General features: G+C 40.7%; 8 non-coding genes across 8 annotated transcripts; 6 read left to right on the top strand and 2 right to left on the bottom strand.

Annotated features, from left to right (window-relative positions):
* Window positions 1–1,171: 1,171 nt before the first annotated feature.
* trnaa-ugc (transfer RNA alanine (anticodon UGC)) lies at window positions 1,172–1,243 on the top strand. Its single transcript has one exon. It is a non-coding gene; the product is annotated as a tRNA-Ala (tRNA).
* A 4,414-nt stretch (window positions 1,244–5,657) lies between these two features.
* On the top strand, window positions 5,658–5,731 carry trnah-aug (transfer RNA histidin (anticodon AUG)). The gene has a single exon. It is a non-coding gene; the product is annotated as a tRNA-His (tRNA).
* A 9,096-nt stretch (window positions 5,732–14,827) lies between these two features.
* On the top strand, window positions 14,828–14,899 carry trnap-agg (transfer RNA proline (anticodon AGG)). The gene has a single exon. It is a non-coding gene; the product is annotated as a tRNA-Pro (tRNA).
* A 758-nt stretch (window positions 14,900–15,657) lies between these two features.
* trnaa-cgc (transfer RNA alanine (anticodon CGC)) lies at window positions 15,658–15,730 on the bottom strand. The gene has a single exon. It is a non-coding gene; the product is annotated as a tRNA-Ala (tRNA).
* A 3,008-nt stretch (window positions 15,731–18,738) lies between these two features.
* Window positions 18,739–18,851, bottom strand: trnal-caa (transfer RNA leucine (anticodon CAA)). The gene is made up of 2 exons: window positions 18,814–18,851; window positions 18,739–18,784 (listed from the first exon to the last, which is right to left on the bottom strand). It is a non-coding gene; the product is annotated as a tRNA-Leu (tRNA).
* Window positions 18,852–31,844: 12,993 nt separating this feature from the next.
* On the top strand, window positions 31,845–31,917 carry trnak-uuu (transfer RNA lysine (anticodon UUU)). The gene has a single exon. It is a non-coding gene; the product is annotated as a tRNA-Lys (tRNA).
* A 3,587-nt stretch (window positions 31,918–35,504) lies between these two features.
* trnat-cgu (transfer RNA threonine (anticodon CGU)) lies at window positions 35,505–35,576 on the top strand. Its single transcript has one exon. It is a non-coding gene; the product is annotated as a tRNA-Thr (tRNA).
* A 27,077-nt stretch (window positions 35,577–62,653) lies between these two features.
* Window positions 62,654–62,725, top strand: trnaw-cca (transfer RNA tryptophan (anticodon CCA)). The gene has a single exon. It is a non-coding gene; the product is annotated as a tRNA-Trp (tRNA).
* Window positions 62,726–72,089: the final 9,364 nt, after the last annotated feature.

The following is a 72,089-nucleotide window of genomic DNA, read 5'->3' on the forward strand; positions in this document are numbered from 1 at the left end:
TACATTTTAACCCAGCGGTTAGCATTCCTCCAATCCAATAGTTTTACTCCAAGTAAAAAGCAGCGCAATATATAGAGAGATGATATTCAAAGATTTCAACATTCTTATTGGATTGCCTGTATGCAGATATCGCTCAGAATTGCTAATATGATTTTAATTCAGTTTTTCTCTACTACTTTCAGAGTCTTTTATTGACCTTGCTGAAGCAGAGAAGTGACATAACCACAAATGCGACCAGTTGTGCAGCTGTTTCTGGTTAATAATGATTAATGCGGAAAAAAAACAGCTCCTTGCATTAAGAGCAAGAGCAACCAACGCGCTTGCTTGTTGAGTTGGGTATTTTCCGAGCTACTCTTTTGCTCCCTTTTTGACCAAGACACAGATGTGTGCTGATTGGTTGAGAGTTTGGCGGGCATTGGAGACCCACGTGGTGTTACCACGCCCTGGCAATCCCTGATTGGTTGATGAAGGTGAGATATGAGTCACTTACTCCTGACACTTAGGAATGCAGTCCAGATGTCCATTCGGCACTCCCTAGACAGATAGGTGCCAATGGATGACCATTGATCATGATAGCCAGGCTTAGCTAAGTGCATCTCCGTTTGGGAACTGTCCCTTATCAAAAGAAAACATCTTTAATCAGCCTGCATGAATACTTTCTCTGTGGCTGCACCACAGAGAGGGAGAGTGAGATGGGGCCTCATTTAGGAAAGCACAGCAACGCTTAATTCTGTCTTATTAACAAGCATTGCCGCTAGAGCTGTAAACTTATTTGGCGAGCATGGACCTCTGAGAAGGAGTCTGAATCCATCAAGAAGACAGGAATTCTAATATCGCACTGCCGTCTTGTGTACAAAATATTTGTTCAGCTCTAACGTCTGTGTGCGTTGACAAGGCATCTCAAAAGGATGTATTAAATAAGAAAATGATCCTTTCTGTTACCATTCCTGTAGTTGGAGCATTGTTTCACCCTTTTACGTTCTACAATATTTACAGACAAGGTTTTATCACTGGAGTTGTACAGAACAAGTGTGCATCAGTCCATGAAAATCATCAGTACTGCTGTTTTTCTATGCATAGTTTAATCAAGAGCACTTAAAAGATGCAAAAGATGGATTGTGTTCTGTGAGCACCTGCACATCTCTAAGTCACTTCCACAGCCTTTTATGTGGGGGATGTAGCTCAGTGGTAGAGCATATGCTTTGCATGTATGAGGTCCTGGGTTCAATCCCGGGCATCTCCAAGTGCTTTATGTTACTGTGCTCACATTGCTGTCTTCTGTTGAGTGAGAACTCTTTGCTCGTGCTCATAGAGAGCCAGGTTTACACAATTAAACTCGAAGTGCTACAGTGTTCTCTGCAGTTTTAAATGTACCTCCAAAGCATTTAGTTCTGTTAACTACCAAAGAATGTGAACTAATTTAAAGTCACATTCAGGAAATCCAGAGAACGTCTTCACACTTGTCATGGCTGTTGCAGAAAAACCTCACCCGGGATGTTGAATCTCACCCGGGTTTTCCTGAGAGATCATTCACCGAGCGAGTCCTCCATCTGGATTCCGCACTGAGCTGAAAGCTGCGCGAATTCCTCATTGTGTGTCCTGTACTGTGTAGCACAGTGACAAGAACGCCTTGAGTGTTTTTTTCCGGATGTGAAGGAAAATGCAAAAGAGCATGAAAAGTATTGATGGCATAAAATATCCATGGTACAACTCGAGAAGGAACTGACGGACAAAACAATGCCATTTGATGATTACAAGAGAAACACAACCGTCCGAACATGGGCTTGGATCCTGAATGCTTGCGTTAAAAGACAAAGCAAAGGATATAACCTGTAAATGTCTTCATGTCTTACAGTTTATGAAATAACACAATTGCTTCCTTTCTTAATAATTTCTTACTATTGATAGATGGTTTTTTGAATTTTAACAGAATCACAATTACAGACATTTGGGGTTAAACTGTTATTCACATACTCTAACGAAGAGAAACGTTAGTGTCTTCCGGTTTGTGAGCCCATTTCTCAAAAAATAAAAAAATAAGTTATAAATATTGAATTGTTCTATTTTGTAGGCTTGCATAGTCATTCATATTTCAGTTAAACATTTTCTTCTGTAGTAATTTCATTTGATATTATATTAATCCTGATTTACAATTTTTGGACATGGTTCATCTTAAATAATTTGTAATTAGTTTCAGTTTTGGAAAATCGCGCCCAGAAGCTACTAAAACTGGTTATGTTTGCATAATGTGTAATGTAATAGTAGCATTTTGGGTGGGAAAACAAAAGGCATTTCTTGGTATGAATCCCAACACTTCATAAGCGGCGTTCGAGGATTTCTCGCTTCAGATAAAGCTGTCAATACATCATAGATTTTTACTCAATCAATATCAGCAGTGTTATCGCTACCGAACACTAAATATAGATCCTGGCAATACTTCGTGAGATCTTCGTAAGAAAATCCAAAAAAGGACAGAAGCAATCAACGTTTCTTTTGGATCGAGAAGAGGATAATTATGAGACTCAAAATATGCCTGTCTTTTCTTTTTTCGAGGACAAATGGATTATTGAGGTGTAAAGTTGGGTTCAAAACCAAAGTCATCTGCTATTGCTGCTGTTTCTTTGATAGTTTCTTCAAATCCTTCAATTGATCATTGATATCGAGGAATAATATTATACAAATTGTGGTTTTCTGTTAATTGCCAATTTTATTGTTACATCTTCGTTTACAGATGTCTTCCATGTATCACAAGGTATAATAGTCGCCGTGTGTCCTCAGCTAAAATGTTTTAAAAAGTACGACAAAAGTACAATATGCTTAACAACATTTATGGTTATATCTATATTAAAATGAAGGTAAATATACCAAGATATTAAAAAACAATTGTACAGTCCTAACCTAATAATGCTTGTGAAGTTTTCCAATAAATCTGAACTGTAATTTTGAAATATTATTGCTGAGAATGCAAAGAGAATACAAAGATCAAATTCAATGAGTGAAAATACAAAAGTAGTTCACTAAACTGAGTTTCTTCCCTGAAATGATTTGATTTGCTTGCGAAGCACTAAGCAGCTTTGAACAGATCGCGGGAATCAAATATACAGATGGGTTCAGAGTGTGCTTTCCAACTTTTGTGTAACATTTTCCTTTGATAGGGCAGAGTTGTCTTCACAATCTGGGTTACATAAAAAGGAGTGACGTCAGTACAAAACAGCTTTCCTTCTTGGGGAACAACGGTTGTGTTCCATATTTCTAACTCTTTTGGTTTCAAGATCTCAATTTAGTGTGAAACATAAAAGCCAGCTGGATAAATCTCTTACACGTCATTTACAATGGTCTTTCAACTAATAGCCCGTGCAGGGCTCAAACCTCAGCTAATGGTACAAGTTGCGTAAGGCTCTGCAACATGCAGGTAAGAAACTAACCTGTGCTTCTTCATTTTATACACAGTGAGCTATATTTGCGAGCCTACTACCCGCTGCGGGCTCCGTATTTAATTGTGGTACAAGACCGGCTGTGGAGATGAAGTGAGACTGGTGTGTACATTAAAAGGCTCATAGTGTCCCTGAGAGGGCTCAAACCACCACCCTTTTGGTTAACAACCGAGCCACAAAAACCCATGTACAGCTTAACACTTCTCAGTCTCGGTGAAAGTTATACACTCCGTAAAATTTCCGGAGGTTAATTTGTTTTTAAAGGAAAATCACCAACAGCGGCCGAGATCTACTGGAGTTTTTCATTCTATACTGCGATTTCTGTAGGGTACCCTGTGAAAATACGAAATTTGACGAGAAGGGATGGACATATAAGGTCAGAAGGCTTGGGGAATTGAACTTTAAGGTGAAGACTGCGGGTTCAGCAGCAGCAGAACCTGATCAGTGTCAGTTGACTCCGATATACTTTGAAAAATAACTTCGGGATTTAGAGTCAGACGTGCTACCGTTGCACCATGGGGTATTTGATTTAAAAAAAATAGAAAAACAGTCAGTGTTCCTGGATCTGTTATCGAGAACAACACCTGCACAAGAGCTGCGCAGGAAGAATAAAATGTGGTCTGGGAAGAAGAGACTCTCTTCGGAAGAGCGGCGCGCTTCACAGGAGAATTTTTTGTGAAGCTGATTTGTCTCCTTTGGGGATTTCAAAATTGCTGATATCTGTGGCGCAAAGGTAGCATGTCTGACTCCCCATTAGAAGGCTGCGTGTTCAAATCGCGTCGAGGTCTGCTATTAGTTTATCAGGTTCTGTTGGTCCTGAACACGGAATTCACACCATGTAGTTGAGTTCTATCTGTACACCACATAGATAATCTAAACACAATAGAACCCTACAGGACACGCAGTTAGGGTCTCACACAGCGAATACCCTTGAACACAAGAGAGAAGGCACAGTTCAAATCTGCGAAACATCACCTCTGTCTTTAGAGACAGCTACATCAGAGAATGGAATCCCGGAAGTTTAAAATAACTTCTTTTAATACAGGTTCAAGCAAACCTGAAAGTTAGGGAGTTTCCGGACACTTTTGTTTTATTAAAAAGTGTCTGAAGCCTGAAAATGTAATTTGAAAAAAAACCCGCTATTGGACAATAGCAGGTACTTTTTGTAACGATTTGCTATTTCATGCTGGAAAACAAAGGAAACAGACCCAATGTTTGCTTTCAGGTGCGGTTCATTACATAAAAGATATTACTGAGGAGCTCGAATAAAATTTAAACGAGCCAGGTAGAAGTCGAACCTACAATCTTACGATCCGAAATCAGATGCGTTATTTATTAAACCGCTGGCATTTCACATAACCTGAATTCCCTCATAGTGTGCTCAGCGTCGCTACTAGTAATCCACCGCCACGTCTAAAATTTCGATTCCGATTCCGAAATTCCGATTGATTGAGAATTCAAAGAAAGACTGTTTTCTTCCACAACACCGTATAATTATCACATCCCCCAGACTCTCCAACTTCTCCAGACCTTGCTGGGTGAGCATTTGCTCCGATAAATTAGGTCACGTATCATGTTAAATCACTTCTTCTCAACACAACATTTCCTGGTGCACATTTTCTCTATGAAAAAAATACATTTTTCCCTTGCACGATTTTTCGTTTTTTATCAAAACGTACAGCAAGAAAAAAGAAGAAGAAATAGTGTCGCAAAAGAACTCTGTCGCCCTTGGGAGATGTCAAACGCATTGGACATGAAAAATGCCCAATAAAAGCCATTTCTTTTCGTTTCTCAGTGTCGGGGCTGCTACTGTATGTAAAAGAGGCAATTTTCTCTGAGAGCAGTTTCAGCGCTTTCTGAACGCAGATGTCTCAGAGCGGTGTGTCCAAGTAGCTGTTAAAGGTGATGGTTATCTTGTCACCATAGCTTCGTTGGTTAAAGCACCTTTCTATTAAACAAAAGAACCTATGTTCAAATCCCAGCCGTGTATTTCTTCCTATCTTGTAGTATAGATCTTACCATTTTGGGCACTCACAAAGGGCTTGATTTCGTTAAATGCATGTGTTCATTTCCTTTCTGGAAAACTTGTTTTTTGATGAAATTCACACAGCTTGCGAAACATGAAATTCAGTTCTTGGTTATCAGTGCAGAAGAAATATTACCGGCTGGCAAAAAGAACGGTAAGAGATTTTTTTTTGATTCGAGAAAAGACTCCACCAGTCAGTCTCTGTGGTGCAATCGGTTAGCGCGTTCGGCTATGAACCGTAAGGTTGGTGGTTCAAGTCCACCCAGGGACGTGTTTTTTTTTTGCGATGTAAACATTGTTTTTGCATAGGTCGATTGGATTTCTCAGCTAAACCATAGCCATTTTAATATTTGTAGGAGATGCGACTGTTCAACACGTGTCAAAAATGTCCAATAATGCCCAACATCGCAACTCCCCAGAAAACCATATTCACCCAAGGAAAATGATCGTCTAATCGTCATTTATACTCCCCTCACATCCTCTGCTGAAATATTTTAAAAATACAACGCAGATTTGTTTGAGAGCTTGACAAGCATTGTTTTGTTAGCACTGTGCATCTGGATTTTGATATTTTGACATATTTACCCTAATTTTAAACTGTAAATACTGTACAATCTGTTGTAATTGTGTTGTAATATTAAAATATGTTAGCTGAGGATGCAAAGGGGTGAAAGGGAAAGGTCAGAGGGTATAGTAACAACAAGGTTAGGATTGGTGGAGGTGGTAGGGGTGTTGATGGTTTTTCTCTGTAGAGGATGATTGAGTTTTTTATCCTTCTCTGAAGTGAGAAACTGGAAGAGTTGGGAGTTGAGAGATCTGATGAGGTTAGTTATAGAAGGAAGTTGATGTGGAGCTGTTAGCCGTAAGAATTCCTTAATGTCTTTGATGTTGTCATCAAAGATAAACTGCAGTCAGCAAAGATAAAAAGAAAATGATCTTTGCATACTGCCTTGTCTTTCTCACACCTGAAGAAGGCTCCACGGCCAACACGTTGTGTTTCCTTTCTTCTCTTTTCAGCATGGAATAACCCTTTACTTGTTCCTTTGCAGCCTACGCATGCTGACGCAGCTACTCACCTGATATTTAAATTTCCTATAATCACAAATATGAATGTCTACTGTGGGTATTTTTTCCATGATTATTTATTCTGTCATTGAAGCATATTTTATGTCATACCGAAGTGTCATAATCACTGAATTTTTTTTTTCATTTAGAAAGTAAGAAAATGATAAATCACTATGAATTGCATTAAGCCTGTTCTGATCTAGATTGTCTATATACTTTAACATGCCATGTTCACAATGTCACAACTCAGAAATGCAACAGTGAAGTGTTGTAATTACCAATGTACATAGTGTCGGAACATTGAGATGTTTTGATAATGAGGAAGGAGGGACATGCCATGTTCACAGGGTCATATTTAAAAAAATGGCACAGTAAAATTTCCTAAAGTTCAGGATTTTGATAGTCTGTTCCATTGTCTCTCACACCTCAGTGTCAGAATTTTTAGATGTTTTTATAACCAGGGGGTAGGTTTATAGCAAGAAGCAGAAAGTGCCATCACCCGTTGCTCATCCTCGGTTAACCATATATTCTCATATGCCATGTTCTAGACGTCCCATTTATATTAAAAAGTTCTTGTAAAATGCAAGATTTTAAGACTTTTTATGGTCAGAAGGCAAGGTCGTGGTAAATATGCAGAAAGTGCCTGTGAACTTCTGTTTTGTCTTATTTACTTATTGTGTTTGTGTTACTGTGAGTTTTGAAAATTGGTTTACAATTTTCTGAAATGTGTTTCACACAAAAATGTTATTTGGATAGTCACTACTTACATATTCCCATTTACTGAGGATAAATACAGTAATCCATCCCGATTAGTACTTTTAAAAATTACTGTAAAGAGCCATCTACAGGCGAAAGGCGGCATAACATCACAGCAGCAGCATTTAAGGCAGAAGAAGAAGCTGGCGAATAAGAAGCCAGCTTCAGCCTCGTTAATGCAATACCATTGGGTGAAGTGGAAAAATATTTCTTGCTCTGAATCCTAACATTTTTATAGGAGGTGTTCTAGTACTTCTTGCCTCAGATAAAATTGCCAATACACTTATTTCTACTCCATCAATAGCAGCAGCGTTATCGGTACTGAGTCCTAAATGTACGTCCTGTCATCATATAAAATGTCAAAAGTTTCAACTGCATTCAACTGATCAAAGTTCTCTTCGATGACAGTTATAATTTTATCTAAAATACATCCGAAACAAATTTGCACTGTTTTTTTTATCCAGAAGAGCATCATCATGAGACTCAAAACATACCTGTTTTTTCTTCTTTCCAGGAGGAAGGATTGTTCAGATGCAAACATTGGTCCAAAATCAATGTACTCTCCTATCGCTGTTGCTTCTTTAAATCCTTCATTTGAACGTCGATATTGAGGGATGATATCGTACAAATTGTGGTTTTCTTTTAAAGCAAATTATATTAAAGTATGAGCCTCTGTTATACTGTAGTTGTCTTGGAAGTTTCGAAAGGTATAATATACCCCCTTGTGCCCTCAGCTAAAATATGATAAAATACAACAAAATTTATTTACATAGAACAGCACTTATGGTTACATGTATATTAAAATTAAGATAAATATACAAAAGTATTAAAATACAAATGTACAGTCCTAACATAATCATGCTGTCCAACTGTCTTTTTTGCTTGTCAAGTTCTCCAACAAATCTGTGTCGTAATTTTAAATATTCTAACTAAGGATGCATCAAGAGCATAAATGAATTCTTCTGCCAGCCGTTCAGTCCTTGGCTGAATATGATGTCCTTGAATGTTGGTCATTATTGGCCATTCCCAGTGATATTGACTTACATACTTAATTGTTTAACAAAAACATTCACATGTCTTGCAAATATCAAGTGGGTTAAGGTTTTGCTAAGAAATCCGAATAAGTAGAGATGAGGTTTACATTGCAATAATGAGAAGTGCATTTCTGGGTGGGCTCAAACCACTAACCTTTCAATTAACAGAGACTCACATGTGTCCCTTTTCTCCATTTGCAAGCTTAAAAAAAGAAAATAATGCTTTTTTCTTACCAGCCTGCGATATACAAGGCAAGATTTGTATTTCATCTTTCACAAGCTGTATGAATTTCATGAAAAGCAAGTTGTTCCAGAAAGAAAATGAAAACTTGCGTTAAACAAAATCAAGCTGTACGTAATCATCCATAGTGATTCATTTTGTAAGACAAGCACTGCTGGGATTTGAACTCAGCATCTCCTGTTTTAAGAGGAAAGCATGTTAACCAAATCAGCCAAAGTGCCATCAATGGATCAACACCATGTCTGAGTCAGTGATTGCAGCTGACAGTCACTGGAGGACAGTTCATCGTTCAACAAGTCAGCCTGCATAATGAGGGGGAAGAGACTGACTTCTGTGATGCAGTATCGACAAATACTAACCTTCTGTCCAACTGTTCTCTGCTGCATTCTGGATTAGCAGGTAAATATTGGTTTCCATGAATGTGTAGGGGTTTTGTGTATTTACTGGGACAATTATTAATTGTAGCAGTAAGTCACAAAATGATTCTTTGATGGCTATTAGAAAACCGACCTTGTGAGTTAACTCATTAACGCACACACACAGATACTAATACACTTATTAATACATAAAATGTGCATATAAACATAACAGATCTTAAGAGTGTGGGTTAGCAGAATACAAAAGGTATATATTAAATCATGAAGAGTTCCAAACCAAGAGGGACATACATTCAGTATACCATTCATTTAGACTGTTTCGTAAATGAACTGGGATTACAACTTCTACACTAGATACTCAAAAGCAAGTACATCACTCATAGGTATTAGATTGATATCAATTGTGGTTGAGGTAACAATTGAATTCTCGAACTGTAATGCAGAATGTTGAATACTCATCCGATCTGTGTGGATTCAGATCTCCCGCGGACACAAAGAAGTAGTGGCAGGCTGTTGCTGTGTGCAATCGGCACTCTCTGGCTCGGTGCCAGGCAGTGGCCGGTGCGGCTGGCGAGAAGGAGAGGAGGGAGAGATTCCTGCTGCGATGCGCTGCTGATGCTCTTTGAAGACCGGCTAGTTAGTGTTGGCTGAAACTAGCAGAGCTTGTGCATATGGAAAGTGACTGCGGGTCCAAGCCAGTCACACTCTTTAGATGGGAAGAAGACCAGTTCGTTCCCGATGTAGCGCTAGCCCTGAATCCTGAGATTCAGCTGTCGACAGTTCCGACCGTAGTTCACTCGTTGATCAGGCGAGCTTTGGCGGTGGAGTACCGGTGGTTCACGAGGCTGTCAGCTGGGCTAACCTTGGGCAGATCTTTTTGTTAGGGGCACCTTCTGGGCATTGTGCTGCCTGTTTTATCTGGAGGAACTACGGTAGTTCAGTGGCTTAAAGTTCCGCGGGCATTCGAGACCCACGTGGGGTTACCCTGCCCTACCAGTTCCTGATTGGCTGATTGAGGTGGAGGATGAGTAACAGTGACCTCTGACCTTAGGGTTGTAAACCTTGGGATGAGCCTCTCCCATGGAATCTCCCAGACAGTAAGGCGCCAGAGATGACCATTTATTAGGGTGGCTGGTGAATCTCAGCCTTGGGAGCTGTTCCTTATCAGGAAACTCTATCAGCTAGCAAAACACCTTAAATGTGAACCAGATGGAATGGCCTCTCTGTATCCAGCTGCACTGAGATGAGGGAGAGAGGGACTGGCAAGGGAGCAGCAAACTTAATTCCTGTATTTTAAATACGCCTTGCCGCTACATAAGTGTCCTTAGAAGAAAAATATCTTCTATGATAGTGGTACAGTCCATCAAACCCCTCCTATAGCCTTTCAAAGAGAAAAAAAAAAAACTGACAACAAAGTATGTCTATGTGTGGTAATCAACCAGGTCTTACAAACATTCTTAAACCCTTCCACCTCCTTTCACTGCAAATGATTTGTACATGTTAGAAGGTTAATTTTGGCTTCTGATATTATGGTGGATTAAGAGTCCTGAAATCTTTGTAGAAGTACAAAGATGAAAGAAAGGGCAGTGTAATCATGGCCAAGAAAAGGCAAATGTTGGACTATCTGCTTGGATTGAATGGAGCAAAACGCAGGCAACTCCTTGAGCAGAACCTGCTTCACCCTTCAGACTGGGGTTTCTGAAGATCTGTACATTTGAACTTTCAAAGTGACTAAAGTAAAGGAGTTTTCCCTTTTTACCACATAATTCCCACAGATCAACACTAACAGAGAGCCTAATTCCAGCCAGGATTCAATCACTGTCTCTCAGGCATCCCAGCAGTGGATTTCATGACTTCAGAAAGCCATCTTCACTAGTGGAGAACTCAATGCTCTGAGGTTTACTGGCAGAGTCTCACACTGGGTAATGTTAGATGTTGATAAATAATGTCCTATGGAATTCTACTGTTGATAAACTCTACTATGGAACTGCGATGTGTCTTGAAAAAAATCTTCTATGATAGTGGTACAGTCCAGCACAGCCTTTAAAAGAGAAAAAAAACAAGGTAAGTCTGTGGTGTAATCAACTAGGTCTTGCAAACATACTTAACCTCTTCCAGCTACCAACATTACAAATGCTGTTTACACATTAGATGGTTATTTTTGGCTTCTGATATTATGGTGGATAAAGAGCCCTGGAATCTTTGTAGAAGGACAAAAGATGGAAAGAAAGGGCAGTGTAACCATGGCCAAGAGAAGGGAAATGTTGGAGAGATCTTTTTTCATTCACTTTTTATCATTGTTTTTCCAGCCCAACAAAGATCAACATATATGAGCAGGCGTCCTGTGCCAAATCCAATCTGCCTTCCTTCCAAGCATAAAGGAATGTGAGTGAATTAAATATTGACATATGAAAATACACAAAAATATGCAATCACACTGTAGTGTGCTCTCTGAAGGCACCAGTTCTGTAGGGTTTGGGCATTTACTGGGACAATTATTAATTGTAGCAGTAAATCACAAAATTGATTCTTTTGATGGCTTTAGAATCCAACCATGCGACATAACTCGAACAACGCACACACACAGGTACTAATACACGAGGATACATTTATTAATACATAGAATATGCATATAAACCTAACAGATCTTATCGAGAGGGTTATCAGAATACAAAAGGTATATATTCAGTCAGATACAAAGTGTTACACATATCAAAAGGACATACGTTCAATATATCATTCATTTAGACCGTTTCGTAAATGAACTTGGTTATAACTTCTATATTAGATTCTCAAAACAAGTACATAACTCTTAGGAATTAAAGTGATATCAACTGGTTGGGATAACAATTGAATTCTCTAGCTGTAATGCAGTGAAGTTGAATACTCATCCAATCTCTGGGGATTCAGATCTCCTGCAGACTCAAAGAAACAGTTGCAGGCTGTTGCTGTCCAATCCGCGCTCTCTGGCTCGGTGCCAGGCTGTGCTGTGCGGCTTGTGACGGTGTGGTGCTGATGCTCACTGACCGGCTGGTTAGTGTTGGCTTTAACTAGCAAAGTTTGCGCACAGGAGAAAAGATGACTGTGGGTCCCAGCAAGTCAGGAAAAAGACCGGTTCGTTCCTGATGAAGCGCTAGTTCTGAATAGTGATTCAGCTGTCCACAGTTCCGACCTGTTCACGAGGCCTGCTGCTGGTGCTAACCTCGGGTGGATCCTCTGGTTACTCTCTGGCAACCTCCGCTCTAGACTCTTAGAACAAAGGAAAGTTCTGGCACTCGGACACACTGGCCGTTCCGTGGTTGTCCGGGCTGAGTCTCAAGATGGTCAGGAGGTGCGCTGTGAGAATGTCCTGCCCTTGGGAGCCTTCTGCTCCTGGGCCGTCCTGCCCTGGAATTCTCCTTTGAATTCCCTTTAGAAAAGTCCACAGAATTCTCCTGAATCTTACTACAGGCTCTCTGTGTTGCCTGTTTTTACCTGGAGGAACTCCAGCTCGTTGATTGGCTGAACGTTCCATGGGCATCAGAGTCCCACGTGGGTTACTTGGCCCTACCAGTCCCTGATTGGTTGATCAAGGTGAGATATGAGTCATTTACTCCTGACACCTAGGAATGCAGTCCATCTGGCACTCCCTAGACAGATAGGCGCCAATGGATGACCATTGATCATGATAGCCAGGCTTAGCTAAGTGCATCCCCCTTTGGGAGCTGTCCCTTATCAAAGGAAACCTTAAATCAGCCTGCATGAATAGTTTCTCTGTGGCTGCACCACAGAGATGAACAGAGATGGGGCCTCATTTGGGAAGGCTCAGAACACTTAATTCTTTCTTATTAATAAGCCTCGCCGCTACAACACATATGCAGTTTGAGCAAACATAAGACAATAACCAAGTACCACAAACTACCAGGCATCTAGTATCATTAGCAGTTCAGGTGGGGAGCTGCGTCACCATGTGTAGGCTGCAAAGGAACAAGTAATAGGTCTATTCCATGCTTAAAAGAAAAGAAAGAAAACACAACATTTCAGCCGTGGAGCCCTCACACCTGAAGAAGGCTCCACGGCTGAAACGTTGTGTTTTCTTTCTTCTCTTTTCATCTAGTGTCATTAGCCTTTTAACAGTTCCTGTCAAAATAAAATAGAAATGGAAAACATTCTAGAGAGAGTTTGAAATACCAAGGTACAATTTAAAACATATCTCTTCCACTACAACCACAATATTTTGGAGAGATCGTTGAACCTCACTGTTCTGACATGTCCGTTAGCCTACGTCCTGCTTCAGCAATGAATGTGGCGGGGCATATTCTGAGGGAGATGAGGTCAATCAGGTGGCAGGAAAACCACGCTATGCTTTTTGCTTTTTTTGAGATCCTGAAAAGGACAGAGGGGCCATGTATATGTGTGCAGCTGGATATGTAATTGCAGGTGGTGTAGCAAATTCTGCTGAAGCCCCACTGCCTGGTGTGGACGGTAGCTGTGCATGTTGCAGCAGAATTGTGCATGTGAGATCAAGGGGGCATGTCATGTGTTTCAGCACTTCACTCCCTTCAGTAGCACATGATTCCCTGAGTTCTTTGGATGACCTGTGGACCGATCTTTCACGATGAAGAATTCCTTAAGAAGAATAGATCTCAGCCCACCATCCCAATGCCTCCGTCTCAAAACACCAACCTCCCACTGCACTTAGTCTGCAAGGCAGTCCTTTCAAGTGTGATGACGACGCTGGGACCTTCGTTGCCTATTGTACGAGCTGAACTTTTGTGCTCATCAATTCAACGCTCTTTCCATCAACTCATCTTGTCTTTTGACGCTTCGTGTTTTGCGCTCCTTTGACTATCGGCATATCGGGTGACTGCAAACACTGAAGTTCTTGCTTACGGAGTGTGGAACATTGTTTTCAAGTGATCGCTGTTCTGTCATGCTGACGCCGAGTGAATCTTTCTTTGGCAACATGGGCAGGCCGACAGCAGCGCGAGCGAAAGTAATGGCAAATTTCTTGACTTATTTCTGAATGTGAATGTTCTTTAGGAAAGGGATGCGGCGTTGCTTCTCGCCCGTGTAAAGGTCACGCATTCCAGACGTGGTTATGAGTGAACAGTTGGCACAAGAGTCTGAAAAGAGCAAGAGAGGAAGCAACCCTGCCCCATGTGAGGAACAAACTCACGACCTTCAGATTATGAGATTGACACACTACCTACTACGCCAATGAGGCCGGCTGCAGTGCATGTGTCGGAAAGTTTGCCTCACGTGAATTTCAGTCACCTATACACTAATCTTGCGACGCCCTCTGCTGGATGTTGCATTTGCCTTTTGATCTCACCGATACTTTTTTGGTCTGTTTCTGTTGCGAGTCCGTCTTTCAGATCTCACCTAGCACAAGTCTCTCTGGCTGAAGTGGCCTCTCTGCTTCAGCATCGTGCCCTCACTCAGCCATTAAAAATGTCACTCGGACTTCTGACATGCTGACATGAAATGTCAAGAGAGAGTGGCGGAGACGCTTAAGCCAGAGAGAAGATGAAAAGGGGGCGTGGCTGCGAAATGCTTGACAGCTGCACGATGCTCTCCATGAAAGGCATGACCACAGGCTAAAAGACACCTTTCAGCACATCAAGCTCTAAGCACACACCTAGAGAACGCAGGAATTGATGCTGCTACTTCCCACATGCAAGGCAAGCGCTGTACCATACAAGCCAAACCCGCTTGCTGGGGCTTATGCCTCGGCGTCACCTAGTGCCACTTGTTCCCCTCTTACCAGGCAAAGTTCACTGCCCTTCGTCTGCAAGGCAGCCGTGTAATTGCGGCTTTCTTGACTTATTGATGAAGGTCTGACTGGACGAGCGAATGACGCCTCTCCCCCATCCTCAAGCTCACTGACAGATTGAAATAGCCAATGTTGCCGTGGCTCGTTGGTCTAGTGGTATGATTCTCGCTTAGGGTGCGAGAGGTCCCGGGTTCAACTCCCGGACGAGCCCTCGTGTGCTCTTTTCCTCCTCTTCCACAAGACTGGGAACTGATATCCACATCACTTCGCAGCGTCTGCTTATGGCAAACGATGGAATGTGACTAATGACTGAACGAGCCTGGCGAATTCTCATCACGTGGCACAATGAGAGCGTGCAGTCAGCTCTCCAAGGCGGCAACCTCATTGCTCGTTCAAAAGAACACGTACTGAAAACTCATCACCACTATGTCGTAGATGAGCACCGCGATCGCTTGTTGTCATGCGTCCTTACTTGGGAAATGCAAAAGCAAAAACTGCCCTCTCTCAGCCACCGAAACGTGTGCGGCTCGCCTTGCGCTCTCTGCGCCTCGCATATTTGTGGAGCTGTCTGCTCTTCTTTCTGTTGAAGTACTCAAGTTACGGGGCGTCCTGCAGCCTATGATGTTCTCACTGAGAGCTTTCAAGATTTGAAGGAAAACTACGAGCTTGATGGCTCAAGTCGAACAAATGTGATTGTTAAGCAATCGATGATCAAAAGCACGTCTTCTAACAATTTGTGAGAGTATTATCAGCACTGTTTTCACTCGGATATACTTCTCACTTGCTAAGCTGACAAACTGGACGAGAAAATGCTGGAGACGCACTCAGTGCAGACTGAGGTTGGGAAGGAGGTGTGGCCCTTCAACGCTTGACAACTGAAGGACATTCTCTCCACAACGGAGGAGCACCTATCAGAAGTCGCAGAGGCTAAATTAGAGCACCGGGCTCCCAGAGCTCCAAACTCAGACCTGGAGGATGCGGGAATCGATCCCGCTATCTCTCGCATGCGAAGCGAGCGCTCTACCATTTGAGCTAATCCCCCGCGCTTCATGTTTCTCGGCATCATGTCTTAACGCCTCTGCCCCTCTTGCCAGGCACCGCCCACTGCCCTTGGTCTGCAAGGCAGTCCTTTCAAGTGCGATGACGACGCTGGGACCTTCGTTGCCTATTGTACGAGCTGAACTTTTGTGCTCATCAATTCAACCCTCTTTCCATCAACTCATCTTGTCTTTTGACGCTTCGTGTTTTGCGCTCCTTTGACTATCGGCATATCGGGTGACTGCAAACACTGAAGTTCTTGCTTACGGAGTGTGGAACATTGTTTTCAAGTGATTGCTGTTCTGTCATGTTGACGCCGAGTGAATCAGTGTTCTGATGTGTGACAGTGACAGTGAAGCTCTGCTCTGTGTGCTTTAGGAGAGCTGATGTCCTCTGTGAAAGAAGAGGCCCCAGAGTACTATGACGATGCTGTAACTATACCTCAGAGTCCAGATGCCTTGTCAGGTGGGTTATTTCAGTCCAGTCCCAAAGAGAAACCTTGTACCAATCCCAGAAACTCTGAGTCTCTCTCCTCTATGTACTGCAGACCACATCACACTGAGTCTGTTTATTCTGCTGCCAGTGTCCAGCTCCTCTTCAAATATTTCACAAGGATACAAAGCATTGCCTTCTCTGTTCTGATACAGGCTGCACTGTTGTCAGTCACCATCTCAATTTAAAAAAATGGAATGGGTTTGAAATGTATTATATAATCAGGTTGCCTGATCCCCTGTATTTTAAATCTGATGTGTAACAGTAAAACTGTCTCTGTGTGCTTCAGGAGAGCTGATGACTTCTGTGAAAGAAGAGGCTCCAGAGTACTATGATGATGCTGTAACTGTGCCCCAGAGCCCAGACACAGTGTCAGGTGAGTTATCATAAATAAGACTTGGTAGTACACTCTGTACCAGCCTGCATTAGCCTTTGTCATTAGAAATAAACACTACCTGGAAGAGAAATAGTCTCTGACAAGCCAGTATGTGTCAGAATGACAGCGAGATTACTGACCTGCTCTTCTGTTCACAGGGAGACTCCTCTCTGATGCGGCACCTTCTGGATACAGTGTGGATGACAGTGAGGGAGACCCCACTTTAGGTAAAGGGGACTACAGCCAGGGATCTCGGTGTGAGTGAGGTAGTTCAGGGATGAAGAAGATGATCCCCAGTAATCAATCGCTGTGCCAATCTCATCCAAGACAAGAGGGCACCAGGTCTAAGTGGTGGCTCAAATTGTGCTGTGTCCTGCATGGATCAATAGTAGCTAATACAGAGTCCTGATTGCATACCTCAGATATCAGATCTAAGTGGGGAATTGATTCTGTTTTTTTATGTTCTGCTAGAGTATCTATTGGCTTGCCTTTATCAGCTGTGTTGGAAAGATAATCTGTGCTTCGTCTCAGGAAAAAATCATCAGTACTGTCATTTTATTCTGTGCGTATGGCCGTTATTTAAAGTATATAAAAATCACGAGTTCATAGATTTCTCCAAATATCAACGACACCTTGTAAACCTGTGATAAGAATTCCTTCAATCCAATAGTTTCACTCCAGGGAAAAGGCAGGGAAACATAGAGAATTCTTATTTAAAGACAACATCCGTATTGGATTGCATGTAAGCAGGCATCACTCAGAATTCCTAATATGATTCTGAATTCAGTTTTGCAGTTCTTTAGTGTTTTACTACTTTCAGAGAGTCCTTTATTGACCTTGCTGAAGCAGAGAAGCGACATAATCACAAATGTGACCAGTTTTTTTGCTGTTTCTGGTTAATAATGATTATTATTTTGTATTTTGATTAGTATTTTTCGTAGCATTCTTCTTCAGCTTTTAAGTTATTTGGTGAGCAAGAACCACTGAGAACGAATCTGAATGTGTGAGCCCATTTCAAAAAATAAAAAAAATAAGTTATATAAATCAAACCTTTTCTTCTGTAGTAATTTCATTTGATATTAAAATTAGTCCTGATTTACAATTTTTGGACATGGTTCATCTTAAATAATTTTGTAATAAGTTTCAGTTTAGGAAAATCATGCCCCAAAGCTACCAAAACTGGTAATGTTCACATAATGTGTAATGCAATAGCAGCAGTTGGGGTGGGAAACAAAAGGCATCTTTTGGTATGAATCCTAAAACTTCATAGATGGCGTTCTAGGATTTCTTGCTTCAGATAAAGCTGTCAATACAACATAGATTTCTACTCAGTCAATATCAGCAGTGTTATCACTACCAAACGCTAAATATAGATCCTGGCAATACTTCATGAGTTGTTCATTAGAAAATTGTTTATGTTTTTTTTTAACATATTTTCAATACCAGACAAAAAGTCGAAAGTTTCAATTTCATGCAACTGATGAAATCTCTCTTCGATGGAAGTTATAAGTACAGTACATCCAAAATACTGCGGAATCAATCAAATTTACATGTTTCTTGTGGATCCAGAAGATCATTTTGAGACTCAAAACATGCCTGTCTTTTCTTTTTTCGAGGACGAAGGAGTAGGAGCAGGAGTAGCAGTAATGGCAAGAACATGTTTAGAGTTCAGCACTTCTCATTTCTAATGCGGAGCCATCGACTCGGAAAGCACCAGCCCCGATAAAATAAATTGCAGAATTGCTGCCTACACGCTTTGAATTGCTGGCATTCTCTGAAAGCGTTCCTTTTTGAGGGTTCATGAAATTCCTCACATTTGAGCCAACACTAAAATATTTCATTTGGGGTCGCCTAATTCATAGTGCAAACCGAATCTACAGGGGAATGGTGTGGCACATGAAGCCGTTTGTTATTCTGTTGTGAGGTGTGAGGGGCGGAATGCAAATCGAGTTGGTGAATAGAAAATGAAACAGGAGTCACTTCTTGAGCTACAAATTCCAAAAAGTATGAAAACCTGTGCATTTTAACAGTGCAGAATACTCACAAATTGCACTGAGTTGCTTGCTTTCTTCTGCTGCTTTTATATTTCAGTCATTCACTGTCAGCTAGCACTGGAACAATTCAAGAGAGGTAAAAACAGAAGCAGTCAGGAGTGGGGTTTGAACCCACGCCTCCATTTGGAGACCAGAACACCCAAGCCAGCTGAAAAAACACACATCTTTGAGTCTGGCGCCTTAGACCACTCGGCCACCCTGACAAGCAAAAGCAAGGTGTGTGCTGAATGCACCAGTAGTTGACTAAACTGAGATTCTTCCCTGAAATTATTTGCTTGCGAAGAGCCAAGTTGCCTTGAATGGATCTTGGAATTCAAATATACGGATGGATTGTTATTTGGTTGTGAGTTTTGAGGGGCGTATTATAAATTGAGTTGGTGAAAATGCGCTTTTTGTTAGTCTGTCGGGAGGCTGCACAAGGTGTTTAGAGGGAGAACGTCTAAAAGACAGGCTCTCTATGTTTAACATCAAGGCAGATTTATTTTTTCTCAATGGAAATGCTCATCAGCGCTTTCAGCTTTACGTAGGGAATAACATCTGCTGAGATCACTTTTGAGCCAGTGCACATGGTAATGTGCCACCAAGTACATTTAATATTGGCTGTGGTAGCGAGCTGCTTTTGTTTGTGAGGCTTTTACTTCTTCAAGCTGAATTATCGGCAGGAGTAGTTTATTAAATCTTTGCTCATAGCGCTCCATCAGAAATACCTTGTCCATGTTCAAAAGAGATCAGAGGATTTACTTCATACTTTCACATAGCATACCTTACACGAAAGATTTAAATGGGGAATTGATTGTGCTTCTTGATGTTGTTCCTGTGGTTGCCTTGGTTACAATGGTGAACATTCTTCCACGTTCTGCTAGAGTATCCACTGGGTGGGCTTTATCAATTGGCTCGGATAGGTCATCAGTGCTCCGTCTCCAGAAAAATAATCAGCACTGTCTTTTTTCTGTGTGCATGACCGTCTTTTAAAACATATAAAATCACGAGTTCATTGATTTCTCCAAATAACAACAATACATTTTAACCCAGCGGTTAGCATTCCTCCAATCCAATAGTTTTACTCCAAGTAAAAAGCAGCGCAATATATAGAGAGATGATATTCAAAGATTTCAATGTTCTTATTGGATTGCCTGTATGCAGATATCGCTCAGAATTGCTAATATGATTTTAATTCAGTTTTTCTCTACTACTTTCAGAGTTTTTTATTGACCTTGCTGAAGCAGAGAAGTGACATAATCACAAATGCGACCAGTTGTGCAGCTGTTTCTGGTTAATAATGATTAATGCGAAAAAAAAACAGCTCCTTGCATTCAGAGCAAGAGCAACCAACATGCTCACTTGTTGAGTTGGGTATTTTCCAAGCTACTGTTCCTTAGCTGTAAAGTTATGTGGTGAGCAAGGACCTCTGAATCCATCAAGAAGACAGGAAAACTAATATCGCACTGCCGTCTTGTGTACAAAATATTTGTTCAGCTCTAACGTCTGTGTGCGTTGACAAGGCATCTCAAAAGGATGTATTAAATAAGAAAATGATCCTTTATGATACCATTCCTGTGGTTGGAGCGTTGTTTCGCCCTTTTACATTCTACAATTTTTACAGACAAGGTTTTATCACTGGAGTTGTACAGAACAAGTGTGCATCAGTCCATGAAAATCATCAGTACTGCTGTTTTTTAACGCTTGCGTTAAAAGACAAAGCAAAGGATATAACCTGTAAATGTCTTCATGTCTTACAGGTTATGAAATACAATTTCTTCCTTTCTTAATAATTTCTTAGTATTGATAGATGCTTTTTTGGAATTTTAACAAAATCACAATTACAGACATTTGGGGTTAAACTGTTATTCACATACTCTAACAAAGAGAAACGTTAGTGTCTTCCAGTTTGTGAGCCCATTTCTCAAAATATAAAAAAAATAAGTTATAAATATTGAATTGTTCTATTTTGTAGGCTTGCATAGTCTTATTCATATTTCAGTTAAACATTTTCTTCTGTAGTAATTTCATTTGATATTATATTAATCCTGATTTACAATTTTTGGACATGGTTCATCTTAAATAATTTTGTAATTAGTTTCAGTTTTGGAAAATCGCACCCAGAAGCTACCAAAACTGGTAATGTTCATGTAATGTGTAATGCAATAGCAGTATTTTGGGTGAGAAAACAAAAGGCATTTCTTGGTATGGATCCCAACACTTCATAAGCGGCGTTCAAGGACTTCTCGCTTCGGATAAAGCTGTCAATACATCATAGATTTTTACTCAATCAATATCAGCAGTGTTATCGCTACCGAACGCTAAATATAGATCCTGGCAATACTTCGTGAGATCTTTGTAAGAAAATCCAAAATACTACAGAAGCAATCAAAGGTATACGTTTCTTTTGGATCGAGAGGAGGATAATTATGAGACTCGAAACATGCCTGTCTTTTCTTTTTTTGAGGACAAATGGATTATTGAGGTGTAAAGATGGGTTCAAAACCAATCATCTGCTATTGCTGCTGTTTCTTTGATAGTTTCTTCAAATCCTTCAACTGATCATCGATATCGAGGAATAATATTACACAAATTGTGGTTTTCTGTTAATTGCCAATTTTATTGTAATTACATCTTTGTTTACAGATGTCTTGCATGTATCACAAGGTATAATAGTCGCTGTGCGTCCTCAGCTAAAATGTTTTAAAAAGTACGACATAAGTACAATATGCTTAACAACATTTATGGTTATATCTATATTAAAATGAAGGTAAATATACCAAGATATTAAAATACAATTTTAAAGTCCTAACCTAACAATGCTTGTGAAGTTTTCCAATAAATCCGAACTGTAATTTTGAATTATTATTGCTGAGAATGCAAAGAGAGTACAAATATCAAATTCAATGAGTGAAAATACAAAAGTAGTTCACTAAACTGAGTTTCTTCCCTGAAATGATTTGCTTGCGAAACACTAAGCAGCTTTGAACGGATCGCGGGAATCAGATATAAGATGGGTTAAGAGTGTGCTTTCCAACTTTTGAGTAACATTTTTCTTTGATAGGGCGGAGTTGTCTTCACAATCTGGGTTAAATCAAAAGGAGTGACGTCAGTACAAAACAGCTTTCCTTCTTGGGGAACAACGGTTGTGTTCCATATTTCTAACTATTTTGGTTTCGAGATCTCAATTTAGTGTGAAACATAAAAGCCAGCCGGCTAAATGGTCTTTCAACTAATCGCCCGTGCAGGGATCAAACCCCAGCTGCTGGTACGAGTAGCGTAAGGCTCTGCAACATGCAGACGAGGAACTAATCTCTGCTTCTTCATTATATACACAGTGAGCTATATTTGCAAGCCTACTGCCCCCTACGGGCTCTGTATTTCATTGCGGTACAAGACCGGTCGTGGAGACTTCTCGGTCTCGGTGAAAGTGATACACTCCGTAAAATTTCAAGACATTCATTTGTTTTTAAAGGAAAATCACCAACAGCGGCCGAGATCTATTGGAGGTTTTTTTTTTCATTCTATACTGCGATTTCTGAAGGGTACCCTGTGAAAATACGAGTTTTGACGAGAAGGGATAGACATATATGGTCAGCAGGCTTGGGGAATTGGACCTTATGGTGAAGGCTGCGGGCTCAGCAGCAGCAGACCCTGATCAGTATCGGTTGACTCCGATATTTACCTTAGTGTCGATATACTAAGATGTTTTGGTAACGAGGAAGGAGGGACAAAGCAATTTGGCAGAATGTGTGCTATTTTGTTGACTATAAATCCCCACATGCTGTGTTCAGAGGGTCATTATTAAAAAAAACGTAACAGTAAAATCTCTTGTACTTCACGATTATGAGTGCCTGTTACATTGTGTCTCACACCTCAGTGTCAGAATTGTGAGACGATTTTGTAATCAGCAGAAATTGCATTCACCTTTTCCCAATGCATTCTCACATGCCATTTTCTCCCATGCCATGTTCAGAGGGTCATATTTTTAAAATGGTACAGTAAAATGTCCTGAAGTTCAGGATTGTGACAGTCTGTTATATTGTGTCTCACACCTTGATGTCAGAAATATGAGACAATTTTAAAATCAGGAGGGAGGGCCCTAGCAATATAACAAACATTGCATTTACCATTTGACAATGTATTCTCTCATGCCATGTTCAGAGGGTCGTATTTAAAAAACGGTACAGTACAATGTCCTGAAGTTCAGGATTTTGATAGTCTTTTCCATTGTCTCTCACTCATCTGTGTCAGAATTTTTAGACATTTTTATAACCAGGAGGTAGGTTCACAGCAATAAGCAGAAAGTGTGATCACCCTCTGCTCATCCTCAGTTAACCATATATTCTCATATGCCATGTTCTAAATATCCCATTTAAAACTGCTATATTAAAATTTCTTGCAAAATCCAAGAGTTTGAGACTTTTTATGACCAGAAGGCAAGGTCGTGGAAAATATGCAGAAAGTGCCAGTGAACTTATGTTTTGCCTTTGTCTTATTTACTCGTTGTATAACATGCCAGATTGTATTATTGTGAGTTGTGTTTCTGAAATGTGTTTCATACAAAAATGCAATTTGGACAGTCTCTACTTACATATTCCCCTTTACTGAGGATATGTACAGTAATACATCCGGATAAGTATTTTTAAAAATGACTGTAGAGAGCCATCTACAGGCGAAAGGCGGCATGACATCACAACAGCAGCATTTAAGATGGAACGAAAAACGCGAAGAAGCTGGCGAATAAGAAGCCAACTTCAGCCTCGTTAATGCAATAGCATTAGGTGAGGTGAGGTGGGAAAAAAAGCAAATTTTATGCTTCAAATTCAATACATTTTATTTATTATGAATGTGCCGGAAATTTTTCAGTACTTTAGAGGGTTCTGCCATTTTAGATGTTATGCTGTTCCTGTCTGATTTATCAAATGTGTCATTTAAATCTCCCGTCATTTCTATATCAGTCTGAAGGCCTTGAAGTAAAGATTGCAATTCATCCAAAAATGCAATTCATCCAAAAAAAGTTTCCCACTGGTGATACATACAAGGAAATGAATGTACATTATCCCCCAAAATCAACAAATTTAAAATCAAATACCTCCCTCATCTGCAGGTGGAGAGAATAATGTCAGAATAAATACAGGTTTAAAAGTCAAGAGCATTGATAGTCCTATTTGAAAATGACACTAAAATGCTCACAATATATTAAAAAGCTCTGTAAAATAATAAAAAATAAAACAAGGTAAAAATAAATAATACACAGTTATAAAGCTCAGGAATTATCAATGGGAAGTTACAATGGGTTGATATGATTTAAAAAATAAAATGTTTGAAAAAAATCCACTTACAATATGCTAAAAATGGCAAGAATACTTAAAACAGGTGTGTAAAATTAAAAAATAAATAAAACAAGTTAAAAATAAATACTAAATGGTTTTAAAATTCAGGAATGTGATTGGTCAGATGCTTACGATGAGTGTTGCTGGTGTTTCGTGTGATTTACCGAAATGAAAAAAATATTCAATTTAAAAAACGGCAAGAGCTCGTATGAAAAAAAAGTTCTTCAGTATCTTTGTTGTAACAGCTGCACCAGAACTAGTGTATTCATATACATCAGAAAAGTAGCTGAACTTGACTGATTTATATTCAGTTATATGCATTGGGGACGAAAAGGAGACTTACAGTGCCTTGCGAAAGTATTCGGCCCCCTTGAACTTTTCAACCTTTTGCCACATTTCAGGCTTCAAACATAAAGATATAAATTTTTTATTTTATGTGAAGAATCACCAACAAGTGGGACACAATTGTGAAGTGGAACGAAATCTATTGGATTTTTGAAACTTTTTTAACTAATAAAAAAATGAAAAGTGGGGCGTGCAAAATTATTCGGCCCCCTTGCGTTAATACTTTGTAGAGCCACCTTTTGCTGCGATTACAGCTGCAAGTTGCTTGGGGTATGTCTCTATCAGTTTTGCACATCGAGAGACTGAAATTCTTGCCCATTCTTCCTTGCAAAACAGCTCGAGCTCAGTGAGGTTGGATGGAGAGCGTTTGTGAACAGCAGTTTTCAGCTCTTTCCACAGATTCTCGATTGGATTCAGGTCTGGACTTTGACTTGGCCATTCAAACACCTGGATACGTTTATTTGTGAACCATTCCTTTGTAGATTTTGCTGTATGTTTGGGATCATTGTCTTGTTGGAAGATAAATCTCCGTCCCAGTCTCAGGTCTTTTGCAGACTCCAACAGGTTTTCATCCAGAATGGTCCTGTATTTGGCTGCATCCATCTTCCCCTCAATTGTAACCATCTTCCCTGTCCCTGCTGAAGAAAAGCAGGCCCAAACCATGATGCTGCCACCACCATGTTTGACAGTGGGGATGGTGTGTTGAGGGTGATGAGCTGTGTTGCTTTTACGCCAAACATATCGTTTTGCATTGTGGCCAAAAAGTTCGATTTTGATTTCATCTGACCAGAGCACCTTCTTCCACATGTTTGGGGTGTCTCCCAGGTGGCTTGTGGCAAACTTTAGACGAGACTTTTTATGTATATCTTTGAGAAATGGCTTTCTTCTTGCCACTCTTCCATAAAGGCCAGATTTGTGCAGTGTAAGACTGATTGTTGTCCTATGGACAGACTCTCCCACCTCAGCTGTAGTTCTCTGCAGTTCATCCAGAGTGATCATGGGCCTCTTGGCTGCATCTCTGATCAGTCTTCTCCTTGTCTGAGCTGAAAGTTTAGAGGGACGGCCAGGTCTTGGTAGATTTGCAGTGGTCTGATACTCCTTCCATTTCAAGATGGTCGCTTGCACAGTGCTCCTTGGGATGTTTGAAGCTTGGGAAATCTTTTTGTATCCAAATCCGGCTTTAAACTTCTCCACAACAGTATTACGGACCTGCCTGGTGTGTTCCTTGGTCTTCATGATGCTCTCTGCGCTTTCAACAGAACCTTGAGACTATCACAGAGCAGGTGCATTTATACAGAGACTTGATTACACACAGGTGGATTCTATTTATCACCATCAGTCATTTAGGACAACATTGGATCATTCAGAGATCCTCGCTGAACTTCTGGAGTGAGTTTGCTGCACTGAAAGTAAAGGGGCCGAATAATTTTGCACGCCCCGCTTTTCATTTTTTTATTAGTTAAAAAAGTTTCAAAAATCCAATAGATTTCGTTCCACTTCACAATTGTGTCCCACTTGTTGGTGATTCTTCACATAAAATAAAAAATTTATATCTTTATGTTTGAAGCCTGAAATGTGGCAAAAGGTTGAAAAGTTCAAGGGGGCCGAATACTTTCGCAAGGCACTGTACATGGATTTTATTAGGTTTTAGGAATCAGAAAATTTATTTGTACGTTTATGCCTACGAGCAGAAATAACTTCCTGCTTTCAGCGCTTTTATTGTTTCTGCTTGTAACCTCGAACAGAGAAACCCGGTACTGACTCACAGAAACGCCCCGGAGTTTCTGTGTTTCTGGGATTTAAGAGGGATGTACTGTATGAAGACAGTAAAGGGAGTTTTTTTTCCCGCTGTAGAGTATGAAGGCGGTGTGACGAGTCTGGAGGGTGGAGACGCGCATTCCGCACGGGGAGCGCAGAACAACGAGTTTCCCCTGCAGCTCACCGAGTCCTGTCCTATATAACCGCTGAGCCTGGGACACACTGAATCTCTAACCAGCGTTGGCGATGTAAAGGGTTAAACCCAGAAGTCGAGAGTGGAGTTTTTGTATAAGTGTAAGATTAAGGGAATAGGGTTTTGGGGAGTTTGGTGCACAGAAGAGGTTTCGGTTTAGGTTTAGTTTGCTTTTGACACATTTGTAACGGCCATGGCGGCCTGTAGATTCGGCATGCGCCGTTACTTTTGCGCACGTTTGGTGAATAAGGGTGGTGAGGGTTCGGCTCACTCGGGTGATATTTCACGGTTGGACTTTTTAAGGAAGGTGTTACAGAAAGGATTAAGGCATTAGATGTCAAATGCTTAATCACTTTTCTGAAGGGAATTGGTTTTGACATTAGTTTCAATCGGCGAAGTTACTGGAAGAATTTTGGATGAAAATAGAGGAGAAAAAAAGATGTGGGCCTAATTAGAATGTTTGAATGGCAGAAGCTGATGGATCTTTCTAATGTGGTGTGAGCCTGGTCAGTACCTGGAGGGGAGACCTCCTGGGAAAAACCAAGGTTGCTGCTGGAAGAGGTGTTAGTGGTGCCAGCAGGGGGCGCTCACCCTGTGGTCTGTGTGGGTCCTAATGCCCCAGTATAGTGACGGGGACACTATACTGTAAACAGGCGCCGTCCTTCGGATGAGACGTAAAACCGAGGTCCTGACTCTCTGGGGTCATTAAAAATCCCAGGGCGTTTCTCGAAAAGAGTAGGGGTGTAACCCCGGCATCCTGACCAAATTTCCCATTGGCCCTTACCAATGATGGCCTCCTAATAATCCCCCTCTATGAATTGGCTACATTACTCTGCTCTCCTCCCCACTGAGAGCTGATGTGTGGTGAGCGTTCTGGCGCACTATTGCTGCTGTCGCATCATCCAGGTGGATGCTGCACATTGGTGGTGGTGGAGGGGAGTCCCTATTACCTGTAAAGTGCTTTGAGTGGAGTGTCCAGAAAAGCGCTATATAAGTGTAAGCAATTATTATTGATTAATAGGACTGTGATTGTTCGCATGTTTAATGAGATGGTGATGAAGGAAGATGTTGTGACATGGTTGTCTAAGTATTGTTTAGTGAAAGGTGAGCTTCAGAAAGTCTTGGATGATGATGGCATCTGGAACTGTTCATGGAGAGTACCTGTTTCATTGCATGAAGACAAAAAATGGTTATGGTGGATTTAAACACATTCCTTCTTTGATTGGATTATGTGAAAATAGAGGCCTTGTGTTCTACCAAGGGCAGCCAAAACCGTGCAGGAGATGTGGGGAGCTGGGTCACTTTGTGGATGCCTGTACAAAGGTGGTGTGTGGTAAGTGCAAGGAAACTGGACATGCATATACTGAATGTACAAGCGTGAGGAAATGTAATCTCTGTGAGTGTGAAGGTCATGTGTTTAAAGACTGTCCAAATTCCTTTGCAAATAGAACAAAACTGGTAAGACCGATGCAAAAACAGGAAGAGTTTGAAGAGGTATTTAGGGCTGGAGCAGTGGTTCTGGATCAGGAACTGGATGTGGTTGACGTTGAAGAAAGTGGTGAAAAAGAGAGCGAGGGTTCAGAATGGAGTGAAGGAGATGAGGCTGAGGTAGAAGAGAATGATAATGTTGCAAAAAGTGAGGTGGAATCTGATTTGATTGGTAGCATCTCTTCCAATAGCCTGCCACCTGTGGAGACTGAAAGTGCTCAAATGAAATGTACAGAACAGTGGGTGCAGTCTAAAAGAGACATTGGATTTAGAAAATGATTTAACTCCGAGCAGAGTGAGGGAAGATCATTTTCCAAGTCCTCAGGTAGGTTCTCCCATGGGTTTAGATGTCTCCAATATATGTGATCTTACTGACCAAGCTTCAGAACCAGAGACTCAAGGATGGCAGGTGGAGAAATATCCTATGGATTGTGGGGGTGGTGGAGGAGGAGACAATTAAAGCAAAAGTGGGGGGGGGAGGCCTGTATAGTAGGTGTCTATACACTTGAATGATTGTAGCCAGATCTTTTAGTCTCCCCTGGTCCTACTTTAAGTATGGCTCTTAATATTGTGTCCATAAATGTGAGAAGCATTCGCTCCAAGTTAAGGGCAAGGACTATATTATCATTTGTGAGGAAGGTAACTGCTGATATTGTGTTGTTACAGGAGTGTGGGTTACCCTTTAAAAACTGCTATAAGGATATGGAAGAACTGTGGACATTGGGCCGATCAACCTGGTGTGGGTCCAAAGAAAATAAATCTGATGGTATAGCTGTTCTAATTAAAAATAAGATGGTAGAGGTACGACAGCACCTTGTAATGAAACCAGGGAGAGCACTGGTGGTATATCTGGGTTTCATGAATGTCTAATTTAAACGCTTAAATATATATTGTCTGAGTTGCTCACATGACAGATATGTCCTAATTCAGGAACTGAGTATATTTATTGGGATGGGATTTTAATTCTCTTTTAGAAAGAGAAGGCAGAATAACGGGCGAGAGACAGGTCCAATTTGATAAATCATCAATATTATTGCAAACATTATGTAAAGATTTTAAACTGAAAGATGGCTTCAAACTTCATAGTCAGGGGAGGGCAGGTTTCACATGCCACAAGTCTAATGGGACCCAAGGCTCACGCATTTTGTTTTGGTACTTGATTTTACTTGCATGACCGCAGGCCTAACCCCTGTTTTTTTTTTTCTCTGACCATTGTCTACTGTCATTTACAATTTCTATTCCAACAGCTGTTACTGTGGAGAAGGGTGTGTGGAAGCTCGATATTTTGCTTCTGGAAGGTGAGGTAGTGACGCACAGGTTCAGGGAAAGATATAAGGAATGGCGGTCTTTGTATGACCTGTTTGGCACAAGAGCACAGTGGCTGACCCTGCGCTCTGACCCCCAGCTTCTCTCCCTGTCTGTGTGTCTCATGGAGTTAGAAAGACTACAAGCTGTGCAAACTTCCAAATCTGTAACATCATTTCAAGGGTGTATGATAGATCATTCACAAGATCAAATGGCTGTTTATTATTGTAAGAACTGTAGTTCACTATTGTTCTTTTGACTCTTGAGCTTGCATTATACAGCCGTTGAGTGCATTTTAAACCTAAGAGATATCCAACTGATTCAACCTGTCTGATGAATGTTAAATGGGTTGTGACTTTTGGCAAAGTTTTTTGCAACATTATTTGTTTCATGAATACCATTCATCTCTATAACAACTTTCCTGTACCCTGAACATATGTTTTAAATTGCTTGATCCCATTTGGTGCAACCTTTGCGTTGTACTTGTAATGTGTTGTTTGCATTAGGAGTGTGTTTAATAAGCAGAAAAGAAGCCCGTTTCTTCTATTGCTTCTGATCTTATACAGTGGTCAGAATCTCTCATCCAAAAGCTGATGAGTAGGAGGGGGGGAAATTAGTGCAGATGCACAATCCATAAAAAAACATTAAAGAGCATAAAGGTTTTCATCACATGGACTTGTTTGACTGTTTAGGATTAATGTTTTGGTGGCAGATCAATTAAAGGACAACAACCAGAAACACTGGTTCTCACACTGAATGCATTCTCCTTCAATAATCTTTTTTACCAACAGGTGAGTGGAGTTGCCATGGGCACCAGAATGGGACCCAGCTATGCCAATATCTTTGTTGGCTGGGTAGAAGAACGTTTCTTAGCTTGCTACACTGGCTATGTCCCTGACCTCTTCAAGCGATATATTGATGACTGCGTCAGTGCCGCCACATGCTCCAACGATCAGCTTAAGTGCTTCCTGCACCATTTCACCAACTTCCACCTGTCCCTCAAATATATGGTTAACATATCTTCCACTACTCTTCCGTTTCTGGACATCAACTTCTCCATCAACTACCCCAGACTCTCCACTTCTGTTTATTACAAACCCACGGTTTCATACAGCTATCTCTTGTATAGCTAATTTCACCCCAAACATACTAAAAATTCTCTCCCTTTTTCACAGTTCCTTCGGCTACAACAAATATGCAGCGACGACATCGACTTCCAGAACCAAACCCTCAAAATGTACTCCTTTTTCAACAACAGAGGATACCCCAGCAGTGTTATTGACAGGGCCCTTGCCCGAGCCAAAAACACCCCTTGGACCATCAACCCAATCAGGAACTCCCACCGTAACAACCGCATTCCTTTGGTGCTTCCCTAACACACTTCCTATCCCCAGGACTGTTAACGACAACTTTTCCATCCTACAGGATGATCCCTCCATTGGGGCCCTCTTTTCTGACTGCCCCATCATCTTATATCGTCAATCACCTAATCTGCGCAACCTTCTTGTTCACAGCTCCCTTGACCGCCCTCAGCAACCCTCCACACCAGGTACTTTCCCCTGCAACAGAGCTCGCTGTATCGCCTGCAAGTACACATCCAACACCACACTCATTCAAGGCCCCTCAGGACAATTCTGGATCACCCAGATGGCATCTTGTACCTCCAGCAACCTTATTTACTGTATCTCTTGCAGTAAATGCCCAGTTTCTCTCTATATTGGAGAAACAGGAAGGGGACTTGGAGACCGCTTCAGAGAACATGTCAGGGCTGTGAAGATTAAAGATCTCTCCAAAAACCATTGTTTCTCATTTAACCTCTGATGGCCATGACCACTCTAATCTCTCCGTCTTTGTTCTCAAAGATGGTTTTCTGAACTCATACATTAGAAAGACTACCGATACCAAACCAAACTTATCCTGCAGCTAGGATCACAACTTCCCCCTTCTCTAAACGACAGACTACTATTCTACTAAATTTTCTCCATTCATTGGAAGTTTCATTTCACACCTCTCAACACCTATTCTGACTTCACACCTCTTGATTGGCCTCTCTTTCTGTCCCCTGCTCCCGCCTCTCACCCTTCCTCCCTCCCAGCTTTTGTTCTCCCACTACATTACCTTTGCCTACTGCCTTCTCTCTCACACCTGAAGAATGCTCCACGGCCGAAACATTGTTTTCTTTTTTTCAGCATGGAATAAACCTATTACTTGTTCCTTAACAACCGGAAACAATATCTTCGGTCTTTCCAGAGCTGTAAGTAGTCATTCCAAGTTTATTAACTTGTCTCTGTGCTTGTATGTACTCTTCAATAGCCACTGATGTTATTTACAACAGCTATTTTAAAAAAGTAAATTTGCATTCTTTGGACTTCTTTCTAAAGAATTGGCACATTTGGTGGCTCTGTGGCTAAGGATCTGCACCTGTGGCTGGAAGGTTGCTGGTTTACATCCCACGGTCGGCAGAGGAATCCTACTCCATGGGGCTCCAGAACAAGGCCCTTAACCCCAACTGTTGTTGATTGAAAGATTTTATTAAATGTGAAAAAAATCTGAATGTGAAAAAAGGTCAAAATGCTATTGAAAAAAATCAGTAATGTGAGGAAAGATGGATTGTGGGAGCCCCTTAACTACCCATGTCATGCTGTATTTCTCACTCATTCTACTGGGAGTGGTGCCGTCGCTTCTGGATAAAGTCTGTCAGTGGTCATCCCAGACGGGTCAGGTATGACTGCTCTTCGGCACAAGAGACACGTGACTTGCGAGGATCCCGACAGTGTAGACTTTCTTTCAGAGCCCGGATAGCTCAGTCGGTAGAGCATCAGACTTTTAATCTGAGGGCCCAGGGTTCAAGTCCCTGTTCGGGCGGTTGTGCCTTTCTTAAGTCTATTGTGAATCTCATTCTAAATAGTCTTTTATCTTTCACTCTTCTAGCTGTACTGTGGTTATTTTAAATGTCCATTACTTGTATTTACTGTAGTGTATTTAGTGTTTCATTTCACAAACCGAAAATGTTCAATAGATCTTGTCACTCTACTCCACGTAATCATCTAAATTAAATCACAGTAGAATACAGAACACGCAGTGAGGAGCTCACACAGTGAGTACTCTTGAATACGACGAGAGGAAAGGCACACTGCACATCTGCAGAACATCACGTCCGAGTTTACAGCGACAGCAGAGGTTAGAAGCGAAGTAGTTTTTTATTACTCGCTCGCTGAACGATCTCTCAAGAAACCTCGGTTGAGATTTAACGGGTGTCTAACAATCACGTTCAAAAAGGTGACGATAAGTTTTTTTTTTTAACTAGGTAGCCTTAATGGCAACACAGTGTGAGTAATCTTAAAGCAGCTGCAGATGGAGTAGCCGTAATGGCAACACAGTGCTTTGAGTTCGGCTTTTCTTATTTCTTCTGCAGAACCAGTGGTATCGGAATATATTGATCCGTATAAGAAGCGCTTTCGGTTTCTGATCATTTTTATTGAGCGCTGCTCTAAACTTTACATTTGCTCGGGCTAGTTTTCCCCATGAAAAAAAGACATATCCCTAATTACATGATTTCACTTTTCTTATCAACGAGTAGAAATAAAATATATACTTCATTATAAGTACCACAGGCAAGATGGCTGGTGGTCTAAGGCGTTGCGTTCAGGTCGCAGTTACCCCTGGAGACGTTTGTTAAAATCTCACTTCTAATAAAGAGGTCTTTCTCGTTAGAATAGAAACGATAGAAGCCTTAAGCAGGAAAAAAATCACAACATCTCGCATTTCACGTGTTTAATGTTAACTGTCTCAGTGGTTGCCTCGGTGATTGATGGCTCTTTTCCCTCGCAGGGTGACGGCAAACTTCTTCAGAGAGGGAGTCTCCCACGCACGGCTTTTCTTTATCAAGAGCTGAGACAACAGAAACAGACTTCAAACTGACATGAATTACTTCTTGAGCGTTTATGACTGTCTTTAAAAGCTGAGAGCAGGTGAAAAAGTGTTTGGAAATGAGGCAATGACTGCTAACAGTAAACAGAGCTGACGCTCAGCTGCAGACAAGCGCTCCTCGTTAGTATTGTAACGCTTACGGCCGACAGGTACTGTGTAAGAGCCGGCGTACCAGAGCAGGTGACGTCACCGCCCTTCCCTGTGATAGCAGGACTACAGCTAGTGGGCTGTGGAGAGATCTCTCTTTAGCTCACGGGGCTGGGTCGCTGCAGAGAGACGCGGAAGTCCCGGGTTCGAGCCCCGGACGGTGTGGGGCCGACCTGATGCGGCAAGGGCGCCCGCCTGAGCCCCCGTTGCGTTACATTGGTGTCAGAAGCGGGGTGGGATAGCCCTTCGCCGGGGACGGCGATTTAAGCGGGGGAGAGTGTAACGCTTACGGCCGACAGGTACTGTGTAAGAGCCGGCGTACCAGAGCAGGTGACGTCACCGCCCTTCCCTGTGATAGCAGGACTACAGCTACTGGGCTGTGGAGAGATCTCTCTTTAGCTCACGGGGCTGGGTCGCTGCAGAGAGACGCGGAAGTCCCGGGTTCGAGCCCCGGACGGTGTGGGGCCGACCTGATGCGGCAAGGGCGCCCGCCTGAGCCCCCGTTGCGTTACAGTATACTGCTGAGTACCCCCGCTTGTTGCGCGGTAGACCGGGGTACGTTTCTGTGACAGGGCGCTGGTTTAATTTTTTAACAACCTGACTTCACTTAAAAAGTGTGTACTGTGTACTACGTTTCGGACTAGTTAGTGCGGTAGAATATGGAGATCATCTCCAGCTTTGAGCTCAACTGCAACAAGAAGTCATACTAAATGTAGTATAGTGAGTAGAAATCGCGAGACAACAGAACGAGAGAGTAGAAGGCGGGAATATATGGTGTAAGGGCGTGATCTGTGTAGTTAACAAAATAGTTAAAATAATATAAAAACGTCTCTTTATTAAGATACACAACATTTATGGCGACGAGAGATGAGTGCTTGACGGACTCAAAGCGAGCAGAATACTGCAGATTTTTGTTCTCTTGCTGGTAGAAACGAACTTTTGAATTTTCGGACTTTTCGTTTAGCTTGCGCCATGGAAGATATGGCAGCCGCGCCGAGAAGCTTTGCTTATGCCCAGCTTTTTCTACCGCTTCTACTGAAACTCGGAGCTCCGGATTTGTATGCGGAATACAAGATATGGATGGAGTCGTACAGATTTTTTTAAATAGCCAGTGGATCTACAGAAGCTCCGGATGCCGTGAGACGTGCTACATTACTGCACTGTATCTGGGTGCCCGTGCAGCGGATTTTCGCCAACCTCCCTGTTGAAAAAGGTACATATGAACAGACTGTAGCTGCCTTAGACGCTTACTTTACACCGCAGAGAAATGTGGTTTTGGAACGGCATAAATTTAGGCAGAGAACTTCAGTTGATGCTTTTGTGACTGCACTAAGAGGACTGGCTAAATCTTGTGACTTTGGAGTATTGGAAACTGACATGTTAAGAGATCAACTTGTGGAAAAATGTGCACATAAGAGACTATAAATTGCTGCAGGAGGAAGGGCTGACTTTAGAAAGAGCTCTTACAGTCGCTAGAATTCATGAAGCAGCTCAAGCAGAATCAAGAATGCTTTCTGACCACAGTGACAAAGTGACACTGAACGGGGCGCTCGCTCAAACTTTACAAACAAAAGCCGAGCAGCAGGACGCAGTCATGCTAGAGATATACTGTAGAAGAACAGGGGACGGCTGACATTACATGTTACAGGTGCGGACTAACAATGCACAAAGCAGATGAATGCGGAGCGTGAACAGCAAAATGTGTACACTGTAAGAAAACAGGACATTATGCACACGTCTGCAGAACATCACGTCCGAGTTTAAGGACAGCAACATCAGAGATTGGAAGCTAGGGAGTTTCAGGTCTGTGTTTTTATTATAGGTTCAAGAAAGTCTGAATACCTTTGCAAGAAGTATTTCAGAATCCCACTCAAATCCAGTACGAATGCCGCATAAATCTGCATTGTACAATTAGTATACTGTTTGTCCGTTGAATCAAACACGCCTTATGAAGCATTTCTAAAACAGGAGAGATCGTTAGGGAATGCGTCTTCCTGTAAAAATAAAATGACTTCAAGGGCACTATAAGCAGAGGTGTGAAAGCCTGCTCTACAGAAGAACTATAGCCAGAGATGCCAAAGAGGTCGAGATTTCACCACGTGAGAGAAAGCATCTCAGAAAACGAAGTTGCGGTCGTTTCCACGCGTTATAAAACCACTAGGTCAAACAACAAGAGCTGAAGAGAGTAACGCGGCCGAGCGCTCTAAGGAGTTGGCTTAAACCTCCAGTCTCTTCAGGAGCATCTGTTGGATTCGCACTGCTACAGCATATCTCCTTGTTAAGTATCCCTTTTATTGTTGTTGCTGCCTCCAGGCGATGTAAACCAGATTCAGAAAAAAATAATTTGAACAACATTATTCCCATATTTGCTCGAAGGCGCGGTGGCCAAGTGGTAAGGCGTCTGTCTCGTTAACTGAAGACCGTCGGTTCAATCCCCACCCGTGCCTGTTTCATTTGTCGCCGCTTTCCTTCAGTTTCAATGTCTTCAAAGAACTCGTAATGTAGGAGTCTCAATAGTAAAAGAACATAACTGTCGCCAGTGATTACTATTCTTGCATATCCTGCCTTGTTTTTTAGTCGACAAAGCTTGTCTCTCTTCACACCCATCTTCCGAATGATCGCCTCAGCACTGGGAAGGAACGTGCGCTTGGTAAACCCCCCCCCCCCCCATGGTCTGATCACAAACAGATCGGGTGAGCTGTCAGTCCAGGTTGGAAGTGACGTTCGAAAGCACTAAAAATCTGACTTTGGAACGAGAAGACCGTGTTTTTTTAACGAGTAAACGATAAAATAATATACTGCCTGCAAGACTATGTCAAGTTCAAGTTCAAATTCAAGTTTATTGTCATTATACTCATATACAGGTATATATTATAACGAAATGCTATTTAGCTAGCTCTCGGACATAAGTAGTACAAAGAAAAAAACACAGAGACAGAGACAACAGCCGATGTGCAAAAAACAACAACAGGCAGTGTGCAAAACAACAAAAAGGTAACAGGTTATGTGCAAAAACATGCATCAAAAGAATGAAATAAAGGGATAGAAATTATGGGGAGTGAACTTTTGACATGTATGGTAGAGGTAGATTTTCAATGTGTTTGGGTTTTTGGTAAGAAAGAAGGCACTGTGAGGTTCAGATCATAGGTGAGAGGTGAGGTGAGAGTGAGAGAGGCTGGGAGTTTAATAGTTTGATAGTGCGGGGGTAAAAACTGTTTCTGAGTCTGGTACTCCGGACCCGAATGCTCCGGTACCGTTTTCCATGTCATGCTAAACGCCACAAATTGTGTTCGTCCAGTCGTATCAATCGTCCTAAAGTTACAGAAAATCGGATGCAACTGGTACAGTCAGCACCCATTTCTTCAGGATAGTGGAGCGGTTTAAAACAGCAAATTCACAGTTTTGTGTCTTTCAATCTTTGTGTTCCGCTCTCCAAATAGAAGCACGGGTTCAAATCCCACTCCCGACAGTCAGGCGTTTTACCTTGTCTTTTTTACCTGCCTTTACACTATTTCAGTCTTGTTGTGCTCGCTGACAATCACAGTACAAGGAAAACGGAGAAACCGCTTTGGAAAAACATAACGGACAGAAAAAAGCTTCGTAAGCACGTGAATGTGATTAGCAGCAGTAAGGTATGCATTCAAATGTTTAAGGCAGATTTATAAAAGCAGCAGAAGAAAGGTGCAGCACAATGCAATTTGTGAGAGTTCGCTGGTTTTTATGCTGCTTGGATTTCTTTCAAGCCTATGAAGTGACCCCCGTTTTATTTTCATTTTCAAACTTCAGAACCGAATAACAAAAAGATTTCATGTGTGACAGCATTCCGTTGCAAATACCGTTTCCACGATGTATTCAGCGACGGGAATGAAATATTTTAGTGCTGGCTCAAATGCGAGGAATTTCAGAAAAACCTGGAAAAGCAACGCTTGCAGTAAATGACAAATTTAAAGCGTGTAGTCAGCATGAACAGAACAACGCAATGCTCTGTAAAAACGATCTGAAGCCGCAATTGCTCTTTTATCTCGGGCAGTTCATTCCGATACGATGTTTCCGCAGTATAAATGAAATGCCGAACTCCAAACATGTTGTTGCCATTATTGTTACTCCTGCTGCTGTAGTTTTAAGCTTTAATCAGTGGGTATGTAATGTTGTAAAGGGGCTGGACTACTTTGTTCAGTCCAAATTCCATTATGTGAATTTATGCTTTTTTAATATAAGCATTAACAATACAATGCGTGCTCAAAAACCGTTACTTATTAGCTTAAGAAGCGGCAGTGTTTTGACAAAGTGTGGTATTCGAACAGATAATCCTGAAGTGTTTAATACTTGCTTGTGAGCAGATCTCCCTCGATTTAGACAAACTCTTGTTCGGCCGATGATTTCAGATCAAAATCTGAATCAAGTGGAAAGAAAGCTGAATTACGCTGGGTACTGGGTATCACTGTTACGCCATCAGGTCATGCTAGGAGGATTGGCGGGATCAAATTGACACAGAGGGACCCAATGTGGGGGCTGAACCCACAGTTCTGAGATTAAGAGATTCTTGCTCTTTGGACTGCGCCTATATAACTCTGGTGCTACAGCAGTAATGTTTCTGGGTGTGGATGAACATGACATAATAGACTGACAGCAGGAACACGTGACAGTATCGCTATATTTGTCTGCAGTATATTGTGTTGAGAGCAGCAATAACTTTCCTGCAGAGATGGGAGTGCCCTTAATACAGCTCTTTCAATCAGACAGAGTAATAGGAACCGACCTCAAGTTTCGGCTGTGGATCCATCTGCACATGGGGGAAGAGACAGTAAAATAGCGACGAAGAAACAGAAAGAATTGTGCTCGCTGCAAAATAGGAAAGAAAGAGGTGTTAGGACACGTAAAACAGCTTGGCGATAATTTGCAGCGACAGTTTTATGTTATTTAGTACACAGATTTCTCTTCATGTTCCTTAAGATGTGTAATTTGTATGTTTGAACAAACAGTAATTTGTATGAGAACAGTTTATTCTAAAGTCCTGTCAATTAACAGTGGAGAGCTACCTGGTGCACGTCTTCAAGAAGACTCTCTTTAAGACGATTACAAGTTTCTCGAACAAATCTGCGTCATATTTTTAAAATAGTTTAGCTAATGAGCAACGAGAGTATAAATGAATTCTCCCACCCTCCATTCGAAGATAAAACTCCATGTGCGAGTCGAAGTTTCCTTGAAGCTACAGATGTTCGTCATTATTGGACATTCCCCGGTGATATTGACTAAGAAGCTCAATTCTTACGTGCTGTAGTTCAACGTGCGCAAAACACTCATATCCCCTGCAAATATCGGCATGGTCAGTGATATTCTCAACAATTTGTGCCATTGCAATTCGTGCCATACTTTTTCGCAATGTATTCTGACAAGCCAAGATCAGAGGGTCATATTTGAAAAATGGTGCATTAAAATGTCTTGTACTTCAGGATTTTGAAAGTCTATTACATTGTCTCTCACACCTCGGTGTCAGAATTGTGAGACGTTTTTATAATCAGGGGGGAGGGCCGTAGCAATAAGCAGAAAGCACAATCACCTTTTTCCCAGTGCAAGTCCATGTTATGGTGAGTTTTTAAAATTGGTTTGCGATTTTCTAAAATATATTCCATACAAAAATATAATTTGGACAGTCGCTATTTATTTGGATATTCCCTTTCACTGAGGATGTCTACAGTTTTCCAGCCGAATTAGTACTGATCGAATAGAGCCATCTACAGGCGAAAGGCGACATAACATCACAGCAGCAGCATTTAAGGCGGAACGAAAAACGCGAATAAGAAGCCAACTTCAGCCTTGTAGCAGACCCTGGGAGGCACGCTCAAAATAATCATCTTTCCCAGTACTTCAGAGTCATATTTAGAGCGCTTTACTGCAATTTTATGTGATTGATAGGAGATGTGAAGCCATCGAGCCTGTACTGCCATTTCTCATGCTTTCTCTCAGTGTCGGAGCTGCAATTGCGTGTAAAGGAGGCGACTTGAAAATGAAACGTGTAATCACCTTACAGAGGGTCTTCACGACGGGGTGTGTCAGCTAGTTCTCCATTATCGTCAATTTACTGGACTTCTGAAGAAACCTATCTACAACGAAAATACAAACTGCACAGTTTAAGGTACATGAAGAGAAATCAGTGTGCTGATTGACTCAAAAAATGTCGCTACAAATAATCTGCCAGGCTTATTTACTTGTTCGACCACCTCCCTCCGTCCCCATTTGCTGTTAGCACAATTCTTTCAGTTTCTTTTCTTGTATTTTCCTTGCTATTTTAGTGTTCCCCATGTGGAGATGGATCCACAACCGAAACTGTTTTCACCCTGTGTTTCTGCAGCGTCAGTCTGTATAAGGATCACAACTTGCACAGCTCCAGTGGCGCAATCAATCAGCGCGTGGTACTTATACAACAGTGCACAGCGGAGTTATGCTGGGGTTGTGAGTTCAAGCCTCACCTGGAGCAGTGTTTTCAGCTACTGAAAGCAACTGTCGAGTTTAGATACTCTTAGGTATTTGATGGAGATAAACTAACATCAAATGAACAAGTAAAGGTTTATTTTGAGTCACAATCAAAGAAGGCTCCACAGCTGAAACATTATGTTTCCTTCTCTTTTCAGCATGGAATAAACCTTGACGCAGCTCCCTACTAAAATTACCATCAGCTGTGTACCTCCAACTGACCTGTACACAAATATATGAGAGAGGTCTACTGAGATGAGAGGAGCACTGAAGACTTGAAAAAGCTCTCACATTAGATTCTGTGTTTTTGTTGTTCCCCAGATTTGTTTTTAATGTTCTTTTTCTTTTGAAGGTGTTGCGTTTGGTTTTTTTTTTCATAGTTGTTAGACTACTACAGGGATTTACCTAGGTTCCTGGAAGATTCTCGTTTTGTGTTTGTTGTTTTTTTGGGTTACAACATTTTTTTTTCTATTGATAGGACCCCACGCATTACTATGGGAGTAGTTAACTTTAGTTCTTACATTGTACAGTACCTGAAATTACCACATAAACTACTACTCTGTTTCCCTTTTTTTAAAAGGCACAAGTGAAGTTTGTTTTTCCTTGCTGCTGATTGGTAGCTACAATGGGTCAATTGCAATAAACTTATATACAATAAACTCCGCTGAAATTTGTCAGCAGCTCTGTACTAAACCTGTTCTCGATTGCAACAAACCTAAAATAACAGCTGCTGCCCATTAGATGTTACTGCATTAGGAGTCTAGCTTAAACCACCTCTTCATAGGTTTTAAGCAACTCGGTAGCGGACTAAGCAGAACAATTGATCACATTAGAACTGTCTTGAATGTAATGGAAATAATGTACTCATTAATTAACAAGCTTATGCACCACTTGCTTGAAAATTATTATTATATTTAACCAAAATTGCTTTCCAGACACCACAAATATTCACAATGAATGTTATCATAACACATTTTTAGTAATACAAGTGTTATTTATGAATAATTAGGTTCCATGTATATCTTTATTAATAGCTGTATTACAAGTAATGCATATACAGTCTTTATTACAGTTAGTTTTCAGTTATCCTGGGTAGGGAAGAGAATGGAAATTAAGGAAATAAAAATTTAAAGGGCTTAAGTCTTCAATGTGTTCTGTCATAGCTGTGTGTTGTCACATCTGTCATATCTGGGTGTTAATTTAGTATATTTGATGTATTATTTATTGTGATTTGACACTACACTTGTATTTGACACTACACTTCTCAGGAGAAAGCAGTACAATTTTTTTTTTATTTGAGGGTACAGAAATTGTATTGTATGGCCAGATGTAAGGTTACGTTAAGAAACCCTTATTGTTACCTTTTGCAACGTTATTTATTTAAGATGGTTCTTCAGAATAGTGTCCCTTACGTATCTGTGACTGTGGTCCAACAGTAACGGTGGTGAAATAGCCGGAATGTGTGGGAAGAAGATGGAGATGGAACAGGAGGTTTATTCAGTCGATAGAAAGGTTGTGTAGGACTGAACACACTGCGGTTATGGTACTGGGTTTAAGAGCATTACGATCCTACAGTCTCCTGATCCATAATCAGATGCGTTATCCAATGCACCACTGGCCCTTGTACCGCATTCCTCAAGTGCACCACTGTGAGCTTGCGCCGCTACAATAATACATCGCCCCAGTCCAAATTTTCTCAATTAGGTGCAGGTTTTCTATGTGTATTTAGTTAATAAGTCTTTCATTTTGTCTGTTTTAAAAATTACATCTCTTTAAAACGCTGAAATTCACTGTAGCGGCGAGGCTTAATAATAAGGCAGAATTAAGTGTTTCTGAGCTTCCCAAATGAGGCCCCATTTCTCTGTTCATCTCTGTGGTGCAGCCACAGAGAGACCATTAGTGCAGGGTGATTTAAGGTCCTAGGACAGCTCCCAAAGGGGGATGCACTTAGCTAAGCCTGGCTATCATGATCAATGGTCATCCATTGGCGCCTATCTGTCTAGGGAGTGCCAGATGGACATCTGGACTGCATTTCTAGGTGTCAGGAGTAAATGACTCATATCTCACCTTGATCAACCAATCAGGGACTGGTAGGGCTGAATAACCCACGTGGGACTCTGATGCCCATGGAACTTTCAGCCAATCAACGAGCTGAAGTTCCTCCAGGTAAAAACGAGATTCAGAGGGATTCTGGAGAGGATTCTGTGGACTATTCTAAAGGGAATTCAAAGGAGAATTCCAGGGCAGGACGGCCCAGGAGCAGAAGGCTCCCAAGGGCAGGACATTCTCGCAGCGCGCCTCCTGACCATCCTGAGACTCAGCCCGGACAACCACGGAACGGCCAGTGTGTCCGAGTGCCAGAACTTTCCTTTGTTCTAAGAGTCTAGAGCGGAGGTTGCCAGAGAATAACCAGAGGATCCACCCGAGGTTAGCGCCAGCAGCAGGCCTCGTGAACAGGTCGGAACTGTGGACAGCTGAATCACTATTCAGAACTAGCTCTTCATCAGGACCGAACCGGTCCTCTTCCTGACTTGCTGGGACCCACAGTCATCTTTTCTCCTGTGCGAAAACTTTGCTAGTTAAAGCCAACACTAACTAGCCGGTCAGTGAGCATCAGCAGCGCACCGTCGCAAGCCGCACAGCACAGCCTGGCACCGAGCCAGAGAGCGCGGATTGGACAGCAACAGCCTGCAACTGTTTCTTTGAGCCTGCAGGAGATATGAATCCCCAAAGAAATTGGATGAGTATTCAACTTCAATGCATTACAGCTCGAGAATTCAATTGTTATCCAAACCAGTTGATATCAATTTAATTCCTAAGAGTTATGTACTTGTTTTGAGTATCTAATGTAGAAGTTATAACCAAGTTCATTTACGAAACGGTCTAAATGAATGATATACTGCACGTATGTCCTCTTGATGTGTAACTCTTCGTAACTGAATGAATATATATCTTTTGTATTCTGATAACCCTCTCGATAAGATCTGTTAGGTTTATATGCATATTCTATGTATTAATAAATGTATCCTCGTGTATTAGTACCTGTGTGTGTGCATTGTTTGAGTTATGTCGCATGGTTGGGTTCTAAAGCCATCAAAAGAAACAACTTTGTGATTTACTGCTACAATTAATAATTGTCACAGTAAATGCCCAAACCCTACAGAACTGGTGCCTTCAGAGAGCCACAACGTTACATATTTGGCGTCCCTGAGCCGGTTTTCTCTTACATCACACATGAGGGTATTCAAACGAAAGAAATCACAGAAAAGATATCGCACTTAAAAAGAAATCCAGAGTGGAGACGCTGGTGATAGAAAACAGAGCTTCATACGATGCATGAGATGCTTTACCTCTGAACTAAACTCGGCTCTTTAATTGTGTTAGGAAGAGTGAATAGTCAACAGTGTACATTTTAAAAATCAAAGCAAGACAATGAGACACGAAGAGAATTCGGAACACAAACCTCTCCTTCATCGTTTAAAGAGCTTTTGATGAACGTCTAAATGAAAGACAAATTCACTATTTTCACTTTGTGATTAAAAAAACACTTTTATCACACGTTAAGCATTCCTGATGGTGTCGAATGGTTCTCTTTTCTACCCTCATCATTTGAGAATCCCCAGCTAAAATATCTTTTTAAACTACAACAAAATTGCAATATTTTGAATACTATTTAAGTTTACATAGTCACATTCCAGGTGATATTGACTTAGGCGCTCAACTATTAACTTCTTGGAGTTTGACTTGTGCCAAAAGTTTGAAATCTCTGCAACTATCAGGATGCTTAAGGACATCCAAAGAAACCCCATCACATTTAGGGGAGACGGTGTTGAGGTCAGATTAATTTGAAATGCGTCTGTGGGGACTTTTGATTTACCAACGTTATGTTTTACTGAAGGATACGATGACTGATTGTGCCATAGAAACTAACGCACGTCACCTTTTTTCTACATTCACAGGTTTTTGGCTAAAGACAAAAAAATCGTTTCATTTCTTGGCCAGCTGGCAGTAATTCCTCTGCACCGACAAGAAAGATGACTATTTTATCTTTTGCAATTTGTATGGATTTTTTTTTTAAAAGTTGTTCCAAAAATTAAATGAACACTTCCATTACATTTAATGTAGAAGCATGTTGCCGTCCATAATGATAAACTGTGCAGCAAGACAGGAAGAATGGCACCACTAGGATTCAACCCAGGATCATCTGTTTACAAGGCAGGCGCTTTAACCACCTAAGCCACAGCACTCACTCATCCTAGTGTTAATCCCACATCAGCAGGGTCAGCTTGTCTGCACACCCGTCTCCATTTGGTGGTTTGAACCAAATCTTTGAGCTGACGTTGCCATTAAATGCGACCGAGAATACTCCAACCGGCGTGCCGCTACACCTGCCGTTGGAGAACTAAGCCACAGCACTGGCATCATATATATCCCTTTTACAGCCACTTGGACACATCTCAATTGCTCTGAGACACCTGCATTCAGTGTGCGCTGAGCCTGCTCGCTGAGCAAGTGACGAGAAATGGCTTATGTCCAAGGAGCTCAATATGCTTTTTATGTTCAACGGGGTGTCCAATAAGCCGGCACTGACACGCAGCACAGGCTCTGTGGTTTGACATCTCCCAAGGTAAATGTTGAAATTGTAGGTGGAAGAGGAAAATTACCCTCGTGTACGTGGAAGCAGGTGTGCCTGCATTAATACAGCTCCATCGAGCGGAAAAAGTAACACAAGAACTGCCTTAAATTAAACAGCAAGTTTCTGCGGCTGAAAACAGAAACTATTCCCTGTGATAAGTGAACTCACAACCTCAGCATAACTCCACTATAAAAGCACCACAACCTGACAAATTGCGCTACTGGAGCAGCACAGCACAGTAGCACATTTTCCTCAGTGCACTCAAACAGTGCTTCTTCCCTAGCCTACCAGCTTCAAGACTTTTTTTAAATTGATCAAAGATTCATTGGAAAAGGTTTGTCGATGGGTCAGGTGGGAATCACACCTGGATTCACTGCTTGCAAGGCAGCTATGTTCATCATTATACCCAGGACTGGCGCCAGGGGAATGATCTGTAGGGAGGGGGGGGTCTGAAATCCTGAGGGGGGCAGTGATATTTCGGTTTAAACGGAGCCATTACAACCATCCAAGTGAATTCTCACAAGCATGCCACTGATTAGTATTTCATGTTAGAAGATAACGACAAGCAATCTGGTATTTAGTGATGAAGAACAGTTCCACGTTCATCAGAACTCAAGTGATTATTTTTTCCTGGAGCATCAACCATATGTGTTCATTTTTGCAACAACATCAACGGTAACGAGGTTCTGAATCATTAAGAAATCATTGTAAAACCAACAGAAAGTACAAACTTCTATAACTACAGTCCTAGTTATATAACGATTGTAAGTATGAGGATAAACTACTGCAAGGCATTGGTCCACCTGAGCAAATAAGGTCATAATAATGTTGACACCCAAAAACATAGACACTATGTAACGTGCTGTTCCTGGATGGATAGCCCTCCTGCACATCAAACAGTCTGATGTAGTAACTGTGAATTCGGGGTTAGTGTAGTTATCTGACCATTGACAAAGTACAACTATTTTTTACGGCTCAAGTTAAGTAAGTGAAAGTGTTCAAAAACTTTTTATCCAAACCTTTTATCCAAAACTGAGGTGGGTGGGACTGTTCAGTTGAGGGGGCGATTTTGGCATGCCAGTAACATTTTCACAAAACATCCAAGAGTTACGAAAACACTTACTTTGTGTATAAAGTACATTGTGTACACACTGTAAGTTCAGAACGCGAGAAATACTGCTCAATATGGGATCCTGTCCAGGAATATCAGGGCTGTAAGGGGGTCAGATCTATAGATGTAGTAAACACATTAGTGGAGACAGTGTGTCTGCTCTCTGTGTGAGAGCCGGACAGGAAGAATAATCTGTGGTCTGGGAAGAAGAGACCCTCGTTGGAAGAGCGGCGCTTCTCACAGGAGAGAATGAAAAAAAAAAATCTTTTTCAGGGACGCTGATTTTTCTCCTTGCGGGAATTAAAAGCCCTTATGGGGAGTGACCTCGTGGTGCAACAGTAGTGCATCTGATACCACATCAAAAGGTTGTGTGCTCAAATCATGTCGAGATCGGCTGATGTATGTTCAGGTTCAGCTGGTGCTGAACCTGGAAATTAGACCATGCAGTTTGATTTTATCTGTACACCACATAGATAATCTAAATGAAATAACAGAGCAGTACAGGACACGCATTCAGGAAATTACACAGCAAGTCATTTTGAACACGACAAGAGAAAAGGCACACTGCACATCCGTGAAACATCACATCCGACTTTAGAGACAGTTACATCACAGAATGGAAGTTTCAGGCCCCTTTTTCATTACAGGTTCAAACAAACCTGAAAGTTACAGAGTTTTAGGTCACTTTTGTATTAAAAAGTGTCTGAAGCCTGTAAATATAATTTGCCCTTTTTTAAATTGTGGATGAAATCCACTCCCATGTACCAAGACCTTACAGTATATTCATGTTAATTAAAATGACTAACGCTATTGGACATTAGCTGGTGCTTTTTGTAACGATTTGCTATTTCATGCTGGAAAGAAGGAAACCCGACCAACGTTTGCTTTCAGGTGTGGTTCATTCACATAATGGACATCTATTTCTGAGTAGTCTGATTTAAAATCACACGAACCCGGTAGAAGTCGAACCCACAATCTCATGATGCAAAATCAGACGCGTTATCCATTAAACCACTGGCCAATCATGTAACTGAATGGCACCATGGTGAGTTCAGCACTGCAACTAGTAATACACCATCCCATCTAAAATTTCTAAGTGAGAAACGTGTTTTCTACATTTTTATCAGTTTTAAAATATCATCTCTTTAATACAGACAAAGGGTTTGTGTGTCACTTTGAAATTCTGATTGATTTAGAATTCAAAGAAAAAGATGTTTTCTTCAACAACGCAGTGAAATTATGACATCTTCACTCTACTTCTCTCTAGCAGTAAAGCAGACCTTGCAGTGTGAGCATTTGCTACAGTAAATTAGGTCATGTATCATGTTAAATCACTTCTTCAAAACCAAACATTTCCTGGTGCACATTTTCTCCATGAAAAAAATACATTTTTCTCTTACATGCTTTCTCGTTTTTTTTCCATCAGAGTACAGAAAGAAGAAAAAAGGGAAAAGCAGTGTCGCAAAAGAACTCCGTCACCCTTGGGAGATGTCAAGCTCATCGGATATGAAAAGTGCCCACTAAAAGCAATTTCTCTTCATTTATCTTAGCTTCAGGGCTGCTATTATGTGTGAGGAGGCAACTAGCTCAGCCAGCAGACTCAGCGCTTACTGAATACAGGTATGTTTTGAGTGTCATGCTGATCGTCTTATAAATGCAAAAGAAACTTTTAAAGCTGATAAAGTAATTTGCATGTGGCTACAACAGCCCTGGAAGAGAGATTTTATCAGTTGCACATAATCAGTATTTTTTACTTTTTGTTCAGCACTGGAAATATATTTTTTACGTTTTCTTAAGAAGATCTCATGAAGTATTGCCAGGACCTACCTTCAGCACTCAATAGTGATATTAATGGAGTAGAAATGTAAGATAAATTGATGATCTGAGCTAAAATAGTCCTTACGCGCCTCCCGTAACAGTGTTCGTATTCATAGCAAGTAATATCCTTTTTCAACCCCAAACGTTGCTATTGCATTAAGCTTTGTGCGACCGTTAGAGGTTTCGGTAGCTTCTGGAAAGCGCACTTTTCCAAACTGAAACCTATAAGAACATTATTCAAGGTACACCATGTCCTGGAATATTTCATCGGGACTAGGATTAATATCAATGGAAAGTACTTCAAGATTTAACTGAAATATTAAAAGAGTAGGAAAGCATTTAAAATAGAAAAAATCAGTTCAGATGATATTTAATTTTTGAGAAATGGGCACATTCTGTACATCAGCTCAGTGAGCAGTGCGAGGTGCTCTCCTGGAGATGATGTTATATTAGTTAAAATCATGTGATAGTTGAAAAAGCTTAATACTTAGTGAAACAGCCAGCACATATGGTTGCGTTTGTGATTATGTTACTTCTCTACTATAGCAGCATCGATAAAAGACCCTCTGAAAGCAGTAAAGCACTGCACAACTGAATTCATTGCTATTTGGAGAAATCCACAAACTCGTGTTTTTCATGTGCTTTAAAAGACAGCCATACTCACCGACAAAATAACGACACTGCAGCTGATTTTTTCCGAAGCACAGTTGACCTTTCTGAGCCAAATGATGAAGCTCACCCAGTGAATACTATAGCAGAAGGTGGAGGAAAGTGAGACTTTGTAACTACTGCAACCACAGGAACAACTGCAAGAAGCAGAATCAATTTCCCATCGAATGGTGGTGTTGTCTGAGGTACGTGATGTAAACGCGTGCAGAGAATCCCACAATCTCTTCAAAACTTGGACAAAGTATTTCTGATGGAGCGCTGTGCACAAAGATTGAATAAGCTTTGCTCCTGCCAATGATTCTGCGTGAAAAACCACAGCATTCAAGTTTCACAGACAAATGCACCATGCCTACAAAACCAATTTTAAAAACAATTGCAGCACACTACGATTCACACTGACTCAAAAGTGATCACGGCAGATGTTGTTCCCTGCATAATGCTGAAGGGACCAAAGAGCATTGCTGTTGGGAACACAAAATGAGGCTTTTTCATGCCTTGATGTTAAGCTGACAAAGACTATCTTGAAACACCTAGTTCAGTCTCTCGACAGACTGTCAAGCAAAGCTTTTACCCATTGAAGTCGCAATAGAAGGAAGGTCTTAACCCACCAACACTGAGCAGCGGCAAGATTCAAACCTAACCCAGCGAAGAAAATGGAGCACAAACCCAGCACATAGACCACCCAGCCACACTCCCAACACCTTACTCTTTTGGAGAACATCGGGTGGGTTCAGCTCTTGTTGTGCGACGCGTGGAAATGACTGCATCTTCGTTTTCCGAGATGTTTCCTATCACATCTTTGTCAGCTCTGAATATAGTGCTTCTTTGGAGCAGGCTTCAGACCTTTTATTTTATTTATAAAGGAGGGCGCATTCAGAAACATGTAATTTCTGTTTTAGAAATGCTTTGGGCGGTGTGTTTTATATAATGCACAAACAGTATTCTGATTGTATACTGTAGACCTGTGTTGCAATCATACAGGATGTGACTGGGATTCTGAAATGTTTCTTGAAAAGGTATTCAGGGCTGCTTGAATCTATAATAAAAAAGTGACCCGAAACTTCCAACCTTCCAATAACTGATGTCGCTCTCCCTAAACCTGTACGTGATGTTTTGCAGATGTGCAATGTGCCTTTACTCCTGTATTTAAAACAACCTCTGTTGTTGGGCGGAGTTGAAGGAGAACTAACTGCATAGAAAAAGTACGTAACGATAAAATATTTCTGCGCGTGAAACACATCAATCGTTCAGCATTTCTAAAATGTTTAATTGAATTGACAAAGAAATCCTCTCCTTAAACTTCGAAAAGGATTATCTGTTGAGCCAGCAGACGAAACACTGCAGGTGCCTGTTTCTCACAGGTGTTTGAAGTTGTGGATAACATTTAGCAGGTTTGTCACCGTTGCTTAGCTGGTTAAGACGCCTCACTAAAAACCAGGAGACCCTGGGTGCGAATCCCAGCGGTATCTCTTCGTAGACAACAGGCCACTCATTGTCAATATTTATGGAGCTTAATTTAAAGACAACGGGAGAAGCATGAGTTACAGCTTTCTGTAGCTGTTTTGTATCGCAATGGTGAGTGCATTGGACTTCTAGGCCTTGATTGAATGAAGTCATTCAAAGGTTGTGGGTTCGAGTCCCACCAGAGTCATGTATCATTTTGATTCAACCTTTCAAAATCCTCTAGGGATTGGTGTTGATCAAGTCAAATAAAGGACTTCTTAAGAGTCCACAGTTGAAAATGAACCAGCAGCCACAAGAAAGAAATTAGCACTGGACTGTGATCACATTACTCCTGTCCTGGAGTCCTTGCACTGGCTTCCTGTCAACTTCAAAATCCTCATGCTCACCCATAAGGCTCCCCATGGCTTGGCACCTCAGTACCTGTCTGGGTTATCGCCCTACTCCCCACCTCACAACCTTCGCTCTTCTAATTCTGGTCTCCTATCTGTTCCCCCGTCCATCTACACTCTATGGGTGACAGGGCCTTCTCCTGTTTTACCCCAAAGCTCTGGATCTTTATCACCGAGGATATCAGAGAGTCACCTTCTCTAAACTCCTTCAAATCCAGACTCAAAACCCTCTTCTTTAGAAGAGCCTTTAATGAACTATTCTTTACCCCTCTGTTCCTACTGTATTTAATACCACCATCTATTGTCTCCTCTAACTGTTTATTCTCATCCTGCTTATCTTGTGTATTTTTTTAACTTTATTGTTGTGATTCTGTAAAGCGCTTTGAAAAGCCAGCTTTAAAGGTGCTATATAATGTAAAGATTATTATGATTAATAATGAACAGTGCATTTAACATTGAGCACATGCGGTCCTTCTTTGCAAAGGATTGCAAAGGTTGGGAATTAGCTTTTCACTCGTGTTGTTGAAGACCATATCCTGGCTTTGTTGCAGGAAATGTCTGGATGCCATCACCAGATCAAGGAGAGGATCATGGTTTTGGGAAGTCTTCTTGATGCCTGACACTGTGTGTTTCCTGGTTGTAACAGGTGTCATTCTGGACCTAAACAACAGAGAACACCGTTGAAATCGCTGAACTGCCTAGCGGACACTTTGTCGCCTTCTTCTGACCTGCACTTAATGCGATTCTCTGAAAACGTGGCACATTATATCTGTGCTACCTTTATGGAGGGTGAGCACACTCATAAGAATCATAGATTCGATCACAAGCATCTAAAAATGAGCATGAGAAAATGACATCACGCTATAAGGCTGAATGGCACAAATTCTCCTGTTCCTTCTGCAGCAAATATGTGTTTTTTGCTTCTTAACACTGAGATAGTTGGAGATATTTGGCAGCAGTGGGATTCCAACTCACAACCCCAAAGAGACTAGAGCTTTAATCCAGCTCTAAATTAAAAACTGGGTGACTTGTAAGGGCTGGTAGGAGAGGAAAGGAATAAATGCTTCTTTTTTGGACTAATTCTTTATCTACTAAAAGAAGGAAAGATATATTTGATTATTATTTTTTCACCAGTTGTTTTGATCAAATTATTGTAAATAAGTGCCATATTAAGGTATAATATGTACATGAATGTCATGTCTGTGTCGATTATGGCAGCTGAGTATCGCTGGAGGACAGTTCATCATGAGTGGATAAGCCTGCATAATGAGGGAGAAGAGATTGGCCTCTCTAACACAGTGTCCAGTGACACAGTGTCCTACTGTTCTCTGCTAATGTAGAGGGTGAATGTTTATTTAGGTGAATGTAAGGTTTCATTCTTGTAAAATATTTCCGAGCACTTTTTTTGTTGCTTTAAAAAAATCTTGAGTGACACATACCTTCTGTTTTACTGCACTACACTTCTCCAGAGGCCAGTTAAGCACACAAGGATCCTCAGTCAAACAAACACTGCAATCGCTTGATAAACGCCATTTCTCATCCTTTCTCTTAGTGTCGGAGCTACTATTGTATGCAAAGGAGGCGACGTGACAATGAAATCTTAAAGAGAGTCTTCATGAAGGTGTGTGTCGGCAAGCTCTCCACTGGCAATTGACTGGGCTTGTAAAGAAATCAATCTCATTCAACAACCATACAAATTGCACAGCTTAAGGCACATGAAGTGAAATCTGTGAGCTGATTGACACAAAACAATGTCACTTCACATTATCTGCAAAGTTGTTTTGCTTGTCTGACCACCTCTTCCTACTTTACAGTGAGCACATATATTTCAGTTTCTTTCCCCCATGTGGAGATGTGTCCACTGCCAAAACTGGTGTCTGATTATTTAAATAATCTGTAAAACTGTTACATGACTTCATCTAATTGTAAATGTATAAGACGGTCTATGAGACATTTGTGAGAGTAGCTGAATCCCAGGGCTGGTATGGAATCACACACAGACAGGTCTTCTGTGTGATCTGAGTCCCACTGCTCAGAGCTACAGACTGGTCAAATGGTCACTATTGTAGACACGACCATCGGACCATCGGCTACAAATAATCAATATACTGATCATAGAGTCACTATTGGTGTTTATTACATAAATACTATATATAAATAATAAGATAATTCCACACTCATATGTGTTATAAAACATTTATAAACATTTTGGGTGGCTGACATACAGTAAAGAAAGTAATACTGAAGGGCTGGAAGTCCTGAAAAGCGTTAATAGAACCTTCTTGCTTTCGACCTGGATCAGAGCCCACAACTGCCAGATCAGTGACCCCTGAGCCCAGTTCACAGAGAGGAGAACCAGGAGCTCTTTTATGTCTCTAAGAGGGCTGGGAGGAAGGATAAAAGGGGGAAAAGTGACATGAGTCCAGGCTGTTCTGTCTGATATTGTTCATGTAGCAGCACTGATTGTCTGAATATCTTCTGGTTCTGGATTGTGAGGATAGAGAGCAGTACAGAGTTGAGATCCTGTCTGAGTGTGAGTCTGAGCTGTGAATCTGACTGAGAAGAGAATAATGATTTTTTATTCTGCCTGAGAATTTTCCTGAGAATTTTTCCTGAGAATTTTTCTTCTTTTCCAAGTGGTGTTACACCTCCTTCAGAAACTCTGCACAGACTGCCAGAGTGACAGAAGAGGAGAGAGAGATGGACAGATAAGAGCACATACAGCAAGAGACACATACATCTTGATTTACTTTGAAGCAAGTGTTCATTTCTTTTCTGGAACAAGTTGTTTCTGAACTTCAAGAAATTCATACAACTTCTGAAAGATAAAATACAAATCTTGCTTCTCAGGACAGAAGAAATGCTGCAAAAAAATGCCAGTGATTTGTGAAAAGCAACCGGAATGTGTCCTTGTGCAGCTGTTAAACAAAGGGCTGGTGGGTCAAACGCACTCAGGGATGCGCTTCAGATTGTGATGATTTAAACAAAATCTCCACTTAAAATTGAAGGGATTTCTTCGCAAACCCTCTTGAATGTTGCAGGAAATCTTTGTGTTTTACTCGTGTGCAACTACAACAAGTAAACAATTAAGTACCTAAGTCAATGTCCAAGAAAACCATCTTCACGTGTGGAATTTTTCTTTAACTGGCTGTTGGGAGAATTCATCTATACACCCGTTGTATCCTTAGCAAAAATATTTTAAAATTAGTACACAGATTTGTTGGAGAACTTGACAATCCTTGACAATCATTATTAAATGAGCATTGTACAAATGTGCGTTGATATTTTTAATATGTACCTTAATTGTAATATATATATACATAATTGCTTTGATATGGATGTTCATTTGAAGGAATTGAGGAAACTATGAAGGATCGCAGAACAATCAAAGATACACTTGGGCATCTGCTATTGGTAAAGATGAAAGAGTACCTTAAGTGTAAAGCTTGCATACACACGAGAGAAAAAAAAACAGTTTTAATGCACTTCATTAAATTGATGGTGTGCTTATCAATCGTGCATAAAGTGTACATAGCAGAGGATGGTTTCGATCCATCGACCTCTGGGTTATGGGCCCAGCACGCTTCCGCTGCGCCACTCTGCTGACACCTGTCATGTGGCGATTCAACACAACTGCTCTATCTTTGCTTTCTAAAAGTGCGCCCGAGATGAAAAGTCTAAACGGTAAACGCAGACGTCATTTTGAGGACTTGGTCTTTTATAGTACAAAACATCACCCGCTGCTCTACATGGGCGTGTCTTCAATATCGTTGAGAACCAAACCTTCTGCTTTCCGAGGCAACTGATTCTTTCGTCGTTAATTCCCAAATCTTCAATGAGAATCAGTGAAACGAAAATCAAACACATGTACACACTCGCGTCCTAACTTGAAAGAAAAATCTACACCCAGTTTATAATACTGAAAATGATTCAGGAAGTACAGCAAAGTTCTAAAACCAGCGAATGCATCTGCATACATAAAATGTCAATTTTTCAAAAGTAACATCTTCAGCTTTGAAAGATTGTCATCCATATATTTTCGTTTTTCTCTTTTTTTACATAACACGCTTTCGAGAAACAAACTGTCTTTTAATTAACGCTTCATTAGAAAATGTGTATCTTGGTTTGCTAAGTTAAAATCGGCACATCCCAGTGGGCAAAAGATGTAGAATATACGACTATTAAACGCATACCTTAGACGTGTAAATGTGCTCCGTAACTGGTCTTGAATGAAATTCTAATATACGTATATCGTTATACGTCAATTAGACATCTATGATTATATGTTTATTATACATAAATGGTTGGAGTTCTATTATATGGATAAATTTGGAAGACTATAATACATATATAGTTAAAGGTCTATTATACATCAAAGAAAGATTTTTATAGGTGTAGAAACTAGTAAATAAAGCCAATGATTTGTTTTAGAAATGTATTCTTAAAATATACAATTATTCACACCTGAAAAATATGTAGTTCAAATTATAGATTATATACAATATTGTAATCAACAAATGTCTAATCATCATAAAAAACACAACTAGTAAACTTCAGTTACAAATTCTAGTAACATGGCAATATATATATAGTAATGACAAACACAAACTAATTACATGAACACGCTAATATTTAACTCAAAACCACATTTCGATTCAAATATAAATTTTAAAATTTACAACTTCTTTATTTCCACGAAAATATTATTAATGTAGCACAAACGCTACTTTCTAATAGACAGAAAGAAACTGTTTGTTTTGTGTCTCATGGTGATCCTCCTCTCGATACTAATGAAATGTTTAATATGATCTCTCGAGAATAAAAAAGGAGTCAATTTCCGACTGGAATGATTGATGCCCCATCAAACATTTTGTAATATCCCTGGAAGTTTATACAGTAGAATCCTGGTTCATGGCTTAAATTCAAGGTAAACAAGACTAAGGAAACGAGTTGGAAACTTGATGTTGAAGTGGGATTTAAATCACCCGGAACATTTCACTACATTGGGCAGTATGTGCCAGAAAGTAATAGTCGACATTACTTCGATAGCTCAGTTGGTAGAGCGGAGGACTGTAGAAAAATCAGCGGCGTATTCTTGGGTCGCTGGTTCGTTTCCGGCTCGCAGGAAGGTGCTTTCTGTGTACTTTGATCAAAGAGTTAAAAAAGCGAATCTGTTTCAATCAGACATTGATCAAAAGCTCTATAAACGACGAAGTAGAGGTTCCTGTTCCGAATTCAGCCCACGTCTTATTGTCTTGTTTTGGCCAAGATCTGATCTTTGAATTAAGGGACTACACTGTCTGCTTTGTAATCCAAAAATGCATACCAATGTCAAGTTTTTTTTGTAGATATAAAGGTGTTCTCTGTTTTCAAAGGATAGGTACTTAATTGGCATAATGATTTGGTATTGATTTTGTATCGTTGTATTATAAAGTTTGTGCTTTCTGTGTTTTTATCGTATTGTGAACTTATTTTTTAAACAAATGCTAACAAAGGCAAACACGGCACACATCTGTTTATACCAGTGGTGAATTGTACATTTTTATTAAGTATAAGCTACTGTGCCCTTCTGGGAGTATATCAGGTTCGATATAAAGTGGCAAAAATATAAAAGGGGAAAATACCCCACACTGCGTGTAAAGCCCATTTTAGATTAAAATGGCGTACTGTGCACGAAATGTTGCAGAAACACAGTCTGATATTTTGATAATTATTATTTTAATAATTTGATCAAATTGAGGCCCAGGATCCAAATCTTCAGTTCTGATTTTTTTAAGTGATACTTTTCCTTCCTTTCGTGGAAGTCACACGATGTGAGCAGTTGTTTTTTTTTTACGTTACGATCCAAAGAGCCTCAGACGCACTGTAACCAAACCAGGATGGATTGTGCTGGGAGCCGGACTGAGCTCATTCTCACTCCCTGTGCTAAAAACAGAATTAGCTCTTCCCTGAACATCGTCTACAGCTGCTGGATGGTGCTTTGCGTCTTACTGCTCCGGCAATTACTTTGACGAAAGACAGCTCAATTGTGCGCTTTTAACCTTCTCGCAGCTACGGGCGAGACTGACGCTCGCGATATGAAGGCACCCGCTGGTACACCTTCTCTAACTTTCACAATCGCGACAGACTTCGCTTTTTTAAAAAAAAGTAGATATAGCCCTGAAAAAAACATAAGCTTTATCAGTTTTTACATTAATCTATTTTGAATCAAAGTTTGATATTTTTTTCATTTTTTATTGCATTTTACATCATAATAATAATATTAATCATCATCATCATTTACACTTATATAGCGCTGTTCTGGATACTCCACTCAATGCGCTTTACAGGTAATGGGGACTCCCCTCCACCACCACCATTCTCTTGAATGATCACAGAGAGTCAAGACCTCGGTTTTACGTCTCAGCCGAAGGACGGCACCTGTTTACAGTTTAGTGTTCCCGTCATTGTACTGGCGTATCAGGACCCGCATGGACCACAGGGTGTACGCCCAGCGACAGGAACCAGACGTGTGTTGGGCTCGGCTGCGAGCAGAACAATGACGTCACGGGGACAAAGTAGAGGAAATCAAAACGGTTCTGTAAAAGACCAGTGTCAGCTGTTGGTTTGCAGTCTGGACTCTAAAAAGTATAGTATGTAGGATGTGACAAATTTATGATTTCTTGGAATAAAACGGTTTTTATTTGCATTCAAAATGAAGCGGAATTTTAGCGCGACACACAAACCCTTTGTCTTTTTTAGAGAGTGATTTTTAAACAGACATAAATGTAGAAAACGTGTTTTTTTTTAGCACTACAATAGCAGGGTCAGCGGCGTAATGAATAACGCGTCAGGCCTCGCATCAGAAAATTATAGGTTCGACTGCCGTCTGACTCCTTGCGTTTATACCACTTACATTCTTTAATATAAATGAACTGCACCTGAAAGCTATAGAAAACACCTTGGGTAAGTTGTCTGCACCCTCATGCGAATTTCGACAAATTACCCAAAACACTGTATTGTCTGGAGATCAGCTCCAGCTCTGAACTCATTTGCAATGAAAAACCATGTGTAACAAAACTGGAGAACAGCTGAACTTGTGCTCAGTTCGGTGATGAGGGTTAAGAACTGTCGTTGTTGTAATTAGCACGAACTGCACAGGCTCTGAATCAGACCATGTCAATTAGTCTGATCAGTGTAGGACACGTTAATGTAGAATTATTAATAGGTTTGTTAGTTCAGGTGTACCCACCTGAACTAATGTAGAATTATTACTTGGTCTGTCTCTTGTTTGTATATAAATGAATGTCTCTGACAACTTAATGTTAGTTTTACGATGTAGTTCAGGCGTTGACATATGCACGAGTATACGAAATGTCTCACTCCTGATTCATCTCACGTTCTACAGGAGACTGGCGATTCCTCCTGTTTCTTGTACAACCATATCAGAACAGAAGCCCGTGTCACCGAGCTCAGATTCAAGATTGACTTGCATCTTTATCCCTTTTTTGTTCGTGATCATTATTTTCTTTAGTTATGATCAATATTGAACTTTTTTTAAATGAAGTGACAATAATCAAATATGCAGGCAGATTTTTGAAAAGTATTCAGAATTGTCAGGGTTCCCCTTTGGAACAGTCGTCAGAAAATGTGAGAAAATGAAAGTTATGTAAGCTCTCACACAAAGCATTGAAGATTGGAATCTGAGTGTAAAAAAGCTACCCGTCTCCCAATGATAGGCAGGGATACACACCATGACTCAAATAGACTCAGCGAACTTTAACGCCTATGATATTACGAGTGCTTTGCACGTGTCGAACTTCAAGAAGGAACTACTACAATAGTTGTGGACATAATTCAATACCACCGGCAAAGTCCAATGCCGGCAACGTCTGAGAAAATAATATTCACTCATGGAATTTGGTCTTTGAATGGCTGGCGAGAAAATTCATTTATACTCCTGTTGCACCCTCAGCTGAAACATGTTAAAATAACAATGCAGATTTGTTGGAGAACTTATCATCAATATCCTTCAAAATCTACGTTCAAATGAAGGATTTGAAGAAACTATGAAAAAAGCAATAGTAGTAGCAGAGGATTTTGAATTTTGCTTTTCAAGTCAGTAGATCACCATAGAGTTGCGCCCCTACAAACAGCACAAAGGATGAATCCCACCTCCTTCGTTATTGCTGTTTGTGCAGGTGAAAGTAGCGTTTGTGCTATTGAAAGTATCTCGGAAGATGAAGGTGCAGTCACTTCCACATGTCATGATATCATTAGATCCGACGACAAGAGCTGAAGCCCCCGACATTTTCCAAGCCAGCAATGTGAGGAAGATGGGTGTGGAGGAAGGTAGTGTGGCCGAGCAGTCTAAGTTGCTGGATTTTAGGCTTCAGTTTCTCTGGGGGTGTGGGTTCGAATCCCACGGCTGCAAAATGTTAATGTTTGAAGACCTGCAATACGATCAGTAAAAGCACCTTTTGTTAGGCTGCGGGAGGTGTTTATAGATAGACTTTCTAAAATACAGGCTTAACATCAAGGCAGAAAAAATATTTTGTTTTCTTAACATAAATTCTCTTTGGCATGTTCAGCTTTATGTAGGGAACAACATCTGCCGAGATCACTTTTGAGGCAGTGCACATGATAGTGTACTGGCAAGTACATTTAATATTGGCTGTGGTGGTGAGCTTCTTTTGTCTGTGAAACTTTTAATTCTTCACGCCGAATCATTGGCAGGGGTAAAGCTTATTAAATCTTTGAACATAGCGCTCCATCGGAAATACTTTGTTCATGGTCAAAAGATTTCAGAGGATTAACTTCATGAATTCACATAGCATAACTTACAGGAAAGATTTAAAAGGGGAATTGATTGTGCTTCCTGATGTTGTTCCTGTGGTTTCTTTGGATACAAAGGTGAATGTTCTTTGACGTTCTACTAGAGTATCCACTGGGTGGGCTTTATCAATCAGCTCGGATAGGTCATCAGTGCTCCGTCTCTGGAAAATAATCAGCACTGTCGTTTTCTCCTGTACTGTCTTTTAAAACATATAAGATCACGAGTTTACAGATTTCTCCAAATAACAACTATACATTTTAACCCAGCGCTTAGCATTCCTTCAATCTAATAGTTTTACTCTGGGTAAAAAGCAGCGCAATATACAAAGAGATGATATTCAAATATTTCAACGTTCTTATTGGATTACCTGTATGGAGATATCGCTCAGAATTCCTAATATGATTTTGAGTTCAGTTTTGCTTTACTACTTTCAGAGTCTTTTATTGACCTTGCTGAAGCAGAGAAGTGACATAATCACAAATGCGACCTACCTGTGCTGCTACCTGTTTCTGGTTAATAATGATTATTGCGAGGAAAAAAAAAACAGCTCCTTGCATTAAGAGCAAGAGCAACAAACGCGCTCGCTTGTTGAGTTGGTTTTTTTCCGTGGTGCTCTTCCTCAGATGCAAAGTTATTTGGCGAGCAAGGACCTCTGAGAAGGAGCCTGAATCCGTCAAAAACTCAGAAATTCTAATATCGCACTACCGTCTTGTGTACAGAGACCTGCTTCTTCCTTTTTGAGTGTTTTGGTGTTTAAGAGCATGCTTCTTACCTCGAATGTTAGTTTCAGGAGATGTGTTACCGGATCACAGATCATCTTAAAAAGAATGGGGGATGCACTGGCTCAGTTATTTGAAGGAACCTATACCACCAACACACTTCTGAGAAGCACCTGCACATTTTCGCAATCCTCTCTCTCACCTACAAAGTTATGAAGACACAGACGACCAACAAAAACTGATTTGATTCACTCAAGGCTTCACTCTTCTGTTGTGATGTCGTTTTAATTAGTGTTAGCTGTGATGAGGTGTTGTTTCTGTCTCTTAAAGTTTAAGAGTCTGCTCCTTTCTTCCTGGTATAGAAATAACATGTTCCATCTTTGTTTACAAACACCACTGTAAATTATTTGTCCATCTCTAAAGCCTGCGTGTATTGACAAGGCAATTCAAAAGCACATATTAAATAAGAACACGATCCTTCTTGTTACCATTCACGTGGTTGGAGCGTTGTTTCGCCCTTTAACGTTCTTCTACAATATTTACAGACAGGGCTTTATCACTGGAGTTGTGTGCATCGGTCCATGAACATCAATTGTACTGCTGTTTTTCTATGCGTAATTTAATCGCAAGCACTTAAAAGATGAAAAAAGGTTTCAAAGAAAACATAATTGAAAGACAGTGAGGAGGTAGAAAAACGCACTCCCCCGTTGAAGAATCAACCACCGTCGCCCATGTGACTGGATATAAAAATAAATTATTCATTTTGCCCAGTCTCTGGAAGCTTCAATGCGATTATTTTCCCTTCCTTATTTCTTCATTCCCATTGATTTACTTTGTAGTAGAAGAAACTCGAAAGTGGGAAACTGCAGGCATTCTTCATGAAGGGTGGATTGTGGTCAGTGAACATATGCACATCTTTAAGTCAGTTTCACTATCTGTGCCATAGGGGATGTAGCTCGGTGCTAGAGTGCATGCTTTTCGTGTATGAAGTCCCGAGATCAATCGCTGGCATCACCAGGTGCTTTATATTATTGTGCTCACATCGCAATCTTCTGTTGAGTGAGAACTCTTTGCTCGTGTTCATAGAGAGCCAGGTTTACACAATTAAATTCAGTCACACACGAAGTGCTACAGTGCTGCTCTGCTGTTTTAAATGTACCTTCAAAGCATTTCGTTCTGTTAACTACCAAATGATTTGAACTAATTTGACGTCATATTCAGGAAATCCAGAGAAGGTCATCAGACTTTTAGTGGCTGTTGAAGAAAACACCTGTTGAATCTCACCGGGGATTTCTTGAGAGATCATTCAGCGAGCGAGTCCTCCCTCTGGACTCCAAACATTTTGGGTTAAACTGTTATTCACATACTCCAACGAAGAGAAACGTTAGTGTCTTCCGGTGTGTGAGCCCATTTCTCAAAAAAAAGTTATATAAATTGAATTGTTCTACTTTTTAGGCTTGCATAGTCTTATTAATATTTCAGTTAAATCTTTTTTTTCTGTAGTAACACCAGTTGATATTAATATTAGTCCTGATTTATAATTTTTTGTCATGGTTGATCTTAAGTAATTTTGTAATTAGTTTCAGTTTTAAAAAATCGCGCAGAGAAGCTACCAAAACAGGTAATGTTCATATAATGTGTAATGCAATAGCAGCATTTTGGGTTGAAAACAAAAAGTATATCTTGGTATGAATCCTAACACTTCATAGGCAGCGTTCTAGGACTTCTCGCTTCAGATAAAGTTGTCAATACATCATCGATTTCTACTCAATCAATATCAGCAGTGTTATCGCTACCGAGCGGTAATATAGATCCTGGCAATACTTCGTGAGATCTTCGTAAGAAAATCCAAAATACTATGGAAGCAATCAAATTTATACGTTTCTTATACAAATTGTGGTTTTCTGTTAATTGCCAATTTGACTGTAATTACATCTTAGTTTACAGATGTCTTGCATGTATCACAAGGTATAATAGTCGTGTGCGTCATCAGTTAAAATGTTTTAAAAAGTACGAGAAAAGTACAACATGCTTAAGAATATTTATGGTTACATCCATATTACAATGAAGGTAAATATACCAAGATATTAAAATACAATTGTACAGTCCTAACTTAATAATGCCTGTGAAGTTTTCCAACAAATCCGAACTGTAATTTTGAAATATTATTGCTGAGACTGATAAGAGAGTACAAAGATCAAATTCAATGAGTGAAAATGCACCCGTAGTTCTCTAAACTGAGTTTCTTCCCTGAAATGACTTGCTTGCGAAGCACCAAGCAGCCTTGAACGGATCGCGGAAATCAAATATACAGTACAGATGGATTCAGAGTGTGCTTTCCAACTTTTGTGCAACATTTTCCTTTGATAGGGCAGAGTTGTCTTCACAATCTGGGTTAAATAAAAAGGAGTGACGTCAGTGTTAAACAGCTTTCCTTTTTGGGGAACAACGGTTGTGTTCCATATTTCTAATTATTTTGGTTTCAAGATCGCAATTTAGTGTGAAACATAAAAGCCAGCTGGATAAGCTTTATTAATTTCCCTCACGGGATCAATAAAGTATCTATCTATAAATCTCTTACACGTCATTTACAATGGCCTTTCAACTAATAGCCCGTGCAGGGACCAAACTCTAGCTGTTGGTACAGTACGAGTTGCGTAAGGCTCTGTAACGCGCAGATGAGAAACCAACCTCTGCTTTTTCATTATATACACAGTGAGCTATATATGCGAGCTTACTGCCCCCTACGGGCTCTGTATTTGATTGCGGTACAAGACCGGCCGTGGAGATAAAGTGAGACTGCTTTGTACCTTAAAAGGCTCATAGCGTCCCTGGGAGGGCTCAAACCACCACCCTTTCGGTTAACAACCGAGCCACAAAGACTCATGTACAGCTTAACACTTCTCGGTCTCGGTGAAAGTGATACACTCCGTAAAATTTCCAGAGATTCATTTATTTTTAAAGGAAAATCACCAACAGCGGCCGAGAGCTACTGGAGTTTTTTCATTCTATACTGCGATTTCTGAAGGGTACCCTGTGAAAATACGAGTTTTGACGAGAAGGGATGGACATATAAGGTCAGAAGGCTTGGGGAACTGAACTTTAAGGTGAAGACTGCGGGTTCAGTAGCAGCAGAACCTGATCAGTATCAGTTGACTCCGATATACCTTGAAAATGAACTTGGGGATTTAGAGTCAGACGTGCTACCGTTGCACTATGGGGTACTTAATTTAAAAAAAAATAGGAAAACAAATCAGTGTTCCTGGATCTGTAATTGAGAACAACACCTGCACAAGAGCTGCGCAGGAAGAATAAAATGTTGTCTGGGAAGAAGAGACTCTCTTCGGAAGAGCAGCGCTCTTCACAGGAGATTTTTTTTTGTGAGGCTGATTTGTCTCCTTTGAGGAATTCAAAGACGCTGATGACCGCGACCTCGTGGCGCAACGGTAGCGCGTCTGACTCCAGTTCAGAAGGCTGCGTGTTCAAATCACGTCGAAGTCAGCTGTTAGTTTTTCAGGTTCTGCTAGTCCTGAACACCATGCAGTTGAGTTCTATCTGAACACCACATAGATGATCTAAACAAAATAGAGCAGTACAGGACACGCAGTGTGGAGCTCACACAGCGAACAGCCTTGAACACGAGAAAAGGCACCGTTCACATCTGCTAAACATCACGTCCAACTTTAGAGACAGCTACATCATAGAATGGAATCCCGGAAGTTTCAGGTAACTTTCTTTTTAAAAAATACAGGTTCAAGCAAACCTGAAAGTTAGGGAGTTTCGGACACTTTTCTTTTATTAAATAGTGTCTGAAGCCTGAAAATGTAATTTGAAAAAAAAAACGCTATTGGACATTAGCAGGTGCTTTTTGTAACGATTTGCTATTTCATGCTGGAAAACAAAGGAAACAGACCCAACGTTTGCTTTCAGGTGCGGTTCATTACATAATAGACATCTATTACTGAGGAGCTTGAATAAAATGTACACGAGCCAGGTAGAAGTCGAACCTATAATCTTATGATCCGAAATCAGCTGCGTTATTTATTAAACCGCTGGTATTTCACATAACCTGAATTCCCCCATAGTGTGCTCAGCGCCGCTGCTAGTAATACACCGCCACGTCTAAAATTTCAAAGTGAGAAACGTGTTTTCTGATTTTTTATGTTTTAAAATATCATCTCATTAAATCAGACAAAGGGTTTATGTTTCGCACTGAAATTCCGATTGATTGAGAATTCAAAGAAAGACTTTCTTCCACAACACCGTATAATTATCACATCCACCAGACTCTCCAACCTCTCCAGACCTTGCTGGGTGAGCATTTGCTCCGATAAATTAGGTCACGTATCATGTTAAATCACTTCTTCTCAACACAACATTTCCTGGTGCACGTTTTCTCTATGAAAAAAAAAATACATTTTTCCCTTGCACGATTTCTCGTTTTTATCAAAGCGTACAGAAAGAAAAAAGAGGAAGAAATAGTGTTGCAAAAGAACTCTGTCGCCCTTGGGAGATGTCAAACCCATTGGACATGAAAAATGCCAGATAAAAGCCAGTTCTCTTCGTTTCTCAGTGTCGGGGCTGCTACTGTATGTAAAAGAGGCAATTTGCTCTGAGAGCAGGTTCAGCGCTTACTGAACGCAGATGTCTCAGAGCGGTGTGTCCAAGTGGCTGTAAAAGGAAACAGCTGTCCTGTCACCATAGCTTAGTTGGTTAAAGCGCCTTTTTATTAAACAAAAGAACCTAGGTTCAAATCCCAGCTGTGTATTTTTTCCTATCTTGTAGTACAGAACGTACCATTTTGGTCACTCACAAAGGGCTTGATTTCGTTAAATGCATGTGTTCATTTCCTTTCTGGAAAACTTGTTTTTGATGAAATTCACACAGCTTGCGAAAAATGAAATTCAATTCTTGGTTATCAGTGCAGAAGAAATATTACCGGCTGGCAAAAAGAATGGTAAGAGATTTTTTTTAACCGGAAACTTGTGATTCGAGAAAAAATATCCAGCAGTTAGTCTCTGTGGCGCAATCGGTTAGCGCGTTCGGCTATTAATCAAAAGGTTGGTGGTTCGACGCCACCCGGGGAAGGGCTTCTTTGGCGATGTAAATATTGTCTTCGCATAGGTCAATTGGATTTCTCAGCGAAACCATAGCCATTTTAATATTTGCAGGAAATGCGAGTGTTCAACACGTGTCAAAAATGTCCAATAATGCCCAACATCGCAACTCCCCAGAAAACCATATTCTCACAAGAAAAATGATCGTCGAATCATTTATACTCCCGTCACATCCTCTGCTGAAATATTTTAAAAATACAATGCAGATTTGTTTGAGAACTTGACTAGCATTGTTACGTTAGCACTGTGCAGTTGGATTTTGATATTTTGACATATTTACCTTAATTTTAAACATAAATACAATCTATTGTAATTGTGTTGTAATATTAAAATATGTTAGCTGAGGATGCAAAGGGGTGAAAGGGAAAGGTCAGAGGGTATAGTAACAACAAGGTTAGGATTGGTGGAGGTGGCAGGGGTGTTGATGGTTTTTCTCTGTAGAGGATGATTGAGTTTTTTATCCTTCTCTGAAGTGAGAAACTGGAAGAGTTGGGAGTTGAGAGATCTGATGAGGTTAGATATAAAAGGAAGATGATGTTGAGCTGTTAGCGGTAAAAAATACTTAATGTCTTTGATGTTGTCATCAAAGATAAACTGCAGTAAGCAAAGATAAAAAGAAAATTATCTTTGCTTACTGCCCTGTCTTTCTCACACCTGAAGAAGGCTCCACGGCCAACAAGTTGTGTTTCCTTTCTTCTCTTTTCAGCATGGAATAACCCTTTACTTGTTCCTTTGCAGCATACGCATGCTGACGCAGCTACTCACCTGATATTTAAATTTCCTATAATCACAAATATGAATGTCCACTGTGGGTATTTTTTCCATGATTATTTATTCTGTCATTGAAGCATATTTTATGTCATACCGAAGTGTCATAATCACTGAATTTTTTTTTTTTCATTTAGAAAGTAAGAAAGTGATAAATCACTATGAATTGCATTTAGCCTGTTCTGATCTAGATTGTCTATATACTTTAACATGCCATGTTCACAATGTCACAACTCAGAAATGCAACAGTGAAGTGTTGTAATTACCAATGTACATAGTGTCGGAACATTGAGATGTTTTGGTAATGAGGAAGGAGGGACATGCCAGGTTCACAGGGTCATATTTAAAAAAATAGCACAGTAAAATTTCCTAAAGTTCAGGATTTTGATAGTCTGTTCCATTGTCTCTCACACCTCAGTGTCAGAATTTTTAGATGTTTTTATAACCAGGGGGTAGGTTTATAGCAAGAAGCAGAAAGTGCCATCACCCGTTGCTCATCCTCGGTTAACCATATATTCTCATATGCCATGTTCTAGACGTCCCATTTATATTAAAAAGTTCTTGTAAAATGCAAGATTTTAAGACTTTTTATGGTCAGAAGGCAAGGTCGTGGTAAATATGCAGAAAGTGCCTGTGAACTTCTGTTTTGTCTTATTTACTTATTGTGTTTGTGTTACTGTGAGTTTTGAAAATTGGTTTACAATTTTCTGAAATGTGTTTCACACAAAAATGTTATTTGGATAGTCACTACTTACATATTCCCATTTACTGAGGATAAATACAGTAATCCATCCCGATTAGTACTTTTAAAAATTACTGTAAAGAGCCATCTACAGGCGAAAGGCGGCATAACATCACAGCAGCAGCATTTAAGGCAGAAGAAGAAGCTGGCGAATAAGAAGCCAGCTTCAGCCTCGTTAATGCAATACCATTGGGTGAAGTGGAAAAATATTTCTTGCTCTGAATCCTAACATTTTTATAGGAGGTGTTCTAGTACTTCTTGCCTCAGATAAAATTGCCAATACACTTATTTCTACTCCATCAATAGTAGCAGCGTTATCGGTACTGAGTCCTAAATGTACGTCCTGTCATCATATAAAATGTCAAAAGTTTCAACTGCATTCAACTGATCAAAGTTCTCTTCGATGACAGTTATAATTTTATCCAAAATACATCCGAAACAAATTCGCACTGTTTTTTTTTATCCAGAAGAGCATCATCATGAGACTCAAAACATACCTGTTTTTTCTTCTTTCCAGGAGGAAGGATTGTTCAGATGCAAACACTGGTCCAAAATCAATGTACTCTCCTATCGCTGTTGCTTCTTTAAATCCTTCATTTGAACGTCGATATTGAGGGATGATATCGTACAAATTGTGGTTTTCTTTTAAAGCAAATTATATTAAAGTATGAGCCTCTGTTATACTGTAGTTGTCTTGGAAGTTTCGAAAGGTATAATATACCCCCTTGTGCCCTCAGCTAAAATATGATAAAATACAACAAAATTTATTTACATAGAACAGCACTTATGGTTACATGTATATTAAAATTAAGATAAATATACAAAAGTATTGAAATACAAATGTACAGTCCTAACATAATCATGCTGTCCAACTATCTTTTTTGCTTGTCAAGTTCTCCAACAAATCTGTGTTGTAATTTAATTTTAAATATTCTAACTAAGGATGCATCAAGAGCATAAATGAATTCTTCTGCCAGCCGTTCAGTCCTTGGCTGAATATGATGTCCTTGAATGTTGGTCATTATTGGCCATTCCCAGTGATATTGACTTACGTACTTAATTGTTTAACAAAAACATTCACATGTCTTGCAAATATCAAGTGGGTTAAGGTTTTGCTAAGAAATCCGAATAAGTAGAGATGAGGTTTACATTGCAATAATGAGAAGTGCATTTCTGGGTGGGCTCAAACCACTAACCTTTCAATTAACAGAGACTCACATGTGTCCCTTTTCTCCATTTGCAAGCTTAAAAAAAGAAAATAATGCTTTTTTCTTACCAGCCTGCGATATACAAGGCAAGATTTGTATTTCATCTTTCACAAGCTGTATGAATTTCATGAAAAGCAAGTTGTTCCAGAAAGAAAATGAAAAGTTGCGTTAAACAAAATCAAGCTGTACGTAATCATCCATAGTGATTCATTTTGTAAGACAAGCACTGCTGGGATTTGAACTCAGCATCTCCTGTTTTAAGAGGAAAGCATGTTAACCAAATCAGCCAAAGTGCCATCAATGGATCAACACCATGTCTGAGTCAGTGATTGCAGCTGACAGTCACTGGAGGACAGTTCATCGTTCAACAAGTCAGCCTGCATAATGAGGGGGAAGAGACTGACTTCTGTGATGCAGTATCGACAAATACTAACCTTCTGTCCAACTGTTCTCTGCTGCATTCTGGATTAGCAGGTAAATATTGGTTTCCATGAATGTGTAGGGGTTTTGTGTATTTACTGGGACAATTATTAATTGTAGCAGTAAGTCACAAAATGATTCTTTGATGGCTATTAGAAAACCGACCTTGTGAGTTAACTCATTAACGCACACACACAGATACTAATACACTTATTAATACATAAAATGTGCATATAAACATAACAGATCTTAAGAGTGTGGGTTAGCAGAATACAAAAGGTATATATTAAATCATGAAGAGTTCCAAACCAAGAGGGACATACATTCCGTATACCATTCATTTAGACTGTTTCGTAAATGAACTGGGATTACAACTTCTACACTAGATACTCAAAAGCAAGTACATCACTCATAGGTATTAGATTGATATCAATTGTGGTTGAGGTAACAATTAAATTCTCGAGCTGTAATGCAGAATGTTGAATACTCATCCGATCTGTGTGGATTCAGATCTCCCGCGGACAAAAGAAGTAGTGGCAGGCTGTTGCTGTGTGCAATCGGCACTCTCTGGCTCGGTGCCAGGCAGTGGCCGGTGCGGCTGGCGAGAAGGAGAGGAGGGAGAGATTCCTGTTGCGATGCGCTGCTGATGCTCTTTGAAGACCGGCTAGTTAGTGTTGGCTGAAACTAGCAGAGCTTGTGCACATGGAAAGTGACTGCGGGTCCAAGCCAGTCACACTCTTTAGATGGGAAGAAGACCAGTTCGTTCCCGATGTAGCGCTAGCCCTGAATCCTGAGATTCAGCTGTCGACAGTTCCGACCGTAGTTCACTCGTTGATCAGGCAAGCTTTGGCGGTGGAGTACCGGTGGTTCACGAGGCTGTCAGCTGGGCTAACCTACGGTAGTTCAGTGGCTAAAAGTTCCGCGGGCATTCGAGACCCATGTGGGGTTACCCTGCCCTACCAGTTCCTGATTGGCTGATTGAGGTGGAGGATGAGTAACAATGACCTCTGTCCTTAGGGTTGTAAACCTTGGGATGAGACTCTCCCATGGAATCTCCCAGACAGTAAGGTGCCAGAGATGACCATTTATTAGGGTGGCTGGTGAATCTCAGCCCTGGGAGCTGTTCCTTATCAGGAAACTCTATCAGCTAGAAAAACACCTTAAATGTGAACCAGATGGAATGGCCTCTCTGTATCCAGCTGCACTGAGATGAGGGAGAGAGGGACTGGCAAGGGAGCAGCAAACTTAATTCCTGTATTTTAAATACGCCTTGCTGCTACAGAAGTGTCCATAGACAGAGAGATCGCTGAACCTCACTGTTCTGGCATGTCCGTTAGCCTCCATCCTGCTTCAGCAATGAATGCAGCGGGGCACATTCTGAGAGAGATGCGGTCAATCAGGTTGCAGGAAAACCACGCTATGCTTTTTTTTGAGATCCTGAAAAGGCCAGAGAGGCCATGTATATGTGTGCAGCTGGATGTGTATTTGCAGGTGGCGTAGCAAATTCTGCTGAAGCCCCACTGCCTGGTGTGGACGGTAGCTGTGCATGTTGCAGCAGAATTGTGCATGTGAGATCAAGGGGGCATGTCATGTGTTTCAGCACTTCACTCCCTTCAGTAGCACGTGATTCCCTGAGTCCAAAACAATTGTGAGTTCTTTAGATGACCTGTGGACCAATCTTTCACGATGAAGAATTCCTTAAGAAGAATAGATCTCGGCCCACCATCCCAATGCCCCCGTCTCAAAACAGCAACCTCCCACTGCCCTTAGTCTGCAAGGCAGTCCTTTCAAGTGCGATGACAACGCCGGGACCTTCATTGCCTATTGTACAAGCTGAACTTTTGTGCTCATCAATACAATGCTCTTTCCATCAACTCATCTTGTCTTTTGACGCTTCGTGTTTTGCGCTCCTTTGACCATCGGCATATCGGGTGACTGCAAACACTGAAGTTCTTGCTTACGGAGTGTGGAACATTGTTTTGAAAGGATCGCTGTTCTGTCATGTTGACGCCGAGTGAATCTTTCTTTGGGCAACATGGGCAGCCTGACAGCAGCGCGAAAGAAAGTAATGGCAAATTTCTTGACTTATTTCTGAATGTGAATGTTCTTCAGGAAAGGGATGCGGCGTTGCTTCTCCCCCATGTAAAGGTCACACGTTCCAGACGTGGTTATGAGAGAACAGTTGCCGCAAGTGTCTGAAAAGAGCAAGAGAGGAAGTGGCCCTGCCCCGAAACTCACAACTTTCTGATGATGAGGTTATGAGGATGCGAGAGGTCCCTCATTTGTAAGGAATCCACTGTAACAGCTGCTGCCCTGTAGTCGTTGGTGCAGTAGGTGACTAAGCAGAACACCAGATGATATTAGAACGTTCCTGAATATAGTGGAAATAATATCCTCAGTCAGAAATGAACTTGCATCAGTCGCTTGAATTTTATTGTAATATTTCCCTAAAATTGCTATAAAGACACACCAGAAATATACACAGTGAAGTTTAATTAATTCTTGTTTATTAATCAGTGCAATTTAACAATGTATTTTAATGTCTATAAGATTCGATATTTCAGCTAATAGATGTAGAGCCTTAATATGCAATAGTGAATTTTCAGAATTCCTGGGGAGCAACAAGAACAAAAATTAAATACATATTTAAATTCAGTGTATGTCTTAAATGCGATCTGGCCCCTCTGGCTGTTAATTTAATAGATTTGTTGAAATTTTCATTAGGATGGTACTCTACACTTTTGAGAGTGAAAAGGGATAGGATTTGGGGATTCCGAGTATAACGTTTGTAGGCCAGTGTAAGGACATGTCCTCTTTTTAAAAGTCATTATTTAAGACAGTTCTGAACACTCTCACTTCTCTCACTCACTCACTCACAAAGTCAGAGGAGCAGATTGTTTCAGGTCATTTTAGTTCACTGTAGTTACAGAGGTCTCTCCTCTGTAGCATTTTTGACTTATAAGTAAAACAGAAATTATATTTGCAAATTAATTGTATTTGCAGCTCTAAAAAGATAAACTTCAGAGACTTCTGTAACAGATCTTTTCAGGTCATTTCAGCTCAGTGCTGCTCCTCTGACCTTGGGAATGAGTCTTAGGAAATTCAGAACAGCGTGTTGCTCGCCTCTGACTTGCTCTGCGGACCAGTCCAGTAGGAGCTGCACAGTCACTATGACGTGTGCAGTCCTACACCGCCTTGATATCAACAGGATGAACCTCCTCTTCCATCTGCAAGACTATCAGCACTCTGGCTGTATATTACTGGACCACAGCCACAGGACAGAGAAGGGGCAGTGTTCCTACGAACTATCATGAATAATCACTTTTAAAAAGACGTAGAAGGTTCTTTCCTTGAACGTACCCTTACATTTGCCACCACAACTTAATTCTCTGTACCCCCAAATCCCCAATATCCCTGCTTTCCCCAGAGAGTCCTGGGACCCTCTCAAACTGCTAGGCGGTGCGGTCAGTTACAAAATAAAAGAAATTCCTTTATTTAGGCATCGTCATTCCCCGACATTTCCTTGGCCCAGTGTACAACATTGGACACACACCTTCGGAAATGTCTAAGAGGACACATTTTGTGGATATCAGAGATGAACCGCTGTTAATAAAGACCCTGCCCTTCACAAGCACTTGAATATTCATTCAACCTCTGGGTGAAGCCATTTCCAATTGGGGCTCCTTCTCACCAGTTACTTCCCACAAGTAACTCCAGTCGTTGGGATGTTGGAATGACAGATGACCCAACTGGTGATGTGCTTGTGTGAGCCTCAGTTAACTGGTGTCATGGGATACCAGATTACAGCGAACAACAGTCCCTCGGTAACAACAACATAGTGAGAGCTATTACAGCAATCTACAGCTAGTCCATATTAGGAGAGCAGGACGAATGACCGGAGACAGTTCATCACATCCTTTTACAGAATACATTTGGTTACAAAACAGATCATGACCCTTTTGCCCTTTCTATTTCCACATAAGATACAAGAACAGTGTTAGATTGCAAGGCTTAAGGAGTTGTTTCAGACCTTGCACAGGGAAATGTAAATATAATTAATATGAATATATTTAGAGGTCTCAGGTTTTGCAGTCTTATTTTCCAATAATAGAAAAACACAGTGACAGCAGTTAATTAGTACAAGTACACATCTCATTTCATTTCAAGTACACCTGTACTTCACCGGGTGCCAACAGCGTCCGAAAGCGATGGTCGAACGGGGATTGATTTCTGTTGTTTAAGTTGTGGTACGTGTTGCCAACTAAAGTTCAAACGCTTTCTACAATCTTTGGCTGAACGTGGATCTTGTAGGTCAAACAAATGTGTCGTGACTGAGGATGCCTCTTCTTCGTGTCTTCGAACAGCTTCCAGTCCATTTCGTCCAGCAATTTCCCTCACGGGATCAATAAAGTATCTATCTATCTAGCCAGCCCGGCAGAAGAACATGCTGGATTCTAGGGAGATGCGCGATGGCCCTTACACAGGCGACGACCAGGCAGGAAGAAGGTTTCAGCAGATGAGACACGGGTCTGGAGATGTCCACCTTCACCAGGTTACTCAGGCGCCCCAGACAGTGGAATAATTCCTGCCAACCTCTTTCTGTGGTGTTG

This window comes from Atractosteus spatula, assembly GCF_055471065.1.
Source record: "Atractosteus spatula isolate fAtrSpa1 chromosome 10 unlocalized genomic scaffold, fAtrSpa1.hap1 SUPER_10_unloc_15, whole genome shotgun sequence".
Taxonomy (NCBI): Eukaryota; Metazoa; Chordata; class Actinopteri; order Semionotiformes; family Lepisosteidae; genus Atractosteus; species Atractosteus spatula.